At 39.1% G+C, this 72,089-nt stretch overlaps 2 protein-coding genes across 3 annotated transcripts; one reads left to right on the plus strand and one right to left on the minus strand.

Moving 5' to 3' along the window:
- Positions 1-3,461: 3,461 nt before the first annotated feature.
- Positions 3,462-12,941, minus strand: fbxo15 (F-box protein 15). 2 transcript variants are annotated; one of them, XM_044177282.1, is made up of 10 exons: positions 12,755-12,941; positions 12,540-12,661; positions 9,560-9,664; positions 8,720-8,959; positions 6,933-7,136; positions 6,700-6,829; positions 6,477-6,559; positions 5,317-5,462; positions 5,016-5,140; positions 3,462-4,610 (listed from the first exon to the last, which is right to left on the minus strand). In XM_044177282.1, the coding sequence occupies exons 2-10, from the start codon at positions 12,638-12,640 to the stop codon at positions 4,344-4,346; spliced, it is 1,401 nt and encodes a 466-aa protein (XP_044033217.1). In that variant the 5' UTR covers positions 12,641-12,661; positions 12,755-12,941; the 3' UTR covers positions 3,462-4,343. The 2 variants fall into 2 exon arrangements, with proteins under 2 accessions (XP_044033217.1, XP_044033216.1); XM_044177281.1 differs by having other exon boundaries at positions 12,896-12,936.
- A 3,410-nt stretch (positions 12,942-16,351) lies between these two features.
- Positions 16,352-19,581, plus strand: cbln2b (cerebellin 2b precursor). Its single transcript, XM_044177284.1, has 4 exons — positions 16,352-16,698; positions 17,090-17,634; positions 18,310-18,429; positions 18,540-19,581. The coding sequence occupies exons 2-4, from the start codon at positions 17,347-17,349 to the stop codon at positions 18,735-18,737; spliced, it is 606 nt and encodes a 201-aa protein (XP_044033219.1). The 5' UTR covers positions 16,352-16,698; positions 17,090-17,346; the 3' UTR covers positions 18,738-19,581.
- The last annotated feature ends 52,508 nt before the right edge of the window (positions 19,582-72,089 follow it).

A 72,089-nucleotide genomic window follows, 5' to 3' on the forward strand; every position in this document is an offset into this window, starting at 1 on the left:
AGAAAATAGAGCTTGGTGCATAGATAACCAGGCAACCCTCTTTGAAACGCACAGTCAACTGCAGCAGTTTCAGAAAGCAGTTTGAACTGTACCTGCGTACCAAACATCTGCTCTGAGACCAGACAGCCACAGGATATTACTGTGAGGGTAATACAAACTAGTGATCCGTGTGAAATTGTGGAAAGTGCTTCTACAGTATAATGGATAATGTGCTGACTCATTCCACCCCTCTCACTTTCTGGCACACACCCTAAGTAAGTTGTGTGAGATAGAAAAAGTGGCGAGTAATTTGTTTTATGACACAAAGAACGTTCACCATCCAGTGAGTGGAGGGTGACTTTAAGTGAAAGTAGAGTATTACCAGTAGAATCTACTTAAAGTAAATTAAAGGTACAATCCAGAATTGCATTTATGATATTATTGGATTTATATTATTGATGCATTACCATGTCAGCTGTTGTCTACTTTATATATTCTTGGGTAGTTTAGTCTATAAAATGTATCATAATGTAGTTGGCGATTGTAGTTTTTGTATGTAAAATCTAAAGTAACGAAAGCAGCTAAAATGTACAATATTTCCCTCTGTGAAGTATAAAGCAACAGAAAACCATGCTGCAGGAATGGCACCCCAGTCATATTGCTCATTGAGCTCTTGCAGCCACGGGACGAGCTGCAGCTTTGATATAAATGGATTTCTCCACACCCGTCTGGTCGTGATGCGTCATTTAAAGAGGAGAATAAACCGGGGATCTTACTGGGCATCATGAGCCTATTATAATACTGTCACCCCTCAAAGCTTTCCCCACTATCTAGTTCTCTTTCCCTACAGGGATCAAAAGAGTGGAAGTAAAGAAGGTGAATAAGAGAGAGGAGGGTGAGTGCTGTTCAATGGTACTGTAGCAGGGTTCACTTTCAGTAATGTAAATGCCTGACCATCTGTTATTTTGTGGCATCAACAAAACACATTGTCCTAGATGATGCAGTTTCTAATGTGTTTTTTGGCAAAGGTGTTTTGGGCTGTTGCGGTTGATGCTTTTCTGATCATTACAAGCATAATTAACTTCTCTGGCCTGACATAGTCACACAAGAGTTGTAAATGTGTAATGTTAGGAGTTAGGAATTGAGAAGGCTTTTCCATCAGTGTGGAGCAAGACTATGATTATCTCCTAGTCTTTTGGGAAATGTACATTGAGTTCTAATATCTTTTAAGACAGTCAGTTCTGAAGGTCATTGAAAATGAACAAAAAAAAAGCATGTATGTTTATTGTGTGCAGACTCTCTCTCTCTCTCTCTCTCTCTCTCTCTCTCTCTCTCTCACACACACACACACACACACACACACACACACACACACGCACATAATCAAGCTCCCTCCTGGTGAATTTCATTAGTTAACTGTTTTCCTCCAATGATAGGACTAAATAAGGACTGTGTCACTGGCTTCCAAGGCTGAATAGTTTGCGGACCCAGCTGGTCATTCACAAGGGAGAGAATTAAAGGCTAAAAATGGAAGCAATTTTCTTCCAAGATTAGCCTGTGAGGAAACTAAGAAAGATGAGTTTAATGAAGCTTTCTGCCACTAAATTTACCCATTCGGTGGTTTGGCTGTGGATTCTTTCTTAATTGTTATTTAGTCTTTCAAGTTTTGATTAACATACAGGCTTGCAATTACTTTGCAAAAGAGCAGAAAAAGAAATACACATACCTGTTTAGTGAAGTGATCCACAGAAAAGACATTAATACTGTGCTTAAAAATATTGTTAAAAGTCATTTATGTATACGTTTCTCTAGAATTTTTCTTTGGACAGAATGAAAGGATGGAGAAAATGTAAACCACTATGCCGTTTAAGGATTCTCCCATTGTTTACTAAAGAGAGCCACCTACTGGAGAACTACCTATATTAAACTATATGCTTATATAAATAGATTTTTGTATTTCTAATTATAATTCTTCATAGAAAAATCACTGTAGGATCATTAAGTTAATACTTTGTGCAACACCAGGGACAGAACATACAGTGCTTTCAATCAAGGCGCCATGGACCTTGCCCCCCAAAACCCACATCCTTTGTTTAGCCATTACTTTGACTCAAACGTTTGGATAACTGGCTTTATGTTCTTGCGAGTCCATTAACTAGCACACAATACCCTTGGCTCCTAGTTTTTCTAATAAAATGAAGAATGAAGGATTGGCAGTTTGCAGCAGCTGATGTGACAGCAAACAGTAGTATGAAGGTCACTGTGATGGAAATGTGTTGTAACACACCTGCAGCCTGAAAGTCGTACATGGTACACATCATTTAGTCCACGTAATGGCCAATATAATTTAATTTGTCAGTGTATTAAGTGTCCAAGTCAGCAATGCAATGTACTGCTATATGGCTCTCATCCATACAGCCATTCAACAGCCATATGGCCATTCAACAGAACTGACATGGACGGAGTTAGAGAGCACAAGGCCTGTAAAATGTTAAAATAATGACAACAGATTCAAACAGTGTCTTTGTCCCCGTCACAGTTTTTTGTCTCAATTCAATTGTGAAGCAAAAAAACAATTCATTACACATACTGTTGCCCCTCTTTTTCCCTCTGGCTCATTTCCCCAAATGATTTTCGATCGAGTGCCAATGCATTTGGAAAAATAAGCATCTTTTCAAGGTGATGATGACCCTCACAGAGAAAAGGAAGGGGAAGCCTCTGAAATCCTATTACCCAGAGGCCTGGCTTATTTTATTGCCATCAGCAGTGCTGGCCCATCAGCAGCACGGCAACTGTTTCCAACAATTGCTCCCACACTAATTCTATCGCCGTTGCCAGACTTGCCCAGGGTGTGGACATTAAACTCAATTTTCATCTGAAAGTGATTGCATAATGGCTGACAATGCAATTGAGGTAATGTGGGTGTTCGGATATAAATGCCATGATAAGAGGAAACACAACTTGATTTGCGTAATCATACAAAAGGAGCAAAACTTTCATTCCATTTACACGTCTTAATTTGGCTACAATTTTGCAAAAGCACAATGGCAAATTTCAGAAAATTAAGAATAATTAAGAGTTAGTTAAAGGGTAGATGCATTAAAAAGGTTTCTATATGCAAAGTGACACCCAATGTAACTGGACCATCACATTCTGTGCCCTGGTAAAATATCCTCTTACATGGATTGTAAAAATTATTTTTGAGTATCTAAATGTCATAGTGGGGAGGAAATACAGTATATTGTAACGCTGGGCAAAATGACAGACTACAATGACCTTGATCACCTCTAAGCTCTATTTAAATATAGAGTAGAAAATATATTACATATTCAATGTGCATTGTACTCAGCATAGAGAGAGTCTACTCAGTTGCCATCATGATAAAGATCCACATCTGCATGAGTATGCTTCTGACTTAAAATCCTCTCTTTCAAATGTTTATAGCTCCATGTCAATGCATTGCTTAGATATAAAAACATGTCTTCAACTGTAACAAAAGAACATTTATTGAATCACAAACAAATACAAACAAACAAAATGGTAAAATATTTTATAAAACTACTTCTTAAAGAAGTACATTTGAATATTTGTTTTAATAATTAGGAGTTGAACCTTTGACCAACAGTCTCAAGTTTGTATTTTCTTACAGAATATTTTCACTTTTTTGTATTGATTTATTGAGTATTACAAACACACATGTTGTGCGCAAACATTTGGAGTGTGTCACCTGAATAATTATAGAATGTTTCATTACAATATTATTATAATCAATACATTAATGATCCCTAACTATCAATGGATTATTAATTATATTTAAGTTATATGAAAAATTGATTACATTAATTAGTTCATAAAACAGATGCAAAATTATTTTGTGTGAGTAAACCTAAACTGTAAAACACACATAAACAAATAAAGCATGGGATAAAATATAACAGGAGGACACATTTGTAAACTGAAATAAATTTCAAATTTCAAAGCAGATCATAAATTATTCCATAAATCCATTTAAAAATATATTCATTTATTCAGCATTTAAATACAAAATGATATAAAAAGTATCATTACTCTGGCAAATAGGCACTGCAACATTTTCTGTATATACAAAATAAATCTCTTGATAAATTGCTGTTTTAAAATTATCAATTAATTTTAAAATTACCATTAACCACTAAAAGTGTTAAATTATTCTGGTGGTACACTCTATTTTCACTATAAACAAGGTGATGTAGATGTACTGATATAATACAACATCAGCATATCATATATAGATGTAATATGTTTAATTAAAATATTAAAAAGCAAAATCGTAGTATTCAACTGTACTGTAATGACTAAAAACCTGTTCCAGAAATACTGCAGGATCAGTAATCTCTAGTGAAATGCTTGTTGACTTTGCAAACAGTCACATAGACAACTAAGCTTATGAGGAAAAACTGCTTTTGTTCTTTCATCCACACAAGTTTTATCTTCACCTGACCATCTGAGTCCAGATAGTGGATCAGGAAGTGCTCACCGTCATAGTCATAGGAGACAGACGCCTTCTCCAGCTCCATGGAAACAGGAGAGCTGACACACCAGAAGGGTTTCTTGAATTCGTCCAGTAGAGTCAGACTCATGATGCAGCAATTCTGGGAAAAAAGTAAAGAAATAAACAAGTGTCAAGACCTCTTTTATGCATGGACTATCGATGCTGTGATTTCAGTGAGGATACAGTATGACAACTTCTTGAAAAAATCGTTATCAAGGAGCACATCTATATCTATAAGTCAAAACTATCAAAATTCATGAGAAAAATGAGAAAAAATTCAACTGTATTCTCCACAGGAGATAAGAGGGAGTGATTCTATATATATATCTAAATTAACTTTTTAATAGATCTATGTACATTACAGTAAAAATAGCACAAAGTCTCCATAGCACTTTTTTTTTTACTGCTTGTCAGCAACATACCTAAGATGTTTTGGGCATGCATTTCTTTCTTCCTACAACACATAGTGAAACAGTGCACAAGTAGCCAACAGCACATGTTGTACCTCCACTGCGCCCTGCAGGGCCTCACACCTCCAGGGCAGGGTGATGTTGCCTGACAGAGGTGTGTGCTGCGACAAGTCTGCCCTGCTAATGGCAGTTAACTGGATTAGGCCGTCACAGATCTGAGCTGGTCGAAGACAACAACACACAACAAGTGAGTCTTAAAGAAAATCGCATGAGACGATTAAAAATATTGTGTTATGTTGCCTGTATTTAAATCTACGACACCACCTAGACACCTCATATATATTTTCAGCATCATTTAACACTGTGACTTAGTGAATATGAGTATAAATAAATTACTTCTCCGGCAGAAGAGCTGGGAGAAGCTTCCGGACATGATCTCGCATACAGTGTCGTGCAGAACAATGTGTAGTTGGTAACCATGGAGACCGTATTCAGGGTCTATGTCATCAAAAGGGGGTTTGACCGTTGGCTCCACATAGGGGCTGGAGGAAGAAAAAAGTAAAAAGGTAAATGAAACCAAGACTGCAGTGAGTAAAGGGAACATTAAGAAAAAGGTTTTTCATTAAGGAGGCATTTCAGAGCTTTATTACTTTAGTGGACTGTAATCATAATGTGCTGTAATATTGTGCTCTCACAAAAAACCAGGAGAGGGGGCTATGTCCACGCTATGCTGAAGAGACTCACAATGGGATGATCACTGAAGCACCTCCAAGGCTATACACCAACTCCAGTACTAAATATCACATAACTTGGATTATTTTTTTATTTTCAGATGCATGGAAAAATGTGAACACTGTATGGTTTGGCCCAGTGGTTCCCAACCTTTTTGTGACCCTTTAAATAATGTCTACTTGTGACCCCTCTTCACGGGCTGTGGGCTGAGTGTGTACGAGATTTGTGAGCAATTCAACCAAAGAGTGATTTTTCCCTCTCAGACTGTTTCCTTTGCAGGATTTTTAGAGGGCTAAGAAGTGACAGTATCCAGTATTTCACAAGAAAAAAAGCAAAATCAGAAAAAATGTACACTGTCTTGTTTAACAGAAATTTGTTGATAACTTTTTTCCTGGATCCCACTGATCTAGCTCACTGTTTTTTTAAAATCAGTCAATTTAATTCAAACTAAACATTATAAACACAAATTTCTCTAACGAATTACCCTATCTCTGTTTTAAGGTCTGCTAATGAGTGAATTCAACTGCTTGGAGTTGCACTGCACTGTGAATCAATTAAAAAAATCACTGGCGTAACTGGTCTTGACCATATATAAAAATGTGGTACAGTCACATTATCCACTGTGGTAGTGAAATACAGGTGCCAGTGATGCTGACACTTCAAATGTTGCCCTGCTGTGCAAAATAGATGGGTCACATCAGGGGCATCAAATGAATCCTGTCAGTTATCGCATCCTTTGAATTTGAGCCCTAACCATCTGATGGTGATGTAGTGCACGCCATGTAAGCATGTGAATAAAAGATGCCTGTTCAAGCACAGCCTACCAAACAGAAGATCCCTGGATGCATCTTTCCACCAGCCTGTGGAAGTGAAGGGTGAACATGACAAAGGCAATGGAGCATTGGTCCTGCAAAGAGAGCCATTGCTTAAATTCTCCTGCTAAATCAGACATTTTAAGTAAAACAAAAGTGCAGCTACAGTTTTCTGCTACTAAAAGACTAATGAATAATAATTAAAAAATGCTATGGCTGCCTGTGAAGTAATTACCCTCCAGACACCGATGATGATGCCAGGCTGTAGCAGCTTCAGTTCAACCAGTCTGTCCTGGCCAATGACCTGCATGCTTTTAGTCATAGTCTGCATGTCTAACTTCGCTATGAGGGACCTCCAGCCAGGTCTGACAGAGCAAGCAAAGAAAACAGTAGGTTTCACTGAGAGAAAAGAGGAAACAGAGACATACTGTAGAGAGAGAGAGTGGAGATGGACGCTGGCTGTCTTACTTCTTTAGGCCGGGGCAGCTGAGGGCTATCCTCCTGACACTGTGGAGTTGAAAGGTGGAAATCTGCTGGTAGTTGGGCAAGCAGCCTCCTCCGCTCCAGCACAGCGTCACAGATGTCTGGCAGAACTGGGACCAGCTCAGCTCATATGTGACCTCATGCCCCGACTTATCAGAGACAGTCAACTCCCAGGTGACGTGCAAGTTTCTAGAATAAGATAACACAATGCAGGATAAAGCAAAAAGATATGACAGATTTGGGGGTTTTGTAATAAAAGCATGTCCAGTTGTTTAGTTGCAATGTAGTATGGTGGGGGAGAGAGCTTATCTGCTTAGCTTCATTAACAGGCTCCCTACTTTATTAAGTGGGAAATAACTCACTTAATATTCCCTAATAGCCATATGAAGACACCAGTGAATTGCAATTGCTGAACAAAAATCTAATGTTTTAAACATTTATTTGAAGTTAATACAACGCAAATAACTGGGCAGTGTTGGGTAAAGCTTAAATCAGGCAAACTATGAGTTTAATGGCTATCACGTTTCTTTTGACAGCAGTAGGGAGTAGTATGACTGCAGATAAGCTGTTCTTTCTAATGAAATGATATGCAACGAATCAAATGAAACTGCAGCTGTTGTGAGAAATCTCTTGATCCAATTCTGTCTAAACTCTGATTCAGGGCTGCCCCTACCTGTGATGCAGGCGGTGTGTCGCTGAGGCACCATCCAATATCAATTAAGTGGAGGAACAAAGCTAAAATCTGGAGCAGCCCAGGAGGCCCCAGATGACCCAGGGGATTTCACTCTGCATTGTCTGTATGTGTGATGTCTTGTGAAATGATTATTACCAAGGTAAATCGCATGCTCCTCAGTGTCTCTAACAGACAAACCCCCACAGGGAATTGTCTGAGCTGGTGGGAGGAGGGAGGAAGGGGAATGTGTGCGTGCGTGCATGCATGTGTGTGTTGCGGATGAGGAGTTGGGGGGCTAAGTAATTTATTTCAACAATTCAGACAGCCTCTGCAAGGAACACAATTATTTCTACTTCCCCTCTGTACCACAGCGACTGCCACAGAACTCAAAATTGAGTGCTGCACAGCCTCTAATCAGAGGTTATAAAAACACAGCAGAAACCGCGGTGGAGGCGGTGAGGGAGCTTTCCCCTGCATGCTGGCATCCCCCCTGAGCAGACATTGCGTTCAGACAGAGACCTCCTTTCTCACCTTTAATAAGAAAGTGTCATTAAGTGTGATATGAAAAACAAACCATGCTTTGTTTTTGATTGCCAGTGGCTCGAACTGTCCTCTACTCTCTACCCTTGAACTTTCTTGACAGTGAGGGTGGATCTCCAAAGTTTTACTGTTGGCTAACTGCCAACAGTGCATGGGTTCTCATGATACCTCACAGAGCTGCTTCCAATTGTAAAACAGCTAGACATACCAAACAGACGGCAAATGGCAGATTACGGTATGGTATACAAAGTATGATCAACACACCTCCTATTAGCTGAAATAACGAAAAAGCAGCAAACTGTAAAATATAAAACTAACTGACACAAGGATTCACACAGAAATAATGAGACATTTTTCTCACCTCAGTAGCTAAGGGGTTCAAATGCTTGAAAATTCATGGTAAGCACTCGATTAGTTTAACTCACAAGCAACACTTGTCAGGATACTCAAGTGTCTGGTAAGTGAAGTTGAGTGCCCGGTACATTGAACAAATCGTATACCTCAGGTACTTCATCTAAGTGGTTTTCAAAAGCAGTTTTTGCCTTGCTCCACCTCTTACCTGAGGACCCGCTCTGTTTGGCTGGGCAACCCAGTGTGACAGCTGATGAGCCCGAGATGTCTTTTCCACTTGTTCATGTCACATGCGGCTCCAGTCCTGAAGTACAGCCTCTTCCAGTAGCCCATGGCCCGATGCTGCACCTCCACTGTGGTCATCTTCAGCAGCAGTTCATCCATGCAATTAGGTTTCCCCTTTTTATTCTTGCCAAACTCTGCTATGTATATCTTGTTCCACAGAGCACTGCGTTGATGGTATGATAGAAAGGTGAGAGATTGCTGCAAATGAAAACGACTGAAAAAAGTTCATAGATAAATGATTGAATGATATTAAATGTCTGGTATGCTATTTTGTAACAGGTCTGCCATTCTAAGACAACAGAAAAATCCTCTGACTTCTGAAATGATGCATTTCCTGTTAAAGTGCTACTCATAGGTTGAATTTCTTACTACATTTATACTTAAGATTTCATGGAAATTATGCTTTGAAAAGTATAATATATATATATATATATATATATATATATATATAATATATGATTTTGTATGTTTTACAAGCCATAAAAGGCGTTTTGAGCAATGCCCTGAAAAACACAGCTTCACAAAACGTCACATAAGGGAGTTGGTTTCCCGCAGTAGCAGGTGGTAGTGAGTCTGGGCAGTTGTCTTATTGTCAGTCTTTTATTAGCCCTACAATGCACTGGTAATTTTTTTCACTTGTGTAGAGAAAAAATACTTAAAGTAATTCCCTGATTTGTAAACTGTCTTTACTTCCTGTGTTGGACTGGATTCCTAACATTTTCATGTATTTAATGTACATTAACAAGACCTGGCTGATACTTACTTATCATTGGCAAGCTGATAGAAGAACTTATTGATGTGGCTGATGCTGAAAAGAGTGGAGGCATCCAGGTATGACAGAATCTTAATCAGGATCTCAGATGGCAGTCTACAGAAAAGGTAATTAAACATCACTAAAAGGAAGTGACACCAGTGTTTTCATGCCACCTGTTGCTCAGCATGCAGTTTTTTAGAGGCACCAGTGTATGACACAAATGTGCTCTCGACAGGCAACTTGGCAATCTTATCATACACTTCTGACAACAGAATGAAATGACCCGAGTCGATGTTCTCATTTAGTAGATTTGGTATAAAACAAACGCAGTATTAACTTCAGGACTCCCTGTAAAGCTTCACTTTTGTAAAATTCACATTCTCAAAGACCCTTCTCAAGCTGCAGGAAGTGATAAATTAAAGTGCGAGTGAGATCCAAACTGAACAAGCAAGCAGAGCAAGAAGCACTCATCAATGTGAAATCACAAGTCACAAAATGTTAGATATTTTATCTTTCTTGGGTAAATATGAGTATGAGTGTGTTTGGATATTAAAGACAAAATCTGTAAACTAATGTTTTTGTTTTCATCATTATTATCTATCTGCCTATCTACCTATCTGCATGGTTTAGTGTGCACTAAAGACGGCACGCTTTTCTTGGTTTGAGACACTCTTCATATCTGTTATTTACAAATATTGATCAGGTTTGTCTGGTTGCACCTGTCATGGTTAATTATGCCAATGCCGTCTAATTAAATCACTTCAGTAAGAGATATATTCATGACATGTCCAGATTACCTACGTGGTCAATCACTGACATTCCACTGCACACCAACAACCAGAAGAAACTACTTCTAAGATGCAACACTAAATGAATAAACCATCTTTGGTGAAACTTTAACATGGGGAATGTTACATATTTTACCTTTAAAATTCTAAATACTCAAATAGTTAGCCTCTCACTGACATTTGGAGCTGTCAACATGCAGAGGTTCTGTTTCAAGTCATTTTTGGCATTTCTAAGACTTTGGAAAAAGGAGATGGCCTTAAGTTGAACTTATAATATATCCACATTGCCAGTACATTGGCACATACAGACAGTATGTTCATCTTAAACCAGTCCACCATAAAACTATTTAAGATTTCAAGATTTTTAAATTATTATAAATACGCTGTTTCATTATATCTAAACTATAGCTAAAACGATTCATTGATTAGTGGATCAACAGAAAATTCATCAGCAACAATTTTAATAATTCAATTATTGTTTTAACTCAATCATTAGGCATCAAGACTAAAAGCCGACAACAATGCTAGGAGCTCTGTGAGACTGTACTTGGGCATGGCGAGCTTTGAGCTATATTAATATTAGCGTGCTAACATGCTCACAATGACAATGCTAACATGCTGATGGTAAGTAGGTACAATGTTTACCATATTCACCATCGTAGTTTAGCGTGTTAGCATAATATTAGATATTCAGTCATAAACCAAAATGAACAAACATTTTGACCCAACAAAAAGTTAAAGCGACTACAAGGAACTTTCATTTTGTGCTGATTTTGGCGGCCCCTGTGGACAAAAGCGGTAGTGATTCCACCGCCTCGTGTTGTAACGATCTTGATCTGGCTAGTGTGTACATTTGTTTTGGAAGCGAGTGAGTGAAAGAAAGACACAACTTATTTTTAATACTATTTTTCTTTTTTAAACACAGCTGTATAGCAATGAGATAATTTGGGGCTATGTAAGATTAATAACTGTAATATGACGATGGTGAAACAAAGTAAGCTTTGTTTTAGTACTGTTCATACACCCAGGTTACATGTAAGATTACAACTAACAGATTTGGTTGCTCGGTAATAGTAATTTCGTTGAGAAAGCTAAAGTTATCAACATTCCCTAGTTATGTTATGTCTTCATAATAATAAGCCAACAGCAAGATATAGCTCAGTAGCAAGGTCAACATAAAATGTTATGTTATAAGTCAGTTGTATAACAGTAATGTCCACCGTGACTTGTACCTCCATGGACTGTACATAGGCAAATAAAATAGACAGAGGTAAAGTCAGAAAAGTCATTCAAATTCATCCTATGGGGACCATGAAAGTCGGTACAAAATTTAATGGCAATCCATCCAATAGTTGTTGAGATATTTTAGTCTGGACCAAAGTGGTTGGCCAAATGAAAAGACCGACATTACCATCCCTAGAGCCATGCCACTTGCATGGCTAAAAATGTCAAACATTCTCTGGTTTCAGCGGCTCAAAAGTGAGTATTTGCTGCTATTCTCTTTGGTATATCATGTAAATGGAATATCTCTTGGTTTTACAGTGCTAGTTGGACAAAACAAGCAATCTGAACACTTCACCTTTAGATTACAGAAATCTAAACTACATTTACAATAATGTTTCATGCATTTTTAGGGCAATGAATCAGGTGTTTGCATTGCTTTAGACATATTCTCACAACAAACTATGACCAGTTTTTAAAGAGAGTCATTTGTGCTATTGGGGTCTTGAGACATAGTTTCTAAAAAATTACTTTCAGTGTGCATGGTAAAACAATAACCTTGCTAAATACAAATATCTATCTGCTTTAATGGCATTATACCCTGCAGTTCACACATTAGAAATAACAAATAAATACACTGTGTGAAAATAGCCAGTTAAGTAGGCCTATGTAGTGAGGAAAACAACTGTATGCTGACCTGGTGTTCCTTTGCTGTAGGCCCATTTACTGCCGACATTCAATGGGGAACGAATCAGATTGCTTAATTTGAACACGTAGTGAAGTGTGCACCTGTATTGATTTTTGCTGTGCTTTTATTATTATTTTTTTTTTTTTTTTTTTTTTTTTGCTGCAAACACGGTCTATAAATCCTATTACTTACAGGGCAATAAAGCCTTGACTTGCCACAGTTTCTGAACACTGCCTTGCTGAAGTGTTGAATGCCACGCAGGTGAAAATATGGGCATGTTCTGATAGATTACCTTTCCATAAAGTTCTGAGTGGACGCTGGAGATGATTTGTCAGCTCTTTTGGACGTCCTCACTGCCCGCACTCTGGAAGTGACTGCTTTTGGTGCTGCCATTTGTTTCACTGGTCTTGACCTCTTTGAGACAGATACAAGATCATTTATATTTTCTAGGAAGTTAAGGCCATGTAACGTTAAGAGCCACGTTCGTTTGACAGCATTTTAGCTTACAGGCCGCGGACGTTAGGATACAGTAAAATGGGCAACCGTCACTATGTAAACGTTAGCCGAATAAATGGCGTTTGTTCTCCCTTTTAGTTACCATCCCTATTCCTGTAGGCCTATGTCAAAAATTAACTGCGACAGTATTACACTTCTAAACTGTCCGCGTCCAGTCGCCATGGTGATGTCCGGTCAAGTTCCTTCCACGTGCAGAAACAACTTTTCCGGTAGGGAGCGGCGACATTTGCCTTCAAAATAAAAGCGGAGAAACTGTTTATTTGAATCAGAAACTGTATATAGGCTACTGTTAAATGGCCTATACATTGTCTGTGATTTGAATTTAAAAAAGGAGATTTAATTCAAATACTGTTGGGCATGGTTTGCTTGATTGTCTTTCAATATCCAGATCCGATTTCTGCAGGGTTGTTTTGACAAGCATTTAATTTAAGTGAACTCATGTGATCTAGTGGCACTCCATCCTACATTTTCCATGATGCAACTTGATTTGTCCTTTATTAGACCCTCCTTGCCTTGTAAACACCCACACCTTAAAAACTCCTCAACCCCAGTTTGTAATGCAGAGTTTCTATCATATATTTTCTCCGACTTGACCAAACTCCTCCAGAGCCACAGAAGCCTCTAACCACACTAGTAAACTAATCTCCATGTGCCCTTAACTATGTCTAGAAGACATTAAACTGAACTGACATTTAGGTGCATATTGCAAAGGTGAAACCACACATGCAATATGTATAGCTACTGTTTATGAATATAATTCTATATGTTTTGAAGGAATCCACTATACACAGTATTTAGATCCTTGTCTTTAAGTAAAAGTAGTAAAACCACATTGTAAAAATAATCAATACAAATACAAACACTCAGTGTTTCTAATTTCAGACGATCCCCACCGCTTTAACAGACAACAAATACATAAACAAGTTAATCAGCAAGTTCATAAATACAAATAGAGAAAATATCTAAAAATATTTTACTACACACACATACCGGTACTTGTTTCTTTGGCAGCTGGAGAGCTGCCCACCACCTCCCTTACCGCTGAGTATTTAGGGTCAGGGTAAATTTACCAGTTTCAAGGTAACACACACAATAAAAGCAAGCACAATTGAATAAAGTGGAGTAGAAGTATAAAGTAGCATAAAATGGAAGTACAAGTACCTTATAATTGTACTTAAGCACAGTACTTGCTTAAATGTACCTGGTTACTTTCCACCACTGACTATACATATACATATAGGCTACATGTGCTTACACACACACAATCAGATACACTTCATTACCTACTGTATATGTCAGTGTAGGCTATTAGTCGTGTAGGCCACAGTACACACATGCAAAGTCACATACAGTCTTTTTCTGTTTTATCTACAGGCTTTTTTGATTGTTTCATCCTGAATTTAAAAACCTGATCAGGGACTTGGGCTGCACATCAGCTCTATTTTGAACCTAGGTGAGAACAAAACTTCAGTTTCATATGAGATTGGAATAAACTGTTGAGATATGCACGTTGCATTGACTTACTTTCATTTAACCCCAATCCTAACCCAACCCCTAACCCTAATTCAAGTCTTACCCCTAAAATTTTATTTTTTGGTTTAGCTTGAGGGAACCTTTTGTCCACACACACACACACACACACACACACACACACACACACACACACACACACACACACAACACACACACAAAGTAATACCAGTTACTGTAAGCTCTAGCAGGCACAATACAGTCTGCCATACCCTTTCTCTGGGTTAGCAATATAACTCCTCACCAGGGTGTTAGCCCAGCACTAGCAGGGGAGGAACAGGCAAGATTGATGCTATTTGTATCCTCGCACATGCTAAGATAGAGGTCACATCTTACTGATGTGACAAGAGAGTCATAACACAATCTCCCTCCCTTTCACTCAGAGGTTTCTTTCAGGGCTGCAGTGAGAGAGAGAGAGCACTTTCAAATGAACTTGTTTAAGAGTCTGACCTCATTTTAGATACGAAGATTCAGACTCATTTATAGCTGCACACAAACAGATGGACATGCAGGCAGATGGACACACAGATATTTATTTTAAAGTGAGTATTTTAGACCTCGTGAAGCATATGGTGGTGTAAGCACACAGGGTGGACCTCTGATTTTTATAATGTTTAATACATAATATTTGTAACAGAAGTATTAAGTATAGGACAAACTGTAAAAGGTATGGCGACTCTCTTCTTTGTGACAGCGAGATCACTAATGAATGACTCCTACATTAAGCAAAATCAAATCTAAGTCATGAGGGGAATCGTGCTAATATAAATGTGCGATTTGTACAGAAAAACACAAAACCAACCAGACTGATGCCAAGTCCTTTTTATTGCAAAAGCAGATGGCTCGCTTTAAGACCCATCACATAATCGACCTCCCCTTTCTTAGAAGCCAGTAGGCTCTGCTAGCTGTCAGGGAAAATAACCATAACACTTGTGGCCTGATGGAAGTGAAGTCCCTTTTAGGGCAACGGCAGCCCCTGGTATGGTAATGCCATGTAGGCCACATCCATTTCTCTTGCATGTCCCCCGTACTTGACATTTGATTTTTTCTGTAGCTATGTGTCCTTCTGCAGGCCTGGGGTCAGTTGTGGCTCTTGGTTACCTGATGTCACTCTTCCGCATGGTTTGTCAGTCGGTTCTGACAGTGCAATGTTTGTCAAATGGGAGTGAGAAAAGGGGGAAGGATCACCATGATTAAGTCCAAAATAATGCCTTCTCTAGGTACTGCAAGTCGTGGATCATTATACAAGGATGTTGCATTTATGGAAGCAGCTGGTGGACATTTATTTAAGACACATATTCTGTATTGCGTCAAGGTTTTAATGCTTATTCATAGTGACATTCAGTAAAATTCAAGTAAAAGATTTGATTTTGTCCTATCCTATCCATTTGCTTGCGCGCATTCAAAATACAGATTACAGTTTTTATGAATTATGTCGAAGGAAATGCAGACTTTTCCTCTCACTATTTATTGAGCTGATGAGGTGGAAGTGTGTCTATACAGTACATTTCATAGTTAATGTGAGCGCCATGCATAATGTAGCCAGTTAGCATATCTTTAAGTAGGAAAATGACAGCTCATTAAAGGTCTAACGTGAGGGTTCACCTCTTGTGAAGCCCACTCAGACTCTTCAGAGGTGTGGAGCACTGACAGGGAGCCTCTACAAGGCTCTTCAAAAGATGATGGCATGTCAGAAAGTGAAAAGAAAGGCTAAAGGGTGGTACAGAGAGGTGCAGGTCATTCTCCGTGAAGTGGGCCTGAAGTGTCACATGCTTTCAACTTGCTTATGGGGTGTTTGTTAAGTGTGATGTGCATGTGGAATAATGTACTGATATTCCAGTACACACCCATCAGTAAAATATGCAAGCCAGATACCAGTGCAAGTTTGTTATTTTAATCATCTTAATACTTTCGATTTTTTTGACATAATGCGGAAGTCAAACCCGCCACTGGATGGCGCACGAGTATCTTTGTTGGACTGATAAAAATGCTCGTTTAAGTCTCAAATTAGTAACATATACATGCATGCTGAATGTACCATGGAACAGCAAGGTTATTCGCTGCAGCCCCCTTCATGTCGGATTAATCAGGGAGAGATATGAGAAACCCACAGCATAAAAATGACAGACATTGAGAGCAAGTGATCTCTACCGTCCTGAGGGGCCCCTGAGCTCACAACATTGAACTGATTAATATGTAAACAACCCCATTAGTCCACGCATGTGCTCTTAGTTGCGGGATACTTCTGAGGAGTCTTGTTGCAGTGGCTACACACAAAGAATGGGCGTGAGTTGTCCTTCGAAAGGGAGCCCAGAGACTCTTGCTTTTTTAGCACCAGCGATCTGAGCGCTCAGTTCACAGTCTCCGAGAGACAGAGAGGCATACCAGCGAGATGGAGAGCACAGGTAGGTCGTGATTTACCTTTTCTCTACAGAAATGCCTGCAAAGTGCTTGTTTCACCACAAATAGCAACTAGAAAGAGGGAAAAGATAACTAACATCATTTCTAATGGACATTAGAATTTGTCACAAAGTGCTGCGGCGCACAGTTATAGGAAACACTCCGCAGTAGAACAAATAGTTGGTTTGATCAACAACGGACGACAAGAAAATGTGTATTAATATAAACGCGATTTTTAGATTTTGGTATTTACTGACAGCGACTGCCTTTCATTTTACGCACGATAGTCATTTTACGCACATGTAATATACTCAAGTTTAATGACTAAACTATGTAAAATCATTTTCCTACTGCTGTCTGACATGAAAACTCTCATTTTGTCTCTTAAATCATCAGGAATTACAACAACAGTTGTCTGAATACTCTCCCAAAATCAACTAAGACGCACAGGAGGGAGGGGAGTCACAGCCGGGGAGAGTCTGAGTGCGTCTGTGTGTCAGAGGGTGTTTGAGAGAGTGAGGGAGCATCACAGATAGAGGAAGAGAGAGAGCGGAAGAGAGAAGGGAGTAAGTCTGGACCAGTTGATCGAGTACTAAGAAACCTCCAAGGGGCTGCCGGGTTGTATCAGTGTGCACAGGATCAGCGATCCGACCATGGTGCCCGCGCGCTGCCCGGGACCCTGTGCCATGCTGGCTCTGACCCTCCTCTTGGGATGCGGCGTGGCTTTCTGCCTCGGCCAGAACGACACGGAGCCCATCGTGCTCGAAGGGAAGTGTCTTGTGGTGTGCGACTCGAACCCTTCTTCGGACGGAGCGGTCACATCCTCGCTTGGCATATCAGTCCGTTCCGCTGGGGCAAAGGTGGCTTTTTCCGCCGTGCGTGGAACCAACCATGAGCCGTCAGAGATGAGCAACACATCTATGACCATCTACTTTGACCAGGTCAGATATCCACTGAATTTATCACTAACACAGTTTAGCAGAAGTCGAATATGAATCAGATATGGGCCAATATCTTAGCTCCATTACAGTTTCCTCTTTTTTCTCTCTACACCATACATTCTATCTATTTGCCGTGGGCGAGCAGAACTTGTTTAATGTCATGTTTCATTGATTTCCCATCACTGCTCACGCTGTGTGTCATCTGAGGCCTGACTATCTGTAACCTAAAGAACACAATGCTGTTTATTCATTGAAAATGGTTAATTTAATGCTGTGCGTAATTGGCGTGATTTAGAGATGCGCTGCCAAAATGAATGATCATCCATGCAGGATCATTTATCACATATGCGTCTTAGGCCTCGGCCGAATTGACATGTGCATTGTGTTGCTTTTGGTCGGATGTTCCAATAAGTTTTCACGGCTGAGGTCTTTGGACAGCGGCCTGTTATACGCATCAAATTGGGAACCATCCCAAACTGCGACTGAAGTGCAGCCAGAACATTTGGCATTCCAGTACCAGAGTATGACTGAAACGCCAGTCTGTACTCACTGTGCGTGGGAGAGACAAACAATACATTACTACAGAACCACCAGCTGTTATGTTAAGTGAAGCATGCAGATGAAAAAAATAAACAGATAAAGCGCTGTCTCATTGTGCGCCCTTCTTGGTCACAGGTTTTAGTGAACATCGGCAACCATTTCGATCTCAAAGCAAGTGTTTTCCAGGCTCCGAGGAGGGGGATATATAGTTTCAGCTTTCACGTGGTGAAGGTCTACAACAGACAGACCATACAGGTGAGCAATTGTGAAATAGATGCTGTGTATTCAGCCTTAAATGACATTTCAGTGCACCGACAGAACTGAGCATGAGACTAAACTCCAAGCCTGTCTCCCCTCTCCTGCAGGTGAACTTGATGCAGAATGATTATCCGGTTATATCAGCCTTCGCCGGTGACCAGGATGTTACGAGAGAGGCGGCCAGCAACGGAGTACTGTTGATGGTTGAACGGGAGGACCGGGTCTATCTGAAGCTGGAACGGGGCACCCTCATGGGCGGATGGAAATATTCCACCTTCTCAGGCTTTCTAGTCTTTCCTCTATAATCTAATCTGCGATGATCCACGTCGCATGGGACTCCGTTTAGGTCGAGGAACAAAAAAAAAAAACAACCCATGCCATTTATTTTTAACTTAAATAACTGTCAGCCAAGGAAGCCGACGAATATCTGTATACCTAGACTCGTCCACTATCTAGTCAAATACGAACGTTTCCTTGGAGTTTCACATATTCAAATCCATCAGTCAACTTTAACGCAATCTGGATGATTAAACGTATTGATCGGCCAGTGGCGTGTGCTTGTCGGGTATGTGGATTTTTTTCTTGCTTGGAAAACAAACTTTGCCAACAGACAAACGGGTGTACCTGGGCAAGATGGACACGGGAGAAGATGATGAGTGGAAGAACTGATGTCCTGGACAGGCCGAGTTTATTATGCTCTATTTTATGTTTGTATAGCCTTAAAGAATATATGGTTTTCGTCCAAGTGAAGTATATGGAATTATGGACAACCAGAGAAGAAGTGCTTTCACGCCCAAGGCATTTTTTTTGCACGAGTGGAAGTTTTTACTTTGTGTTTTGTGCTGTCAATGGTGTTGCGTTTGGATGCTGAACATATTGAAAATAAGCCAAATGTAGGCCGCCGACGAGTTCATTAAAAGAGAAAAAAGGCGACATATTTCAGCCACCGGAGACGACTTAGAGCCCTTTTATTAAAAAATAATTATATAATTTATAAAGTACATATTCACATTATTGTGTGTTCTACATTTCGGAATCTGCGTAGCTTTGACTGATTTAATGTTCAGTGACGTTGCTCACCAAATGTACATTGTGGAAATAATAGAAGAATCCCTATATGTCCCGCTTAATAAAAGATATTGTATTGTATAGGCTAAGCGCATTTATCACTTTTTATTCACATGATTTTGCATTTGAAAGGAAACAAGGTGAAGAAAAAACGTTTATCAGAAGTGAGAGTTTTGTAAATGAAGTTAAACAAGACCAAAGGCCTCAGGAGGACACAGACAGTGGGCACTGAGACCAGCTCGCTCTAGTCGCTGTCCGAGGTGCTGAAATATTCTGTGGCACTCATTCAAGAAGTCTCACAGCAGCACTTGTTACACGCTAATATAACTACGTCTTAATATGAACGAATAGAGATGCAATATATATACATTTTTAAAGAAATCAACTTTAAGATGATGTTTAAAACGCCTTTCTTGTTGTGGCTTATTGGCAAATGTGATATCATTGCTGGAACGGAAATACTGAGCATCAACACAACATGACTATACAGTGGAGCGTTTTTACGCAGCGCACGACGGATAGAAACTACAGAGAAACGCTTTCTCTTACAGAGCAGAGAGGAACCCCAAATAAAAAATCGTACATTTTGATGGAGAATCACGTATGTTTAAGGCTGATATGATATAAGGCGGCAAAATCGTCTATACTGTAGTTTAACATGCGTAAAGTTTCCCCGCCCTGTGGTGTAAACTTGTTTTTTTATCACATAATTGGATGCCATCTTGTTTGAAAATCAACATTTTTGGATATATCACCCCCCACACACACACAACACCCTTGCCTTCTCTCACTCCCTCCTCCTCTCTCTCTCTCATTCTCACACACTTACAGTCACAGACCCCAAAAAAAAAAAAAAAAAAACTAAATTCAAGGCCAGGTCTGAATCTGAATCAAAGCAAAGAAGTGCAATAATCTTTTAATGCATGATTTAAAAAAAAAAATGCTATCCTGGAATCAGACAATACAGCACACAGTTGAAGAGAAACATGTTGATTTAGAGCATTTTACTAACAATAATATATTCAACAAAACTACTAACTTTTAATATTTTAACACAGGCTACATGTCTTTAAAGAATAAAAATGTTCTGTGGGAAACATACAGGCAAATGTAAAAAATATTAGGGATACTTACTGGTCTTATGATGCACAGTGAATGTGAGGTGAATCCAGGTGAAAGGCTTTATCCTTTATCGATTTCCCTTGTTAAATCTGTGCCAGTCGCAGATGAGTTTGGGGCAATTGAGATGTGGACTGAGCCAAAGCAAAAGCACTCCTGCAACTCAATATCAGAAAGGTGTCCCTACTGTTTTGAACAATTACGGAAGTTGCGAGTTGCGGTTAAGTTGTCTAATTTTGCAGGTCGAGATACCGTAATTATTCTCTCTGATGTAAGACCATTGGGTCAAAGGACAAACTGTGTTAACTCAGCTTAGATTGGAAAAGGTAATTTTCCAATGACCTTTTTAGTGCTGTGGGGTGAGCACTGTTGCATTTTAAACTTTGCTGTGCTGACTTTAGGGACACAATCCCGGACACAATAGAAACGCCTTTAAACTTCCTGCATGGAAGCGGGGCTTTGGTGTGCTTGCAAATGTCCTTACTGAAACAAGTGCATCTGTAGGAGGAGATTGAAAAAGAAAAAACGAAAGAAAAATCATTTATTATTTTTTTTCAGACTTTTTAAAAAAATTAACAAGGTTCTTGAGTGACTAGATGAAGACTGGTTGAACTTCATGAAATCAAAACAGAAAGTCATTCTGTAGAGAAAATGTCCATTTAAAACAGAGCCAGCATGACATTGGCAAAAAATAGACTTAGTTTATGAGTAATGTGGAAAATCTGGCAGAAGAGTTAAGGGCCTTAATGCAACACTTTATGGTAATCCTTAGCTTGTTGAAACACATTCAACCATTGTGCTGTGTCAAACACAGACATAAGAAAACATAAAAATGGTTGTTTGTTCCTCTGGGTTGAGAAAGAAATCCAGCAGCCCCAGAAAATATTTGCATTTATAATTGATATATATATATATATATATATATATATATATATATATATATATATATATATATCTTCATCTTGTTCAACAACAGAAAGCAACAGCTGAGAACAAAGAGAAAGACCTGCTGATAGCCTGCTGATGCCAGCAATAGGATTGCACAAAGCAGCAGAAACTGCCAGCAAATCAGAGTGATTTGGAGAGCATATTAAATTGGCCTATAAAGTGCTAATTGTGCCCATACTGGAATGAAAAGTCTGTTTCCAAATGATTCCCTTAGATAATTAAGATAGCCGTCAAACACGCACTCAGTGCACAGAGCAGATGAGAAATGGCAACAAAAACAATTTTTGGTTATTACATACTATCACTTAAGTCTGACTAAATCTATTCCATCATGTAAAGATTATAACTTCCAAAGATGGGGTTATTTAAGTGCAAGATGAGAGATATATGTTGAAATCTAGAAAGACCTTTTGCACCTTGATAGGTACATTTTATCCAAATTGTTGTATAAAAGATACCATAATGCTTCCAGTTTAGTCAGCCCGAATGGTATTTTTTTGTTTGTAGCAGTAAATATAGACTGACCCACATTTTCAGTTATGTTTGAAGAAAAATTTTCAATTTGTCCACCCAAAAGTACAAGTCTTCAAATATGGGGTCCATTTTTTATGGAAGCACAGATGGCATTTTACTCTGCTTTGTAGGCCACATGCAGATAATTACAAAACTTATACATGCCATTAAAAAGCCCCAAACTCATATGGCTTTTTTTTTTTTTTTTGCTTTTTAGAGCATTATTTGTTCTTCTGGGCCTCTTTAAAGATAATGTCCTCATGATACACATCCTTTGAGGATTGGTCCTTTAATATGTATGACTCAAGGACACAGCACATGCAATAAGATCATTGGCTGGCTGCACCGTGGGCCCCTCGCAGCGGGAAGGTGCAGCAGTGCTCTATGCATTGGAATCTAAATTATGTAATAGACTCATCACACGGATGTCATCTTTAGTTCCAGACTCTCATAGAAAATGTCAGTTATTCATTAATGAGGTTGTTTTAGTGTGTGAACACCCACGCAGGCTCAAACATGGATACGCATTCACACTTCTAACCGTTATGTACATGCATGCACACACGCACATCACAGTGTAATTCCTGCTCATTCAGCCTTGAACAAAGTGGCTCATATTTGGAAACATCTAAACATATCTTCAATCCGCTGTAGAAAAACAACGTTAAAACCATTTTAGCAATAAGAATTAAAGTTGTTTGGTCTTGATTTGAAAGCCGTCCTCTGAAGATCAAAACCACTTTGACATTCATTTCAGCTCCTCTTGTAGTCTCTAAGCATCTAAACATTTAATTACATTGTCTTTGCATATCTTCAGAGGGTGATTTGTTCAGTTTTAACAAGGATGATAGCTGGCAGGTAAAGTGTCATCTTTTCGCAGCTTTTTTTTTTTTTTTTACACATTAACAGGAAAAATGAATTTATCATTTGTGCAAACAAGATGAATGCCACCCTCCTCCTCCTCCTCCTCCTCCTCGCATTAAAAAAAACCCCACTGCAATTTATTTATTTATTTAGTTCTAGTGAATGACAAAGTCCTTTACTGGAAAAGAAACTCAAAATTAAACGTTGCTCTTGCTTGATGTTGAAATAGTTATTCACAATCTTGCTCTTTGTGGCACAAACCAGTGAAAACAATGTCTACTCTTCATCCACCCTGACATGACGCACAGTTTATGTCATGGCGCAGTTGTTATGTACATTGTTAATTTAGCTTCACACCACACGCTCAAAAATTCTCAGATTCAATGATGATTCTTTTCTTTTTTTTCATAATGTAGGTAGTATAATTAAATTGACACTTTCACCTTGAAACATCCCTTCACTTGTTTAAAGGGTTCAGTTTTCACAGATCCCAGTAACAGCACACACTGGGGATACATTTGACCTCAACTACAGACATTTCTTTTCTGCTACAGTGAGAAGCTGTCTTCGTCAGACCCAACATTTATACTCCCGTTCAGAGACCCGGAGGTCAAGAAAACATGTTGATACTGTTGGTGCACTGCGAGGCCCTTAAGAAATAGTTTCCTGACCCATCTTGAAACCCAAACCCAAGTTTAAAAGCAGAGGAGTTGAGCACTTCACTTTACTTACTTCCTCTCTGAGCCACAGAAAGCAATATAGTGAGAAGCTGAGTTGTGTAGATAGACTAAAAATTCAACAATTATCAAGTGCGTTTCACTGGATGGTCAGTTTGTTTGGATATTTCCTGGATTTCTATACCTCTTTCTTCTTTTCTCTGCCATTGGAAGTCAGTGTGGGGACGTACATTGTATCTTTCTCAAGACACACACTGCCAAAGGAGAGAGACCCTAACAAGATTTTCAACCTTTCCTTTTGATTGCAGATGAGCTAAATACATTTATATGCATGAGGGGGGGAAAAAACCCTCAGAAAAGGTGTCTTTTTCCATAGACTAATTTTCTCCCAATGCTAGTCCCTGTTATGGCTGAAATTGCCTCATGTGTGATTGTGAGTGCGAATAAGCCTTTCACAGCATTATTTTTATTCAAGCTGTTCCCAGGCAAACCTACAGGCAGTTCCTTTTGGGTCTGAAATGATGCTTAGGGGCCCACTCAATCTAATATCTAATGCGGCTGCGAGTTAAAAGGAAACGCATGCTGAATGTCAGGAATTATCACCACTTTTAATGGTCCAGACCTCTTTATATCATTTTTAAAACCTCTGTCCATAGGTTTCCTTCCAAATGAGCCCTGCTAATTTCACGGGCCATGGTAATGGCAGCATTTTGTTGGCAAAGCATGGAGACATAACTGGCGTAAGACATAAAAACCACCTGTGCCCTCTTCTACTGGGGAGTAAGACAGATTTGCACATTGGACTATTTTTTCCTCAAATATTTTATTCGTAATTACGAGACTATATCAGGTTACATACATAGGTCATATATATCCTTTGAATCAAGTTTCACCTTTGCTTTGGTATTACAGTTAAGGTTCTGCAGTGACCTAGCTAATTTGCACTTGAATAGAAAGACACTGATGCAAACGGAGAATACACTGCAAGGATAACATGTGGCAGTGGCTTGTTAATAATGCATTTGTTTGCCAAACAAATAAATAGACGCATAACACAGACAAACATCAGTCACAGAACCGCCTCTGTGAACAGGCCCATCCCTGAAGAAAAGGGGGGAGAGAAGAAAGACAGAGCAAGTCTGTTTATTCCTTCTGCCACAGCCTGCAATATCCATACTGCTGAAACACGCAATTCCCCAAAGAAAATACAACCTCGTCCAAGCCCACCCCCTCCCACCCACCACCCACCCCACCCACAGACACAGACAGTTGGCAACATAGGAGCCAGGCAACCCAGGCTCATATGAACAACTCCTTGATGTGATGGTACATCATCTGTCTACACATTAGATTCAGGCACAGCAAGCCTGAGAGAAAGCATCCTGGACCCAGCACCTAACCAGTTTAACTGCATTCATTAGAAAGGGAAAAACTGTGCCTCAGCACAACTAGCTGGGGTGGATGGGAAAACACACACTGAACGTTGTTGATACCTTGGATCAGGGACACACACACACACACACACACACACACACACACACACACAGAAATACACACACTTGTGTTGCATGTGCAAAGTGACAAACAGCATGCACGCATACATACACTGCAGCAGCAGCAATAAACCTATTTTTTACAGGTGTAGGTGTGGATTCTGGTTATGGTAATTTTACAGATCATTTGGAAGGGATATGACACTGGGTTTAATAAGGTTACATTTCTTGCCCCTGTAACTGGAAATAGACTATCACCAACCACAGCCAAGAAACCAGTATATGTTATATTGCTAATGGAAACCCATACATAACTCAGTATTTGAGGTATTTCATCCACAGTTTGTTTTCTGAGCAGATGGGACCACAGAGGCCACAAATCAGGTGTCACGTGGAAGTGTTTTTTGTTGTTGTTGTTTTTTAAACTTTTTTGCATGGCTCTTTATAACTGCAGTAAGAAGAGTGTCCTTTTTGCAAATATATTTAGCAAAAGATACAATAAAACGAGAAGAAAAAAAACAACATACATAAAAACACAATAAACAGATCTGAAAAGTCAAACCGTCAAAAGCAAACATTTCTATAAGGCTGACAAACCTCTCACGTGATTCCTGTCACATGACAAGACTTTCCTGTAGATTATTGCATTTACCCAGCTCTGTGATGGCATGTGGAGTATCCACAACTCCATGAAACCTGGTGTTCTGCACCATTGTTCTACACTGACAGAGACGTGAGCTGTGTACTTATAACTCTCTGTATTGCTTTATAGTTAGACCAGACAGTTAAACCTTTCAGATTGCATATGACATACAAAAGCCATCCCATTTTAATATGACACAAGGTGCAGTGATAATACGTATCTAGAGAGTTAGTAGTCAGTATTGATTATATCCCTGCATACAGAGATGGCTGTTTTTTTCACGTTTGATGTCATGTGGGCTGTTCCTACACGAGAATCAGAATTAGTTGAACCGAGAACTTTTCACAACAGACAATGGAATTAGCATAAATGCATGCAAAGAGGAAAGTTACTATTCCCATGACACAGGAGGTGTTCATCAGGAGTCAAATTTAGGTCAGTCTATCAATCCGTCAAAAGGAGCTTCCTCATCTTATAGTGAGTGATGCTCGGTACAGGATGTACGATGCCCCCAGTGTAGCAGATATAGGTGTAAAATAAATCTTTGGGTGTGGAATATAAAATCATTTTTAAAAATCCCTGTGAATTTTTGCATAATAGAGATGTAGAAAGCCTGCCCAACACAAACAAAGGCTGTGTCCCAAATCCATACTACATACTAATTCTACACTGTGCGTACTATGTACTGATTGTCGTGGTACTCTTTTAGCAGTTAGTATACAAAAATATAAACATACTTCACCATTTTGTACTAACAGGAAGTTATGTGTGACGTTGGTTGTCAATCAAACTGCAACTTTAGAGTGTCTTTGCCAATTAAACTTCACAAATAGACATCAAAATGTTTTTTCTAAGATTTAACTCTTATTTAATTCTTATATAGTAACAGCAGACTCAAAAATCCATATATAGTATGCACACTGTCTCCTTTGAGTATACTATATTTTGTCACTACTAGAAACCTGCTCAGAATCAGTATGTATGGATTTGGGGCATGGCGATTGTTGTATTGAGTGATGCTGGTTTATTGAGTCTGTAACAAATAGCTGATGTTTACTGACCAATTTTTTTGTTTAAGCTAAATTAAGCTAGCCGAGAAGATATGGAACTTTTTCAATAGGGGCTATACTTATGAAACATCTTGACGAACTAACTGCCATGATGCTGAAAGTCAGTGTACTGGAGCATAAAATGTAGCGTGTCGAATAATTTTGTTGTGTTAGGACCACAGTGTCTTTAACTACAGCTATTGTTAAGCCTCTCTCTTTAAACAAATTGTCACATATCTAATCTCTTTTTCCATACTCATTATACTATAGTATCAAAATGTATTGAAAAATTAGAGATTAAGTTAAATATTTTAGACAGGAGCATTAAATTGACTAGTCCTAAACAAATTCAAATATTTGTTGTTGTTTCCATCATTGTTTATTTATGGTTTAAGGAACCATATGGTTTATTTCTTCCCATAAAAACAATTTTTTATGATAATGTACAATGAACCAAATGCTGCCTGAATATCTGAGTATGTGACAATAAATTAGAGAATGCTAGGGGAAGGAGGCGGGAATTAAGCACTGCATTCTCATCATACCATCAATAGCACATATATGTATGGTAAATCAAACAGAGTCGAGAATATAAAGTTGTTATGAGGAAAGATGTCAGCTGATTAGATTGTCTGGTTAGGTCAGCACTGGTGACAAAACTAAACAGGCTGCACAATCCTGCAGAATTATTGTTCAGCAACTAACATCACACTGTTTCTCATCATTCACTGTAACACACCTATATTAAACATATAGTATAATGTGACCTGGAATGGTGCTGAAACAAGATGTCCTCACACACAGAGCATCATACCAGGTGGACAACCTCAGGCATCATTATTTCTTTCTTTAATAAGCTGTTGTCCTGGACTCCTGGATGATGCTGCCTTTTAATAATGATACTAGCTCACGACGTTCACCATACACTGCCTCTACCTGGTTGTTTTTGGACACATTAAAATACCACACGTAGGTGTGACTGTGAGACAATAAGACGAGTTATGAAACATAAGGGATTTTCTACTTTACAGATTTGGCAGCTGAACCTAGAAATTTAATCATGTCCTTGAACTCATTAAAATCTACAAATGCTTTTGTCATATAGAGTGTACATTTATTGGAAGATTTTAGGTCCTGACCCATAGTGCCAGCTTCACAGTACTGTACACTACACTCAGAGGTATTGTAAGTGGCAGGAGAAATAGGAAGGAGCCCCTGAATTTCTCAATAAAATGTTTTATAGAGAAAACATACATTTCAAGAGGATAAGTGTCATTTCTTTTCATGGGACGTGAAATTCATCTCATTATTCTTCACGTGTACACCTTTTATGAATTCCAGTATTGACAAATGGCATGGTGCTGCAAGTCAGATCAATGTCTCCATGGAAAGGGAAATAAAAGCCTGAGCATGTCAAGCTCATCACATCATAAACATATGGGTGGAGAGGGCTTGGTGGAGGGATTGAATTGAGCCTGTGTTCATCTGAGTTTCTCCACAGCCTCAGGCATCACGTGGGACCTTGAGGAATGCTACAGGCACGTTTAAGGGCAACCCCACCAAAAAAAACAATGAGAGAAGTCTTTTGGTAGGCTGGAGAGTTGAGGTCGGTCTGCAATAAGTCCACCGCAGTGAAGATGGAAATTCTCCTCACTGTCAATAATCTCCTTCATTTCCCCCCACCTCACATTAGAAGCTCAAAGAGGAAATATGGAGGGAAAGGAAGGGCATTTTGATAATAGAACACCTGTTTTAAATCATATTAATCATGGGAACATTCAAAATCAGTAACACAGTCTTTTATTTACTTCTTTGCCTCCAAATTCATATGATATATATAGTTACTGTAAATCAACAATTCAATTTAAAGGGTTAGATGAGTAGATCGATACCACTCACATTACTGTACGATAAATATGATGCCAAAGCCTGCAGCTGGCTAGCTTAGCTTAGCATAAAGACTAGAAACAGAGGGAAACAATCTGACTCTGTCCAAAGGTAAAATCTGCCTACCAGTGCCTCTAAAGCTCATTAATTAACACATTATATCTTGTTTATTTAGTCAAGACCAAAGACCAAAGTGAAATCTTTGCCCGTTTTACAGGGGGGTCATTTACCAGACTATTTCTTGGCAGCCAAGCATTGGAATATATTCCAGGAAGTTACTGCTCCCGGCCAAGAAATAGTTTTGCAAATAACCCCCAGTAAAATGGTGAATGGATTAAACAAACAATGATATAAAGCGTTAATTTGTGAGCTTTAGAGGTGCTTGATGGTGGATTTTTTTTCTACCTTTTGGACATAGCCAGGCTAGCTGTTTCCCCCTGTTTACACTTTTTATGCAAGCTAAGCTAACTGGCTCCATCTACATATTTTCCGTACAGACATGAGTGGTATCGATCTTCTCATCTAACTCTTGGCAAGAAAGTAAATAAGCATATTTCCCAAAATGTCAAACAAATACTTTAAATCATAAACTTGAGTGGTGACTTTCTGTGTAGAACATGCATGTTCTCAATGTGTTCGCTTAGTCAGCGTGCTTCTTATTGCACCCAATAAAAAAAAATCCCATTTTTCGTTGTTTGAACACTGTTACCCCACAACCTCTAATGCATTCCTCCCTTGGCCTGCGAATGGTCTTGTGTATTTACTCTGTGTGCTTTGTGGCTGGCAGAAAGAGCCTCTTGTTGAGGCTTGAGTGTGCGTTGGCTCAGATAACATGTTTAAAGGATGCGTTAGAGCCAATCCATTTTGGGGAGAACCTTGTGTGGGATCAATGCTGGCATGCTGATGAGCTTTTCTCAGGTGTTGCCAGAGGCACCATGATAATGGTCAGAGCATGCAGAATCATTCCAGAAGCACTGATGGTTCAGGAGGAATTAATGAAATACACACCAAACCACACACGTTCACATACTAGACAGTCTCATCACTGGTAACGCAGTGACATCATACTCAAAGGTGAGAGGTTGGAGCCACTTTCTCCGTCCAGGAAATTAAACGCAGCCATCACGGCTGAACGTGAGACTGCATCTCCAGAGAGCTGAATCCTCCACACAAACACAAAGATGCTCTCTACAAAGTGTACAATTCCACGCTGAATTTCATAATTTTGAATACTTTCATATTCAGGATACTGAAAAAAAAACTTAATTCAGAATTATTTAAAACCATTTAGAATTACATGACAGCAGAGCAGCAGAGTGCTTATGAAATCTATTTTGTTCTGATGCTAGTGTCTGGTTTGTGTTGAGATTTGCCCAATCAGAGTCCCTCCCCATCCACTCTGCCCCAGTTCTCGAATAGTCCCCATCTGGTTTGACAATCTGTTTTGATGGAAATCAGTTGTTTTTTTCCCCATCCTCTCTCATCTCCACTCTCTGCTCTTGCGGTTTTTACTTGAAGTTTCCCTGCGATCATGACTCAGACGCTGAAGATGAAACTTGGGCATGATCACAGACTCTCCTGCGTCGCCACCAGTGCCTCACAGTGCTCGCCCACCCCGTGGGAATAAGGCCTTGTACAATAGAATCTCTTAAATTTCACCTCAAATAGGACTGAGAGATTATTGGAATGTGTTAATTTTTTTAATCTTGATTATTTTAAGGGCTGTTTCATCTTATTCATCTTTGTAAGATGGTCTTTATAGGAGCTGGATGAAGTGTTCTGTTTTATTTCCTTTTATCAATTTTTCTCTGAATTACAGATGGACTACATTGTTCTCTTGAATAGTTAAGTGATTGACAAGCTCAGGAAGAAGATTCAGGAAACGACACAATTTTAATTATTTTAGATTTCTCGGCTGCCTTTGACACAGTCGATCACTCCATCAGGCCCTTCAGTGGTTTGCCTCCTACCTCCAAGAATGATCAGCCTCTGTCAGAATGTATAATGTGTCCTCTTTCTCTGCACGCACCTCCTGTTGAGTACCACAAGGCTCTATATTAGGCCCTATTGTATTTTCCATATATATAATTCCTTTGGGGTCTATTTATAATACCATTGTTATGCCGACAACACCCAGCTGTACCTCCCGCTGAAACCTTGTGATCCATGCAGTGTTAGCTCCCTTTTAAATTGCATTGAGGATGTAAAATCCTGGATGGAAAAAAGCTTCATTCAGCTAAATCAGAATAAAATTGAGGTCCTAATCTTCAGCCCATCAGACAACTCCGCAACCACAGTCAATGCCCTCAGGTCTCTGTCTTTGAATGTAAAGTCCCAAGCAAAAAATCTCGGTGTTATCTTTGATTCTGGTTTAAAATTTGAACAAATCAGTTGTCAGCACTAGCTTCTACCATCTTAAATCACTAGCAAAATTAAAATCATGTCCATCCATTATAGATTTGGAAACTATAATTCACGTAGTTTTTATTTGCTCTCTCCTCGACTGCTACAATTCTCTCTATGTAGGAATCAGTCAGTCAGCCCTGTCTCACCTGCAGCTGGTTCAAAATGCAGCAGCAAGACTCCTCACTGGTAACAGGAAGAGAGACCATATCTCCCCCATACTGGCTACCCTTCACTGGTTACCAGTGAAGTATTATTTTATTTGTTTTTAAAGCACTGCATGGACTGGCACCAGGTTACATCTCGGAACTACTCATCCCCTATTCCACTCCCCGAACCCTCAGATCTGGTGACCAATCACTGCTCTCCATTCCACGCACAAAACCAAAGGTGATCGAGCATTTTCAGTTGTTGGCCCTAAATTGTGGAATAGTTTGCCGTCTAAAGACCAATCTCTTTTCTGTAGCATCTTAATTAACATCATGAAGACATGCCTGACCACTCTGGTTTTTATTTGTTTATATTTTATTTTGTTGTTTGCCCAATGCTGTTTGCGTTATGATTTTATCAAGATATTATATGCTTTTATTCATTTACTTACATCCTCTTATTTATGTCTGTGTTTTTATTTGATCATTCCTGTGTTTTATTTAATCTCTTTGTAGAGCGCTTTGGTCAACGTTTATTGTTTTTAAATGTAATCTATAAATAAACTTGACTTGACTAAATACAACAGCTACTCACTGTTACACTGAATGATCAAATTCGGTTTACTTTTGTCTGGATTTAATACTTAATGAACACAAAAAGAATATAAGGTTAGAAAACACAAGTTAATGCACCAAAAACAGCATTAAATTTCGGCTGGCAGGAAAGTTTTATCAGCTCTGCATACCTTTGGATGTCAGTGTTGAAAGAGTAAACACAGTTAAGAGAATCAGCAAGAAAACAAGAGAGGGGAGTCGACTCCCCCTCATCGCCCCTCCCTCGTCTATCTCTATGGAATAACTGTGACTACCATCACAAACTCTGTCTCTGTCAACAACTGCCAATGCATCTTCAGACGGTAAATCATGATCAACGTGGAGAGACTCTACCCAGGCAGAGAGGCGAGGAAGCAGAAGAAACAGCGCCTTTTTTTTTTCTTTGCAGAGGCATTGTGAATATTCTTTTGTGTCCTGCTTTCCTACTCCTGCCTTTTATATTGCAAAGTTTTGGAGTGTTTTTAAATGCAAAGGTGGTGTGCTTTTTCTACTCCCCAAGTGCATTCCCATCCCAAAACACTTTCTGTGTCTGCCCCCCCCCCCTTCTCTCTCTCCTTTTTCACCCTACACTTCTTGATTTTCTATCTCCCACAGGTTAACCAGATGATACCACTGCCTCAACGTTCTTTTCTTCCTTCCTTCCCATCTCTGCGCGTATAATTTTTTGGTTCTGACTTTACTTCAAAGAGGTTTTAAGGCAAGTGGTTCTACCTTTCCTGACTTTCATGTGAATGTGCATGAGGAGGATACAGCCAGCTACTCAGACTGAGCTTCTGTACGCTGAAGCAGCAATCGAACCTTGCAATCTACAGCTGTCGAACCCACACATATACAGGACATATATACATGAGCGCAAAGACAATCAAAAACCTCTCCAGTAGCATATTTTTGGAATTCTTTGCCAGTGCTTTAATATATCTAAAGAAAAGACAGCTTTCCTTTAGTCACTTCTAGCCTCCTTTAAGCCTCGTGTGCTGAGGAACAGAGGGATGGGGGGTGATAACACACCACACATGAACCTCGAAATGTGTCCTACATCAAAAGATTTGCCTGTTCTGCGCTGAACCCCTTAGATTCTTAGAACACAGTAAAACTGTTCAGTTAGCGGTGGGCAGAAAGCGCTTGATCCATGTTCAGCAGTGTGGGCTGTATTTAATCCTTGCCACAGACAAGAATCCTGTTATATTCACACATTCTTCTAAATAGCAGGATTTTTAGGGTGGTGCTTCAACCTGTCCCACCCCCTTTCTTCCCCACTCCGTAACCTCCTTCGTGGGCTGTCCTAGGTGCTCCTGCATTTATGTGATTTAATAATTTAAAAAGAAAGTGCCAGGAAGAAAGGGAGTCCTTGTGGCCACTCCCCGCACCCTCGGGCTGCTCTTCTTTTATCTCTGTACTTCCTTTGCTCAACAGTGTGTGAGATGCTATTCTTTACTTTGCTGTTGTATAGGCTGTTTTTGTTCAACTAACAACAGTCCCCTGGTGAATCAAATCAGGAGATTATAAGAACATTCAAACAGACCAAATTGGCTTCCAGGAGAGCTTAAATCAATCTAAACTTAAAATTGCAGAGAAAGAAGCCTTTGGGATATTTGGGGAAAGGAGGAAGATCTGGTAGGGTGGTGGTGGTGGTGATGGTGGGGAGGGTGAGAGTGAACCAAGGCTGTTTTGGGTAATACGAGCGTGAAATTCCACAGCATCAGTTACTGAATGATTGAGGGCAATACGACTGTGTGTGCTGCAATTCAGCAGGAGAGAGGAGGATATAATAGATAAACAGTGATTATGCTAAGTCCAGATTGAGAATGTTCATATTTACAGTGTGACACTGGGACAACAACAGCTGTATTACTGCCTGTCATTTATGCAATATGTATTTAATTACAGCATTACCTCATTTTTGTAAAAGGAGCACAATACGGTGAATCTTGCCTGCTAAAGCTGCTAGATTGTGGACTTTTTGAGGAGCTCTGTTGTCATTTAACGTATTCTGTTCAGTTCAATGTGGAAAATGTTGACTTATTTTCTCTGAATGGTAAACTAATTGACCTGTGTGCCACTTTGCTACAGCAAGTCATGGTTTAATACTATATCTGTCATGGAAATCCAGTCTCATTTCTGCTTGAAATTCTGAAAAAGGGACACTTTCATCTGCCAGAAGCCAAACCTACACCATCCCACCACTGTCTCCCTCTGTTTCTGTCTTTGTCTCTCTCTCTGTCTAACCCACCACCCCCTGCTTGGTTAAGCTTGCTAAGTGATAGGCCGTGGCATGGGATTCTTCATTCAAAAGACAGGTGCATCATTAGGGAGCTGAAGAGTGCAGTTCCTGCCCCCAGGGGAGGGATGACAGTCCGTCACCGCCCTGGGGCTTACCTTACTTTGGACTATGGAAATCAAAGATGGTGCTGTGAAATTTGAATAGAATAGGATGAAATGCTCACATTGCTTTTTTCCTCATCCAGTATTCATTCTGCTGTTGGAGGAGAGGCTCAGACCATTTTGAAGTGATAATGATTAATCATTGAGTGAAGGCCAGGCCACTGCACAGCAAAAGGTTAGTGAGAGTACATAAATTAAATTTGAGTAAGTGAGGAAATAGTGTTAGATGTAATGCTTGTGCCACAGTTGGCCAAATGTGGCTACAGAGGAGTAAACATATAGATAATTCACAAGACCTTTAGCTCTGGAAATATTATTATATTCCATGCCACAGAGGAAAATGTATTCTTTGTAAATGAACAAACCTTTTGATTTTGTCTTTTGAGGATTGCCTTGAGTTAGCACGGTTCAGCATCATTCTGCATCTCTGTGGTAACATTGTTCTGTTCTGTCAGTGCCATAGTTTTGCTCAAGCTTCTGTAAGGTACGGTACTGATCTGCCGCTATTCACGCCGAACAAAGATTCTCATTTTGACTGAACTGCAGTACCACAGAGAGCACAAGTTTGGATCACAAACCTTGAATCACTCTGCTATTGTATGGCTCCCTTCACTGCAATTATGCCAAGCACTTACTGGAGAGGCTCATGCATATGCAAATATATGGGATATGAGAATGTAAGTGCATGTATTGGTAACACTTTGCAATGAGGTACACAAATCCCTGAGTAGTTAGGAGCTTAGCAAATAATACAACATATGGGTGTTCATATCAGTGTAAATGTGATTTGAATATGATGCGTTTTTCTTAATTTCTGAAGTCTCTAGTCTGAGACATGTATGCACTAATGGTGCATTGACTGTGAGAACTCAAGCTACATGGCAGCTTGATGAGATGATGCGCTACTTAACTTGAGCAGACACATAAATGGTAAGTAATGGTGAAGAAGTAAACATACATTCCTAGTAATTTCAGTATGAGGCACAACTTCAGGCACAGGAATATGAACTATAATATGCACATAATAATAGGAAATGATGTTAGTTCTTGTTTATTTTTACTATTTAACACATAATTATGTGTTAAATGTTGTCTCCCAGCAAACTCAGTAGCTTATCTCGCCTGGTGGCTGGAGGATGAGGCTGGTGATATTCTGTTTTTTTACTGTCAACAAATCCCATGAAAAGTCCAAAATCAGTGAGTTCATACTACTGACAAGTGTTGCCTATGTAACCAAAGCCTGATGTAGTTGTCAAAAATGACAAACAAATCAGTGACCAAACTGTTCCTTCATTAAAATGAACATGACCACTGTAGTTTATTTTCAAGCCAGCTCCACACACACCTCCCGGCTGCTATAAATACTCACATAAAAGAAAACCAAATGTATTTTAATCCGTGGCTGAAAAACAATGTTTGCTTAAACTAAAAACAAAAATATAGAATGATGCCACAATATGCAAATACATTGACTTTTTGGCTACAGAACATTTAGTGATGTCTCAAAACATTATTTGATAAGGCTAAGTCGCTAGCATTACGTGACTTTAACACCCACTTTGTGCACACAGCAAGGGAGTTTACTACAAGGTAAGGGTAATTTATCTGAACATCTATGCATAGATTTTGTTATTAGCTAATACATTATTAGTCCAAAAGAAGCCCAATCACCTTTCAATCCCTTTTCTTCATTGCGAACCAATATTCACCCTCATCTTCGAGTAACTTCTGTTTCCTTTTGGTTTCTTCGCTCACATCACACAAATGCTTCCTCTAGTTAATTTATTTTCATTATTTTAACTAAAATAAGTTATTGATTTCAGCGTAAATAAAGTATATCCACAGTAATTCAGTATATCCGCATAACTGATCATTAGACACTAGTTCCTTAACACAACATAGCATCTAGCAGACTATTCTCACATATTGTTATATATCACAAAGCCTTGCTGTAGTCAGTGGTGGAAGAAGTACTCAGATCTTGTACTTAAGTAAAAGTAGCAATACCACAGTGACACAAAAATACTGTTAAAAGTAAAAGTCCTGCATTCAAAATTTGACTTACTTGTATTAATAATTGGAATCTGGAACATAAGTAGTATAAAGCTGTCAAAATAAATGTAGTGAAGTGAAAAGTACAATATTTGTAATAATATAAGTAGCATAAAATGGAATTACTCATGTAAATTACAAACAGCTCAAAATTGTACTTAAGTACAGTACTTGAGTAAATGCACTTAGTTACAGTTCTGCATCCTTGCTGCCACATTGATGGTGGCTTTCAGAAATGTAACTCCCTCCACCTCCCCAGCCTCCTCCTATATTAGCATTTAGTTGTACGTGAATTTTCAATGTTTTTTAATGTGTTAATATTCATTAGATGTTGTGTATCTCAGGCTCTGCTGCAATAAGTGGTTAAAACATTGAGGTGAGTGTCCTGGCTGAAATTATCCTTAATCCTTAACTTCTTAGTTATTCATCAATTAGCTATTAATTCCTGATTTATTCCTTACATTGGTAACAGGGATTTGTGTACCCATGTATTCTCTCTCAAAATATCAAATGTACACACTCTATACAGACTCACGAGCATATCTATACATTAATGTACACATACCAACAGTCCTCAGCAGCCTACAAACATATGCACATATGGTAATTTAGCAAGGTGTGCAATGGTACACAGACAGCAGGTATATGGGTATGAAGGTGGCTATCCTGCATTATTGTTTTTTTATTTAAAAACATTATTCAGTGGAACAGTAGGGATTAAAGGAACCCCCACAGTGCGATCCATGTTGGCTCCTGAACAGAAATGTGCTATCTGGGCAGGTATCTGCCCGCCTATACACACGGGAGTCTTTGTCAATGCTAATTGGCCAGCCTACCGACCAGTGAAGTGGAACACAGCTTCCCGAACACATCACGCCTTGTTTGTTATTGAATGAATCCAAACGGTACTGTGCCTGTGGCACTGTGGAAGCCGCTGGCAGCCCCTGGATCTAACAGGGGAGTTTAACCTGTAATTTTGTACCTACATGCGGCACATTGGTCAGGGGGGAAGTCGTCAGTTCACTGATTGCAGGTTGCAGAGAGAGAGAAATCTCCAACCGGCTGATCCTCTCCTGCACTAATAGAAAAAACTCAATTCCCTGACGCTCAATTCATCTCAATTTATGGTATGGTGTTTCCATGGAGAACATATTAGCACATTAGCTATGTGCTCATTCTAACTGCAAACAACAAACAGTAGGAAATAGATTCCTCTCAACGATTCTGTGGTACCAAGTGCAACTGTCAGAAGCTGCTGGTTGGTGGTAAGATAGCAAATGCCCCCATTTAATGTGTAGTGATTTTTACTGTGGCATTTTGCCTCCTCCTGTTGTCTTGCCTCTCTTATTAACATGCACTTAAATTCCCTTTGTTCTTTCAAGTGCTCATTAAAGAATTCAGTGCCTTCTGATGTCTATAGTTTTACATAATTAGAACCCAAGAGGGTTCCACATGTGCACTAAAGTTCTCCATTTGTTTTACTCTGCATTAGAGGAGCAATTTGTTTAATTTCTCTGGAGTTTAACCTTGCTGACTGTGATGGAAAAGCACCTGCAAATCTTGCATTCAGTCAGATCACTGGTGAGAAAACATTGCTTGTGAGTGTTGTCTTCCTTGTAGTGTGTGTGTGAGATATTATATATCCATGGCAGTTGTGTACATTATAATATAACAATATGAAAAAGTATTAAAGAATGTGCTATCAATCTTTGTGCATATCTATAACTAATTCATTATTATGATACATTATAAATATAGTTATATATTAGGTTTTTTAATAATATGCTGTCTATCTATATCTGTCTATTTGGTGGGATCTGGTGAAAAACATTTAAACACATTTCCTGTACTTTTGAGATATGTTGACTGGGTTTGTCGGTTACATCTGTCCTGGCCGATAAAACCAATGTTGTCCTACTTAACTACTTAAGTAAACAATATACCTGTTGCCACCTGAAAGGCTTACATCGCCAAACTGTTAAAGGAATAGTTTGACATTTTGGTAAATACACTTATTCACTTTCTTGCAGAGAGTTAGATGAGAAGATCGATACCATTCTCATGTCTGTATGATAAATATGAATGGAAACAAGGGGAAACAGCTAACCTAGCTTTGTCTAAAATCTGCCTAGTAGCACCTCTAAAGCTGACTAATTAACACAATGTCGTTTGTTCAGTCCTTACAAAATAACTGTAAAAATTCCAATGTGTCAGACTATTTCTTGGTTGGGAGTAATAACTTCCTGGACTGAGAAATAGTCCCGGTCAAGAAATAGTCCGGTACATAACCCTGAGGTGCTGGTAGACAGATTTCTTTAACTTTGGACAGAACCAGGCTAGCCGTTCGCCCCTGTTACCAGTCTTTATGCTAAGCTAAGCTAACCAGCTGCTGACTCTGGCTACATGTTTACTCTACAGACATGAGAGAGGTAAGAGGTACAAAATGGCCTCCATCATGCTCCCTCCCACTGTTTAACCTCCTCCTCTACTCTAGGATGTCACAACAGACCCTGAGTCACACTACGTCCAGCTGCCAGGCCTTTAGTGCTACAAGGGGAACTGGGAACTCAGCAGATATGTCCCCTAGGAGGCTTTCATTTCCTAAGCCAATATTGCAGTTTCTCCTTGGTAAACCCTAAGCCAGGAGACAAAAAGTGTGGTTTGTTTTCCTTCCTCTTCTCCTCTCCTCTCATGATCCTGCTACAGGAATGAAAGAAAAACATTTGGCAATGTTTGCCATACCACCGCTGGTGCCAACATGAGGGACAAGGCCAGAGAATATATTCAAAGCCATGCCCCCCTCAGCAGCTTGTCTTTTTCTTTTTGCCATGATTTTTCTACCAAAGATCCAAAATGCAAAAGCCCTTTGAGCCTATTCCTTGTCTTATAGCTGTATAAGGCTAAGGGTGGGAGCAATGCATGTGTGCCTGTGTGTGTGTGTGTGTGTTTGTGTGGTCAAGCTTGTGTACACACAGTTTAACTGTAGTTTGTGTATGTTGGGAGGTCTGGAGCACGGAAAATGTTAGGTGGGGAGGGCTTGATGTGGTGTTCCAAAGTGAGTGGCCCGCAGAGGAAAACAATAAAGCACGAATGACAGGAACAGATGGCCCTCTTTATTGTCCCCTGAAATGCAAACACTGAATATCTTTGCTTGGTGGGTGGCATTATTATATATTTATTTTCCCCCTCCTGTCCCTCTCTCTGCTAATAGCACTGGTGACTGGCACCCACCCACATTTAAGACTAAAAGGCCTGATAAAGGTTTGGAGCCAGATGCTTATTATTGGCTGCTTAAGATTTAATGGTAAGTGACACAGAACAGCGATGACAAGGGGTGGCACAACTGTCCAAGAAGTTGTATAAGAGAGCACTACAGTTAGGTCATCCATATACAACATTTTTCTAAAAGCAACAGTACAACATCACAGCATATACACTATGGCTCTGTTGGAAATCACTGCCACCTAGTGTACTATATTTACTTTCTGACAAATGATGGTGATGCTTTCAAAATCAAAATTTACTACTCACTAAAGAGTAAAGTAAGTGTTTATGATGTAGAGATTGTGAATGAAGGAAAGATTTTGGACATATGTCAGCTAAATATCTGGTTTCACTTTGCATTTATCCAAGCTTGGATAAGCTTGGGCTTCTGAAAAATATTTCCTTTATATTCACTTCCATTTGTACAGTGTAATCAAAAGGTAGAATGGACTTCTATGCTTAGCTAACTTAGCATTCACCAAAGAGACAAAAATCTGTTGTGCTTCCTGTTAAAAGGAGGCATCTGACGAGATTAAAAACAAGACTGGATGTGTTTGTAATCTTTTGTATTTTGTGTTTAGAAGACGTTATTGCTAATCATATGGATGGATTACCAAGTGAGGCCCAAGAATTCAGGGAGCCCTAAGCCAGAGCCTCTGTGATATACCTGTTATTACCTTTTTTGTTGGATTCAAAAATCACAGTCCCGCCCTGTATCCTAGAAATTGTGTTTATATACACACAGTCATTTGTTTTCCAAATTGTTTTAAAATTAACATAGCAATACATTTGTGTACCACACAGTAGTTGATGGTAGCCATACAAAGCACAGGACATGAGCATCAGAAAGTTCTGCAAAAGCACTTTGGTTAAGGTTGGCGAAATATTGTGGTTTTGGTTCAGTATTAATAAACATAATGTGTGTTATGCTTCTTGTCTTTGTGGACTTTTTCTATATTAAACCAAGACCATAATCTTTCCCTAACCATAACCAAATGCTGCGAGTGCCAAAACATAACCATAAAAAAGTTTAATAATGCTTGGGTTGCTATGAGCACATATTTTGTGGTTTCAAAAACAAAGGAAATGCTTCATCAGTGAACATTTTACTGATATGATCAGATCAACATTTTTGTGACTTGCCAGATACAATAATTAACAAAATGTCCTCAATTTCTAGGAGACAGGGTTGGTCAACCAAAATCCTACTAAAAATCTGATGGAATTGCCTTTAAATTCAGTTTAAGATTTTAACAATGAAGCCATTTTAACATCTTCAAAAGGGAGTTTTTGTCCCCTCAGTATTTCTGCAGAATGCTTAGAGCTAGTACTCTAGGGGTTGGCATACATCTGTGCCCAGGGGCGCAGGGTCATAATTCTTCCACTAGCTGTTTGCTTAAGGGGTGGAAGTGCTAATACTGGCATAAGCTGCATTTCGACTGACATAGGTAGCATCAAAATGAGTTAATCTCTTTATGTAATATGCACCATGTACAGTAGAGCCACCTCTAAATGATACTGTAATGAAAACAATTACAGACAGCTTTAATTTGGATTAGGGAGATTACTAGTTTAAGATCTTCATTACAGAGTCTTTTGCAAAGATACCTTCCATTTCACTGTGGTAGTATGAGAAAAGGATCTTCAAACTCTGATGACATTCAATAGAGCAGAATTCAAAAATAAATACTTTGCTGAAGCTCTGCCCTCACACTGGTCTTAGTTAAATCATTACCTCATTTGTCTCTCTTACTCCTCCTTAGCCCTTACTCATTTCTCTTCCCCCTCTCTAACTTTTGCTTGTCCGTTTCACACGACAACCTCACTCCCTCTCACTTTGGATTTCTCTTTCCTCCATCAGTCTCTTATCTTCTGCCAGCTCGCCCCCTCTTATCTCACATGCTCTCTCATTGCCCCTCTCCATTTCCTACCTCTCTTTTTGTCCCTCCCCCTCCTTTGACATCTTCCCCTGCGCTCTCTCTCTCCGCTCCACGACCATAATACAGCGATGGCCGACCCGGTTTTTGCTGGGTTCATCGCTCCTCTCCCTGATAATTCCCCTGTATTAACTGGCTGGAGTTATTACCCGTTATATGAGATGTCTATGTTGAGAGCGCTTTATGAGATCCTGGTCCCCGTGGATAAGATGATGGAGTTGGTGAGTGCTGTCATCCCCCAGCCGTATAATGGCATCAGTTGGGAAATACACAATGCCATGGATTATTGATAGAGCCATATCTGCACTTCTGCTGACAAATTCCTGGCCTGGGTTGAAGGGGCACATAATCCTGAAGAATATCTCTGCTAATATGGCTGCCTCCATGCAGTAACACCTCTGCTCTCTTTGGGGTACTTTGGTTTCTCTCCTCCCCTGTGACAAATGATCAAGCATTCCCAGTGATTCAAATGAGAGGGTGAAGATTTATTCCAACAATAGGCGCTCCCACACCGTCTCACATAGAAATAAGTATCACCCGATTCAGTAGACTTGTCTTGTTGCTGCTGCGACTCCCAACACCAAAAATATGATTGTATTTTACATCAGGAAGCAAGAGAGTGCAATCGAACGAGGAGGACATGTAGAGTTTAAAGACGTATCGTGAAAACAGCTCTTAGGCTCTCACAGGTAAATTCCAATAAGCACCGCAAGGTGATACAGCAATATGGCAACGGAAAGATACCTCCTCTCATTAGCAGTTCACCACCCGTCAAAACAAGTAGCTAAGAAAGAAGGTAAACAATCCTGCGCTCCCTATAAATAGAGTGTAGTAATTCCCCTGGCTCTCATTAGATGCCTCCTCCCTCTCTATTCCTCAATCTGTCTGATGCACTGTGGTGGGACTCGGGGCTCAACAGCGTTTAGTCGGCGTGAAGACCACAGGCTGCATTCTCTGTTATGGCCTTGGTTTTTGATCCCAGATGCAAGAATTACTCTCAGACGTGTGGGGGAAGGGAGAGACAATAACTGATCAAACACAAGCGGTTAACAAAGCCACTCAGGGATGCCACAGGTCCAATAAAAGAGGCCTCCTTGGATTGTCTGAGGATGTATCAGAGACTGTTGTGTTTACACAAGTCTTCCAATACCTCCACACAAAACTAGTCACAACATATTTGCGTATTTGCTTGAGAAATTGCATGTAAATGACCAAACAAGCATCTTGTTGTGAATTGCTCTTCATTGCTCATCTTGAGACTCAAGCCTCAGTAGCCATGTTGCTTTTCACAGGAATATGAAATTACTATCACATTGAGGGAAATCAAAGTCTTGTTCTGCTGCAGTCCTCTGGGCAGCATTGTGCAGTATTGCTTTGGAAACGGGCCTAATTGGTATGTGTGGGCCAAACTCACCCCACTGACTGAAACTAGCTGGCTTCATGTTCACAACAATTGGATTTGGAATAGCTGCCCTAGATTGTTTGTGTTTTGCAGTTAGGGTGTGTGTATGCAACATCAAGAGTGCAAAGCCAATCCCAGCCTCTCCTCTGTCCGTCATGTTAGAATGCATGAGTCTTGTAATTGCTTGAAGTCTATTGGAGCCAATAGTGTCAACCATGTATTTTTAAAAGTGGTGGGTGGCTGTGGTCTCCTAAAGAAAAATGGAGGGATTTGAGCTGAACAATTAGTGGCAGCTTCCATCTGACAGACCATATTTCTGCCTTTTAGCTCAGTGTATGGCCTGGCAGTGCACCAGAAAGCAGTGAAAAAAGGAACATTAAGTCACCTATAATTTGCTTTCCCACAGTCAAAATGTGAAACAGACACATGACAGCTTAGTGATTCATCTAGTCCATGCACCATGTCTGCCTCCTGAAAGATGATTGGCTCTGGCACGGGGCTTGCCTCCACCATGCAAGCAGAGCGTGCGGGTTCCCGAGTCAAACCCTGATGTTGCCTTCTTTACGAAACACTAAAGAAAGTATTAACCTAATATCTCATTTTGAAATATGGAAGCAGGGAGTTTCTTCTTTGCATGTGTCCGCATTCTGTGGTCTCAACACAACCTCATCGTAAGGCAGGACGTGTTTAGTGAAAGCTCCCCTGCCTGCCTCTCACCTCTCATTGGAGGCTATAAATGCACAATGTGTTAATAATTTGGGGAGCATATTAACTCTCATTCTGTTGTTCAGCAAAACCCTAAACACTGCTGGTAATGTGCACTGTGCTCACCTCCAACATGGAGGTTTGCCGAATTAGCTTGCGCCAGTAAGTTTTTTCCTCCCAAACGCACCATGGTGCAATATAGGGAGAGAGAGAAACAGTAAGTTATTGCCTCGGGCACAATTAAAACTTTGCAGACGAGCATTCCTGATTGCAAACTGAATCAGGTATGGTGTTGGTGGGGCACGTTGCTGTTAATTGGTTAATTACGGAGCAGGAAGACTTGCTATACAAGTATTAACTGGGAAATCTGCTCTACATTCTCTGTCAGTCCCGCATGTAAACTAGACACTGGGGCAGCCCCTCGACTAAAAATAAGCTCATCAGCAATTTGGAGCTGTGTGGGCTGTCTCTCATCATGATGGAAGAGCTTTCATAAATGGGCGCTCGCTGCTCACACACCACAGTGCTCTTCTTCAAAACATACAATCTCACTAGATGTATTTGTTACCACAGAAGCAAGAGTCTAAGAAGAAAAACGTCTTCATCTGTGTAATTAGGCAAAAGAAATTTGAATAGTTGTACACAGGCCTTGTTGGGTTGTTATTGCAATCATTTTGAATAAAGTTAAGAGGTTTGAAATGCATCTTGGAAATTATTGGAGGTTATTTTTTGTTATGAAGCTGTTCTCTGCAAGATAAGGAATGAATCTGGTTAACCATGGACTGGCCCAAGGACTGTGAAGTGCACAGCACCAATGACTTAACACCATGACTTGCAGGTGTATTGCTTCATGCCACATGTTTCTGACAAAGTCGGGAAAAAACAGCCCAGGGCATGGACTGGCCACAAGGACAGCCTGTACACACACACACACACACACACACACACACACACACACACACACACACACACACACACACACACATACATACATACATACATACATACATACATACATACATACATACATACATACATATATATATATACATGCACACATGCACACCTCATGCCTCTGGAGGAAATGTTGCGGTTTCTTAGTCAGTGCCCTCAACGCCACAAATCCTACAGGTCTTACTCAGAGCCAGTGTTCACTGTTGCTTGAATAAATCAGAAGTGTTTTCTGACTGCAACTGCATTTGGCTTTGATTAAAGCAAAGCCACAGGCTAAAAGCTGTCCACATCCCTTTATGAGCATGCTTTTCTGACCTTTCTGTTCAGCGAGTCTTCTTAGGACTGAGGACTTGACACAACATGACATGTTGCCAGGTCAATAAACATGGTGTTGCTGGAGATGAAACAGCAGCAAGCAGAAAACAAATTGGAGATTTGATGTACGCATTTGATTTCTTTTCATCCATTAAGTACAGCCAATGTTTTTGATTGATTTTATGTGTGGCTGTTGTAAATAGTGGAGTAAATTTATCACAGGTCATTACTAATCTAACTGAAATTGCTGCTAAATGGAGCCATAATCTGGTTTCTGTTGTTAGAAGTGTATTATCTTGGTTGATTTTTTCCACACATGTAAGGATGAAGGTGATAAATCTAACTCTTTCTTTGTGCATTTGTTCAGTTTTGATTTTATTTATTTTTTTGCTGGAAAAGTTTAGAATTTCTGACTCACAGATTTTTATTCATGCACCTGTTCACAAATTGAGGGAAAATATCAGTATAATTATCATTATTTTAACCCCATGAAAGCATGACGAATGTGTCTACACTGCACTTGGCACCTCAGCTTTTTGTAACATTACTAAGTGAAATTACGTCTTTTGAATGAATAACATTGTTGGTATTTGTCATAATAATGTTCAGCATTGTTTTTTAGCAAAACAGACTTAAGCACTGCATAAACTCTTGCCATGTCTGGTGTTTTCCATCTGTGTCCTGAAATTAGATGCACAGGTCACTGGAACCTACCCTCTTCCATAAGTGGGTCAAAAATTACCCGTATTAGAATTATATTTTTTGTTAAAAGTTAATATATGCTCCTCATAATTTTGATCCAAGTAATTTGTATGTAAGTATTTGAATTCCACATCAGCATTATCTTAAGTTTGTAATTATTATTTGTCAATTCCATCATCAAATTATCAAACTAATTTTAGAGTCTATTTCCCTAAATTATGCTACCTAGCTACCAATCTAGCTAAGCTGCTGCTTAGTTACTGTATGTTAGCTGGCAAACTAATAGCTATAAAACAGGGTAATTGAATTAATACAGGTCATTTTTAACCCATTGTGAAAAACTGGGGTATTAATGCAAATGCTTAGTTTTCTTAAAAAGTAAAGTAAAAACCAAGATCCTAAAAAAATTATTTCTGCATGTTTTTGTTAACTTCTACTGTAATAATTGCAGGATTATTATACTAGATTTCATTACATTTCACAGTTGTCCATGTAATTGTTTGCACCACCTGTATGGCTATATTTTACAAAACATAAATTATTACCATTACTGACCTGTAAATATGTCCTGTCATTTTAACAAGATGCTGCTAAATAATTGATACTTTGTTTTTCCAGCATGGATTCAGAACAACATCCCAGCAAGGACTTGCATCTCCCATCTAACACAAGTATCCACTTATCACTGTCTCATTGAAGTTACATTACAAGTAAACAGATCAGTAATTGCTAGTAAATGATCAAGTTATTTAATGTAACATCTGTTTACATAGCTTTATTTCATATTAATCTGCCTGTAATGTGAGATTAGTGATAAATTTAAGGTTGATGAGGCATGACAACAGAACATTAGTAGTCAGTAAATGGATAGGTAAGTCTTATGTTCTGGGAGGATTGCATTGCAGATTTATGTGAGGGGACAAAGATGAATGTGCTGTCTGGTATTCACATCACTTTGGCAAATACTTGTTTCTGGATGTTGGCAGCCAGACAGTAGCTAATACTAGTGAGCAACCAGATTAATACTGTAACCCCTCCAACACTCTCTCTCTCTCTCTCTCTCTCTCTCTCTCTCTCTCTCTCTCTCTCTCTCTCGTTAGATATTGAATTATTACTTCTAGAATGAACCAAATAAAAATTAAAAAGGTTCTGTTTAGTTTTCTTACGTAATTAAAGCAGAAGAATCTCTCTCCACCTTGGAAGCCAGTTCCTCAGCTGATCGTGATGATGTCTTTGCCAACAGGTCTACAGTCTGGCAATGTCACCCACTGGCCCACCAAGTCCAGGGCTGCATAGGTATGCCAAGGTGCCCACCACCCACATATTCCTCTTATCTACCGCCAACTCAGTTTGGATGAAGTAAAACTGCTGTTATTTCACTAAAATAAGCCTGGAGGTGTTGGTGGGAAGGAAAAAGAGGTAAGAAGATGCTTTCTATAATGAGGAAAGAATTTGGTGGTTTCAATTTTCTTGTGGCAGTAAACACACGGCTTGGATTCATGGCAGAAATGTGAGTGGAAATCACAGTAAATATTTGCACAATAAACTATTGTTTGGGATAGGTTGAAGTCTGAACAAATCTAATTACTAAACCCTTACTATAAAGTAAACAGTATTTTTGTGTTTGATAACCATGTCCATAATTTGAATTATTTGTCCTTTTAAAAATCCCTTTGTTATAAATGAGCAAAAACTGACCCCTTGCTAATGAATAAGACATGATTTTACACAAGTAAAAAAGACTAAACACAGCCAATTGGGTTTAAAAGGGTGTCAGATGAATAAGTGTATTATTTTAACAATGAGATGTGACTACAGCTGGGGGAGTGCTGGCTGGGGTCTCCAGGTTTTTGGATTCAAACATTATCCTTTGCATAAATTATAAACCCTGTACAATTATGGTCTTGTACACAGTTTTGTTTTCTGATTCCCTCTCCCCCTCACACACACACTCCTAATCACCATGCTACCACTGCCACAACAACAAAATCTTAAGCTTGAAATCACACAACCCACACAGAGTGCTATCATCAGATAAAAGCATTGGATGATGTGAAGTAATTTATTATGGCACTTGCTCATACTGGCACAGAGGGTTACATCATTGGCAGTATGAACCGGTGCCTTGCAGCTAATATCCTGTAGATTGATAGGATATTTTCTCCATGTCTGTCTCTGCCTTTGCTGCCTTCCCTTAACAATGCCAAGAGGGTATAGACTGTTGAGATTTGTGCACAGAACAAATCATGCTGTTGTTCTAGTATTGTTTGACAAACATCCAAGAACTCGGGGTGGATTGACTCAGACTTGCATATCATTCCAGGGTTTTGGAGACTAAATGGAAAGTGCCAGGGGTGAAGTCGAGGCAGAGGGCGCCGTGAATGGGCAAACTGATTTAACAAGCACAGGACAGGCAGATGGTATAGTGGAACAAAAACAGAGAGGAAAAAAGACAACAAAAAAGGTAATAAGAGCGAGAAGGCCCACATCACAGGAAAAGAATGGCAGAGAATCCTCCTGGTGAAAAGTTGTTGGGCGCCGCAGTTCTCAGATCTCTCGTCCAGAAAACATCTTCAAATACAACAGGAATAGCAACACACAACAGTCTCCGAATGTTAGAAATTGTCATTATATCACTGTATCAGATGGCTGGAATCAAAGTCAGCGCCCCTGACTTAGGTTAAAAAGTTGCAATTCAAAACAGGAAAGAGGAAAAAAATAGTCCTCTTGATACACAGCACATTTTAGGAATCCATGATAGCAGGATGTTGTGGCAACCCAGGGGACGTAAGAGGCTTCACAATTAAAATAAGAGTTATGAAATCAACCAATGGGGAAAACACAAAGTGGCTTTAATAAAGAAGTACGGAAAAAACTACGACTATAGATATGTAAGCTCTCTCACACAGGAGCCATGGTTTCCTCCTAGTGGTTAAAGAATAGAGTAGGAGGCCTTTACAGACACTTGCTCAGTTACAGTGTGTGGTGGTGAACTTGTAGGACCGTATAAGAGGCATACCATTTCTTATTAATCTCACCTTGTAGTTGATATCAGTGTGTCCAAAATCTTGAGCCACCTGGCAAAGATCTTGTAGCACTGTGCAGAAGCCTAGCCAGAGGGTCTAGGAAGGTGATAGGCAGGGTTCAGTGACTTATAAAACATTATTTACACAGTGCAACCAAAATACATATTAAACAAATGTGTAAAGAACAAAAAAACCAACAACTAAATAACTTATTTGGCTGAGGAAACCTCAACTCATCTAACTTTAAGGTACCATCACACAGCTACAGCTCAAATCCTTGCCTCCAATCTACAGCAGTCAGTTCAGGCAGAACCATATTCTCTCAGGGGTGTCTGTCTCATACCTAAAACAGGTAAATGACAGTGTTACATGTATCAGTAAACATTGTCAGTAGAAACAAGGCTGAAGCATTCCTCACTGTTTTGACAAAAAAAAAATCTCCAATCATTACAAAACAAACAATTTAGTAATCATCAGCATAACATGACAATCTCCCACTTGGTATAACCCGTTACATCGTTGATGACATCAGCAAGAGCATAAATGCAGGAAGTGTTTGATTGCCATCCTCTTTTAGCTCCTGGATAGCATGGTGAGTAAAAAAGCTAATACTGCACTCAAGAAAACTAGATATTGAGTTAATAAACAGTAACTGAACTTAAATGAATACTTGTCAGTGTTTTGATTTAAACTAGTGATGGGTAGATGAAGCCTCATGAAGCTTTAGGGCTTCATGTTGTGCTGAAAAAAGATTTGAAGCTTGAGGGCATCACATGCAGCAAGCGGTGATATCTGGTGCCATGCAAAACTTCAAGCAACCCTTCAAGACTTGGTTCAAAGCACAACACCTCACTGATTTTTTTTTATTTATTTTTTTTTAATTGTTTCAGTCTCATATGTGTGCAGTAAAATCCCAGGAAGCCTGCATGTTTATTAAATCTGTAATGCATCTCTATGCTAAACAAACCAGGGATGGTATGCTTTAGCTGTTTGTGCCTCGTGTCTTAGCACCGATAAACCGATAGCTACCTCTGACTCGAATATATGCCAGTACATGAAAGGCACAAACTGGGGCTAGCGCTAGCAATGCTACAGATGTCATACTGGCAAAAAATAATCATGGTTTGAAATAAGTAAAGTGAAAATGGGATAAAGGGCTCCTGGCTTTTACTTTTAGATGTAAAGCACAATAAAGCAGAAAGTTTATTGGATTTTAACATGATGGGAATCTAAGAATTCAAAACAAAATTATATCCAAATTTTTTTTAATGAATAAACTATTTTGGGGGGCATTTAATGTTTTTCTTGATAGTGGAAAGAGACAAGAAATGTGGGGAGAGAATAGAGGGATGACATGCAGCAAACAGTCCGGCCAGCCAGGAATTAAACCGGTGGCTCAGTGTTCAGGGCCACCCATGTGGTATGTGCCCTAACCACTTGACTATCAGGTCACTCTGTCAAATACACTTTGGCGGAAACCTAATTGCTGTCTGGATTATGTTCACTGGCAACAGTTTGTATAAACTGACTTACTGAAAGACCAGTGATAACTCAGTTGCAAATAGTTGGCTGCTGTGCTATTTAGCTTTTAAACAGTGATTGTATAGCCCTTTTTGTTCTGATGGTGGTTTATCCCTGGTGATTTAGCTCCTGGTTAAGCTACGAGGGTAAATATCAGATGAGCTATTTCTCCTACTAAAATCAAATTAATAACAGCATGTAGTGAAGGAGAACAGGCACCAACACATGTCACAAGGTCATTGATATAGATTGGCCTTCTCCAACTGCTAATGCTTGTGTTTGTATTCAGCTCCAATACATGCATCACCATTTACCCCACCAGAGGCATGTGTGTTTGGTGTTAGGTCTACTGAGAACCATTAGGCTAATTTAGATCCCTGTGTGCGCATGTCAGCATATGTGAGCATGCATGCGTGTGTTCAAATGCACATGCAAGCTGATTTAGATTCAAATGATGTGCTAGCAAGACACTTCAAAAGGATTACTATGCTGCAGCCTACATATTTGCTGTATATGGACTGTTTGTGGCCACACAGTATCGATTTGCATACTTGAAATATGAAAATGCTCTCAGCGTAATTGTACCCGTTGAGAAGTGGCGTCTATGAAAGCGAGTGAAGAGGAAAGTAAATGGCGTCGGACCAACGCAATAAGATTTCCTGTGTTCCATACATTCATTATATTTGGATGCATGAAATTGATTATTTTTACATATTCATCATTTGCGCACATGACTAGCTGTGGCGTTTATAGGTCTCTACAGAGTGACTAGTGACCTTAGGCTTTTTCCTGTATGACAGATCTTGCACGCACACCTCAATGCTGACTGTGGAGATAAATAAATGAACATCCGCGGTCCCTCTCCACCCATAAAATATAACCCACAACCCTTCCCCAGGTTGTTGTGATTTGGAAGCAGCTGTTGTTGTGGTGGATTCGCCCCTCTCTTGCAGATCACGTTTCCCCTCTGCTTCTCCCCAGGGAAGCTCTGGTAATATTTTTGCATTTGGGAGGGGTGTTGAAGAGGGGCGGGGGTGTGCAGGGAGAAACCTCGTCTAGTTCTGTCAGAGCTTTAAAGCCCAAGGAGATACTTTGAATAATGGAGCACCTGTACCCACTGTCGGCACACATACAACACACACGTGCACACTTCGTACAGTAAGCGTGTCTCTGCGTGTTTGGTGGGGCAAGACCAAACGTGCAAAGAACTTGATCAAATAAGTTGGTAATCGAAGGGTTCTGACTGTATTTGAGCTGCATATTATATTTAGAGCCAAAACGCTCATTACTTTGCTATTAAACTCTCATCTACTGCAATTTGCAGATGTATGTACTGCCATCTCTGGAGATGTCACCATGAACAGCACATTTATAAATTATCCATTTGTAACAATGTGGATTTCTCTCTTTCTCTCTCCGCCCAGCAGCGCCCTCATTTTGCAGAACATCTACATTATTGCTAATCACCTGCTCTATCTCCAAATATATTTCCTTTTGAATAAGAGGCTATTTTTCATCTTCTATTGCTATTTTAATCATAACCTATTCAGACTCCCAGATAGGTGCATGTCTGCAGTGACTGCTACATTCTTTCTTTCTGGGAGTTTGTAGCTGATATTTTGTTGCTGCTGTTGGTTGAGAATTGCGAACGGAATTTTTGTTCCTCTATTATAGGAATAGTTAGACATTTTGGGAACTACGCGTATATTCTTTATTGCTGAGTTAGATGAGATCAATACAAGTCTGTATGGTAAATATGAAGCGACAGTAAGCAGATGATTAGCTTAGCTTAGCTGGAAATGGGGAAACAGCTGGCCTGGCTCTGTCCAAAGGTAACATAATCTACCAGTACATCTAAAATTACATGTATAATTAACACGTTATAGGTCATTTGTTTAATCCATTTGTTTAATACAAAAATCTTGTCACTGTGAGGTTGCAGCAAAGACTCCAGGTACTCACTGCGCCCAGTGAGTACCTGGAGTCTTTACATAGTTTCTTTTTTCTTTTTCTTTTTTTTTTTTTAGATATATGGTAATTAGTTAGCTTTAGAGGTGCTGGTAGGCTGATTGTGTTACCTTCAGCCAAAGTTGGGCTAGTTGTAAACCCCTGTTTCCAGTCTTTATGCTAAGCTGTTTGCAGTAGCTTCATATTTACCATACAGATGTAAGAGTGGTATCAGTCTTCTCATCTAACTCTTGGCAAGAAAGTGAAAAAGTGTATTTCCCAAAATGTCCTAAAATGTAGATGCTTTGACGGTGAGTGTCAGCACAATGTGCTTCATATGCAATATTATTCTGTTATGGTCTTGCTGATTATAATAGAGATCTGTAAACTTTATATACAAGGTAGCAAAGACAAACATGTGTGCATTAGCATCTGTGTGTGTTATAGAATGTTTTTGTGTAGTAGCATATTTAAATGTGCGCACAGAATTCCCCATTAATCCAAGGTTTATGGTTATGGTTGGTGCAAAAAAAAAAGCATTTTCTTTTCCTAAATAAGTCATTTTGAATTCAGCACCCTGAATATGTTTATTGCCATTGTCTGTGGAATACTCTGCAGCTTTTTTAATAGCCTGCCCGGTGTGCACTCATCAATCACAGAGCAAGAGCAGCCCTCTCGCTCTCTCCACAGTCGCACCCTAACTGAGTTACAGGGCTCTGAAACTAACTCCAAGTTTTGAAATGTGATAAAAGTAATCACATTTCTCCCAGTCAGTATCCTTACAGATGTGAATCGATGACATTAATTACTGCATCTTATTATACACCACAAATGTGTTTTCGTTCATTCTTATTTATGAAAGAGGCCCTGATAATTTACCAGGAGGGGTTGGAAGTAGGGGAATTGGTGGCAGGGTTGGATTATCGGCAGCAGAGCCATATCCAAAACCCCCATCCAGCCCCCACATCAGTATGCAACATTAAACACAGAGGGAAAGAAAAGCAATACTTAAGTTTGTGAAATACTGCTTTTTCATTATTTCTGTTTTACACAATGTAATATCTCAGTTTTTTGTGTGGAAAAACTGACTTCAGGTTGTGTGTTTCAGCACTGCTCTGTTTTCTAAAGATTGTGTTACCTCATGGGACCTGGAGACTCACACACATATGCCAAGAGACTGCATCTGCATGGCATCAGAAGGAAAAAAAAAATTAGAAACCTTAAGGGCCATATAACAACACTTAGCAGACAGGAATCCAAAGGCCCGGAGTGACAGAGCTTCTAACTAAGACAGAACACTTCCCCTCACAGACAAGTGACATTACCAAGGCCAGCGATGTGCGACTAAAGCCTCATAATTGTTTGGGTTTCCTTTATTATTCACTCTTTACCACTAAGCACCCATATGGAAAAGAAATTACACTCACTCAGAGACATGTTATGAAAAATGGAGAAGCACTCAAATTACGGGCCAGTTCGTTTAAGCATTACGACAGAAGACATCCTTGTAACACCAATGTTGAGCCGGGGGAAGATTCCCCAGAGGGAGCCGCTGTGTCTCTGCCATTTATCCTTGTTAAAATTTCAATAACACAAGTCTCTTGCATGACACTTTTCAGTGGGCTCATCAGTACAAGTGGGATTTGTGAGTTTAACTATGGATACTTTTTTCATCAGGGAATATTACTACATCCTATTATTAATTTTTAAGGACTTTCCTGTTTGTGTGTTTCAATCTTTTTTAACAAGCTATCAAAATAGTGTCTTTTCACTCTTAATTTATTTTTTCGTGTTACTTTAAGCTAAAGGTAGGATTGGATTACACTGATGGCAGTGTCATAAAAGGTTAATTGAATACACTGTATCCTCAGAATACAAATTGCAATACAAATATGTTTTTCCAATCATTTATCTTGATGTTTCAAATAGACTCATTACAGTAATGACACTATCTCATTGTCATCTCTTTGATCATTTTATGTTCATCAAAAGATTAATATGTCTTTACTTAACCCTAAAATCACATAATTGGTTATTCTTTACCAAATGTCATATCCATTCTAAACATAATTGCAATAATGAGTTTCTTTCCAAAGACACACGTTTTAATTAGAACGGTTTGCCCAGAATAAAAATGGATTTTTAAACTGGCACTATTTGGCAGGCGGTCTATGAAAAGGAAGGCCCAGGCTCTGAATTCATATTCAGCAAAGCCACGAGCGTGAGCCGGCTGGTGAGGTGAAGAGTGGACAGGTTAAGAGGTTCCAAGCCACTGAAGGAGAGATGCAGGCTGTGATGGCTTGGAATGAGAGCGGCGGCTGCATGCTGTGAGAGTGTCAGGTTGGCACTTGCCACAACTGGTGGTATTAATAAGACTGGGCTAAGATGAGCTCTGGGACGTGGGTGACTCAACATGTGCTGGTGCCGCTGATGGGCAAGTGCAAATGAAATTAATGGGTAAGGGAAATCAAGTGAGTGAGCCCGAAATCAAATTACCAATCCAGCCCTCAAACAAATTAGTTGTGTGCCAAAGTTGTAATTGATAGCAACACATGAGCATGCTATCGGATCAGACAATATGATCTAGCATGCGTCGCCTCTGATGTGATTTGCCGCTGTATTATCATGATTAAATATTAAAGATGTGTGGATGACAGTGTCCCCCTTGGTATGCATGGCCTCCTAGGACAAGGCCATGTTGGGGGGGACTAGCTGAATTCTGATTGGCCCTTTGGCAAGACAGCAAATAATGTTTTAAACTCTTTCTCACTTGGTATCGTTTAAAACAAAACACAAAATTCAAAAAGAAGGAAAATAAATTCAGTGTCCCACCTTTACCCATCTAATTTGGCACTGAAAGGAAGCCGAGAGCTGAAGAGCTACCTACGCAGGAGTAGAATACAGTGATCTGAACAGAAAGAGAGTAAAACTCTGACTGGGTAATATCACAGCAATATTACATTTAGTCTGACAGCTACAGCAGCTCTTGTGGTAACATTTATTTGTTTGGTTCATAAATGTGTAAACTCTGATTCCTATTAAAGGCTTACTCTCCCCAGTTCTGTGTGTGGCTTTTTTGACAAGGCTTTTTCTTTTTTTGATTTCCAATGTTGGAGAGGGCTTTTATATAATGAACTGAGATGCTTTTAATAAAATATAATGATCAGCTAAAAATTGGTTTGAAATCAAACACTCCACCGTGGCTCAGCAAAACGTGTATCTCAAGGCACATCCACTCTGCCTGCATAAGAGATGAGAGATGTTTTTTTTTTTTAGATTTGCAAACCTTCAAACCCCCGAAAACATCAAACCTTTACTGCTCCACCAAATTCTTCGGCTTTGTCCTCACAACTGCTGTGCATATATGAGCAGATTCTTTATGATGTGGAAAATATTTCACCAGTAGCTATCGGCCTTGTAATTCATAAAACATTGCATACAATTGGAATACCAATTGGCCTATAGCATACAAAGACAACACAGAACTGTAAGTCATTTGAGTTTATTAATAATTGATATAATACTGTTGCAATGCCATGTAATGTTGTCTTATTTGCTCTTTTACCTATTTAGAAAAGCAGCTTCAAAGTGTAAACAATAATAAAGTGGAATCTAAATTTAAAGAAAGAAACATACTGAGGCATTGTGAGGCAGCAGGAAAGTAATAAAACTTAGTCCTGTCTTTGTTTTCCCTTTATGATCCACTCTTGCTAATAATGGATTATTTGGAAAGTTCATCCTAATTAAATAGTGCATGCAGCACAGTACGCAATCCCTATAATCCATTTGGGTAAACTTCAGAAACAAATACTGTATACTGTGCACACAAGCACACACAGTGTTTAGCTTGCACACATGCACATCACAGTACACAAAAGAGCACATATAGCCTTAGAGATGCACACATGCACACATCACATCATCCACCCTGCCATGCCTGTACTGTACTTCAGCCCAGCATGACATTTCAGGTGACTTTTTCCTCAGAAATGAGCAGTTTCTATGTGATTTTGCTGTATTCAAGCTAACTGGACACCTCATGCTGACACTGGTCTCATGGTTGGATACAGTAGCCATTCTCTATACAGAATGCATTAACGTATCATCATGCATGTGTGTGTGTGTGTGTGTGTGTGTGTGTGTGTGTGTGTGTGTGTGTGTGTGTGTGTGTGTGTGTGTGTGTGTGTGTGTGTGTGCACTTTGCTGCTTACCCGAGTGTGTGTGTGTGTGTGTGTGTGTGGCTGTGTGTGTGTGGCTGTGTGCTTGTGCATATGTGTCCCTGTATCAGCACAGAGCCGTCTCCTTTGAAGTCTGTTTACCGTGCCGAAGCCTTGCTGAGAACACTGGGATGGCAATCTGTGACACCATTGACACCTGGCATGTAAACATTGACAATAACTCAGTCATAAAACCTCCTGCAGGTCTGCCCTTTCTTACCTTCATAGGCTTTGGCTGCAGACACAATGCCCCCTCTGTTCACAGCAACCTCCTTTTTCTCTCAACTTTCACTGCCTTTATTTTTACTTCTGGATCCAGACTCATAAAAATGTAGCCTACTTTATCAACTTCTGTTACAGTTTCATAGTGCAGTAACTCACCCATTGTCCACCAGTTTGAAAAAATCATTACAACTCGACAACTTTACTTAAATGACAATACAACAGTGTAAAGATACTACAAGTCAATGTCCTGCATTCAAAATCCAACTTACGTAAAAGTACACAAATTTAAATATAAATATTGTCAGCAAAATAAACTTAAAAAAAAAGAAGTATCGGAAGTAAAACTACTCATTTCGCAGAACACTGTTTTTGTGACTGGTGTATTATTATTTATTACATTAGATTAAATTGTTAATACTGATAAATCAATGTAACATTTTACTGTGTAGCTAGTTGACATGGAGCTAGTTTTTACTACTTTATATACTGTTAATTACTTCCAAAGGGTCACAAAATAAATCTGAGGGGTCGTGAGATGATTAATGGGGCAGGAAAAAACAAAAAAACAGGTTCAGCTACATCATTTTTGGGGGGTATTTTCTCTTATCTTTGCTTTTTTTTAATAATGGATCATTTTACCTCTTAGGGCTTCAAACAGTTATTTAAATGAATTAAACCATCTGAGATGTTTAGAGGGGAAATCTCTGTTTGGTGGAAGTACTTATAACTCACAGACATCAGGCCCCAAGTAGACACTACTGTTTTGGGAGAGGTCACAAGTTCAAAAAGTTCTGAACCACTGGTTTAATCTAATCTCTGTGATGTATTTTATAAATGTATTATACAGGTATGTGTTTCATGTAAACATCTTAATCTGCAAAGTAACTAGTAGCTACAGCTGTCAAATTAATGTAAAATAAAAAGTACAATATCATCCCTCTGAAATGTAAAAAAGTCAAATGGAAATACTCAAGTACATGTACCTCAGAATTGTTCTTAAGTACAATACTTGAGTACATGTACTTAGTTACTTTCCACCACTGCCTGTACTAGCTAAATAAGAGCTAGAATTCCACCTACAGTATGCCTGGATGTAGAACATACATTGCATTGTGTGTAGAAGTCATCTTATCATTGATTTTTGGGCGATTTAACAGCACGACACCATACATTTTTTTCAAGTTATTTATTAATTTATTTCTTATTGAGACACTTTCTTTTTGTTGGAGTAGTTCCTCCCCCAAAAAGCAAGGATTTATGGTTTCCATTTCGCTGTGAACTTCACTAACCACTTGTCTCATGTCACTTCCTGGACCAATAATCTTGCACTCACCGCTGTCCTTGCTCACACTGAGGGCTCTTATGAGAAACAATTTACCTTTTGAACATAATTTGTCACCGGAGCAATGCTGCTTCATTATCATATCATCCTGCTAACTCTTGCCTTTGTTTTGACAGATAGCTTTCATAAGTCACTGGTAAAAACCTTCAGCGGACGTTTGGGGTTTTACTGTCACATAGGCTCCATCTGCTCGGTTTGGTGGGGTTTTTATGCTGTGCCATCATTCACCTCCCACAAGCAATAAACACTATCTCTCTACACTCTCTCACTTTCCCCCTTGCACTCACTTTTCTCTCTCTCTTGCAGTGTTGGGAGGTCTTCTTTATAATTCTCTTTCATGGGAAGAAAAGACAACAGAGCAAGAAAATAGCAGACAGTGCATTGGTAACGCAGAGAGGTTTGATCTATCGTCAGTGTTAAAGCTCGTGCCCCTCGTCTCTTTTGTTTTGCATAAAACGTATACAGTGAGTGACACTGCATTTGCTTTTTCAAAGAAAATACCTTCAAAGATCTTATGAGGAATTTATTCTGATTAGAAAGCTTTATTCTGTAAAGGAAAGCTCAACTTTTGACTCCTGCTATAGTGGAGATATCAAATGGGGGGGGGGCATGTGAATAGCAGCCTGTGCTTCTGCTTTATTTTAAACATATCACTGATGAATATATGACATAATCTAAGTTAATTTCTCTCTTTTGATAATGCTGAATTCACAGCACCTATCAGACAGTTGTATGCAGCCAGCAGAGTGATATATGAACCCTGCCCATGACAGACATTAGGGATGAGATACAATTGTTTTTCCAAATCAGAATAAATGGGTCACACAAGGTTCTCATATTGTCAAATATTTTGCGGTAGAAAGCCAGCCCTGCAATATTGACTCTATAATTGAATCGTGTGAAAGCACAGTCAATTTAAAACAAAAGATTTGAGGGATGAGGAAACTGTCAAGTCATGCATCATAGTCAGCATTTCACCTTAGGTTGAGGACAAGATTACTTGAGTCCATTTCAATCTCTATTTTGCAAAATAGATCCACAACATAATATTTTTCACAAAGAAACACGCTCTTGTGGATATTTTGGCATTTTAATAATTCCAGCAAATACTTAAGCACTGATGACGATACGAAAAATTGCTTTTGAATTAACACAAAGTAAGGCATAACCTCAGGGCAAGATATTTAATCCTGATAAGACATTGAATAACTGGCTTACAACGAATAAAAGACTTTTGGTGTTTGTGTCAAAAAACTAGCTCCTCCACAAGCCTCTCCTATTAAAACATCTTTTTCATTTCTTTTCACCACCATCAATCTCCCTGTTTTTCTAATTTCAGCTTTGTCATGTCCACTTTGTTTGATTAGAATCCACATATAGTGTGACTATATCAATTTCCTCCACCTGAACCAATGAAATTATTTCCTTCAACAATTTGGTCTTTGCAGGATTTTATTGGAGAACCATAACCATTTCTGCCATAAAAAAAGAGAAAAATGCAGCTGTGTGGCCAATTCAACTGTTATCAATCACCAAACTTGGTTGCCTTCATATTGTAAGTGTGCTCTGTTGTTTTGACAAGAGTTTTCATCAGAAAATAAAGGCGCAGTCGTTAGAAATACCAGCCTTTCTGTGCAGAAAGAGCACAGGGTTATCTAAGGTGGTTCCTATCTGGGTTCATATATTACTGTAGGTGATGTGTTGTTGTTTTGAAACATGGTAATCATGTTTTAGTGAACCTTTAGTCTTCATGGACATGAATACAGCTTAGGCCTAGACTGAAAACGCTTTTGTTTCCGTTTGGGACCTCTATTTAAAACAAAGGATTTGCTTTAATCTACTAGTGAAACTGGCTGGTGAGGTTGTGTAAACATGTTAACACACAGGGCATGATACAAAGGAAAGACTGACTGAGTAATAAAACATCACCACACAACACTGCATCATGGCATCAGGCTGAGAATTTAAGTCATATAGATTGTCAGTTAATTGCCCATGTCCTCTGAGTCCTCCAAAGTTTAAGTTTCGCATTCAAACCCTAAATTTAATGTTTCCTTGTGGATATTAATAAAAACAAACTATAAAAGTTATATGACTTGGCTGATATTCTTAAAACACTGTTAAACAGTCTGTAGTTTTTCTCTCTTTTTCCCTCGCTCTCTTTACTCATACAAATACACAATATTTATTCCCAGAACAGAGCATTTTTTATTTTAAAGCATAAAATTTTAACATGTCTAGACAAAGCAGTGTATTCCTCAAGCACACCGAGGGCGCACTGTCTTTCAAGGGCTCGTTATATGCTAAAATGTGGTAATATTTATGGTCTGAGTGAAAACTTTTCATTAAATTCAAGGCTGGTGTGTTTCTTCAGCGTTTGCCTGTGGCATCATTGGCTCTGAACCGAACAGGCTGATCTCCGGGATAATTTCTTGGGTTCCCTCCGCGGGAATATTGATCCCTCTATGATGAAAGAGAGTACTGTACAATAGTGGTCCAATTATAGTTTCAACACCTGCACACGGCACAATCATTTGTTTTGGATCATTGTGTGAAGTACATTACATTTGCCATCAGCAGTCATCAGACCTCCTTGAAAACAAAGAAAGATCTTATTTAGATGCTCAAGAACCACTTTGTTTTGTGAAATAAAACTTTATAACAAGGAGTGAGTAAGACATCTTCATAGCACGTCCAAAAGAACTGCTTTAAAGCATTGGCAATACTATTATAATACATGTGTGAGCCAATGTGACTATATATTTTCATGTGCAAACATAAAGTGATGATCAATTAGTAAGTTGTTTGTGTTCATTACAAGAATTGCCAGATGGCAATAAATGCACATTTAAGTAGATTAATTAGTTAGCAATTCATGGTGTCCTGGGGTTAATGTTTTGCAGAGAGATAGATGGACGGGGGCTGGTAGTTTGTCCGAGCTCTTGGATAACTATGAGACACTTGGTAAAGAGTCAAGAGAAAGGATATCTCTGATAAATACCTTGCATTCCCTCTGGCTATCTCCCTGACACTGACAACAGCCACACTTGACATGGAACAGCATTAGATGTGTTGATTCACTACATGACTGCTTTGATTTGCTTTTACAATAAGTGTGCAATGTTGTCATGGTACCTACTGTACATACAGACTCAGTCATGGTGGGGAAGAGGAGCAAGAGACTGACAAACAGTAAAAAAAAAATAAAAAAAACATGAGACATGTATTTACAGAAGGTGTGGTAGTTCATGTATTTGTGCAGTCTATCAAGCATTTTCAGCGGTCATTCTCAATGACAGCTTTATGAAAGATTCAAAAAATCATATGATGCATGAATCCCATAAAACATGTGGTCACTATGACAACAGTGGAGGGCTGTTAAAGTATCAAAATATATGAGGAAATAAATAGGATATGTGCACAAATGCAAGCTTTTTTTTTAACCAGCCAAACATCACCAAATGAAAAATACTTCCTTTTCCGTGTGGGAGACTTGACAAAAGATACTTGCTGGCGCGAAATCTACCTCGCTGTCAGTCTACCACCTGCATTGTTATGTTATGACACTTCAAACATCTGGAATGCACTTTATGTCTTGAAGCATCCAGTTTTCCACACGAAGAAATTACCAATCAGCAAGGAGGGCAGCTGTGACCTGAAGGCTTGTGAGGAGAGTTTGTGACGGCAAGGTTGCCAGTTTGACTCCCCAGACCATCTGGAAATATCTGAGATGGGGGAGGTGAATGAGAAAAACTCTCAAGTCCCCTCAACAACTGCTGCTGAAGTGCTCATATGTAAGGCAGTGAGCTTCCAAATGATCCAGTGGCAATTCTCTGGTAATACTGGGCAACTCCCACAGAATGAGGCTGTCGCTGTGTGTGGAAACCCCCCAGGCAGATAACATGCTTTTTATCAGCTTGCCTGGTGTGAAGTTTAAAAATGTGAGTAAATAAAATACAATATAACCATTCAAACAGCATATAAGCACATTATATAGTTTGAATGAAGCATAAAATAATGAGCATATTATTAACAATGTTTGGCAAGTTACTTATAACTTAAATATATTCAATTACTCTTTACATGTTACTCCAAGTAATTACATTACTTTACTAATTACTCAACAGCAAAAGTAGGAAAGTGGATTTTGTCCCCCATCACTTCCATTGAAAGTGCACTATGAAGGGAGCAGAGCAAGTGGTTCAAGATATAATGTAAACAGTAATGAAGAAAGCGGGTCTCCCTGTTCTGAGCCCCATGACAACTTACAAGAGGGTGAAATCAACCTATTTGTAAGGACTGATGCCTGTGGATCTGCATATATCACTCTAATTCAATTTAAGAACCTGTTTTCAAATCCAAAAGATTCCAGAGTATGTAATAAAAAAACCTGCTCCACCCAATCAACAGCCTTCTCCGTGTCTAGGGAGAAGGTAGCGATCGGAGTGTCGTCCTCCGTACAACTGAAGCAATCTTCTGAGGTTATCAGAGGATGACCTTCCACTTGTACATCCAACCTGATCTGAGTGTATAACATTGGGCAGAACATCCTTTAGGTGCATAGCCAAAACCTTATACATATAATATCTTATAGTCAACAGCTACCAAACTAATAGGCCTGAAGCTGGTTGGGTCGAGCGGCTCCTTTGCTTTTTTGAAAAAAATTGAAATTACTGCTTGATTGAATGTACTAGCCTCAGAATAAACTCATGTTAAAATTACTGATTTTCAAATTGTAACCCCTTCCAGTTATATTGGGAATAGCTCATCTAAATATAACTGTCATCTGTTCATCAGCCTGATAAAATAAAAAAAGTTTTACATCAATGAAGTATGTGCGTGAAATGTTGGATCAATCTAATCTGAGCATAAATAGTATAAATGTACATCTCCATATACTGAAGGAGGGCATTTTCCCATTTGGATTTATGGTTACCTAGAGTTTAATCAGTAGAGCGCATTGTAATCTGATCAAATATGTGCATGAGTAAGATTAGACTCAGTACAACATAAGTAGGGGGGAAAACATGCATAGGAAGAGAGCTGAAAAAGTTCTGAAGTTTGTAGCCAAAACTTTCTTTAACAAACAAAATATTGCACAGTGTGTAATGACTTATTACATTTTTTATTTTCTAATGTACAGTCACACAGTACTTAATGTCTTTCCTGTACATAACGTTGTTTTGTAATTACGGCAGCTGCAGTGTGAATGCTTTGTTTTCTAACTACCTTGTAAATTCAATGTGTGCTGTGTGCTGTTTTGCTGTGTCTATATTAATATATTAAACTAATAAAGTATTAGTGCAATATGTGTCATTTACATATTGATGTATTTATTTGCACAAATGCAGCAATAAACACTAAAAACAGTTTATTTCTAATACCACTCATCTTGTTCACTTTAACCTAATCAATTTGCTGGACCTGCTTTCATTTGGCACAGACAGGAAATACATTATGGAGCATGAAATCTGGCTGAGAATATACCCATGTGTTAACGATGCATCACTTATGATATACATGAGGTTGTTGTTTTTTGTGTCATCTGACACTAAAACCTCCAATCTAGTTAAACTACCAAATTAGATAATTCCATGTGTGTTACAGTGTGAGGGGGTGTAAGTGTGTATGTGCCTGTGTAGCCAAGCATATATGTGTATATTAAGTTGCACTCCTATGTGTGAAGTAATGCCTCGTATTTTCACTTTAACACTTATTTGAAGTAGTTGTGAGAGTATGTATCCAAAGATCCAGTATCAGAGAGTTGTAGGAAGAAAACTGGTCAGTTTTGGGGATTGCAGTGCTGAGACTCTCACCGTACCTCTCTTATCTTAAACACTATAAATGTTTTGACCTCAGACCTTGAGGCAAAGAAACAATTCAAATATACCTTTGATCACATCTGATTCAGTTCTCTACGTCTGCAAGTTGAGAGAGAGAGAAGAACCAGGAGACAGATAGAGAGAGTTGGGGTGGCCCTCAGCGTTTATCAAAGAGCTTTTCAGAGCCTTTGACAACACTTTCTCACTTGCCATGGCAGCATACTGATCTACAGGAGCCCACGCAGAGGCACACAGAGATCTCACCAAGGTTGGGGTGATGTGTGTAATACCAAACAGAACTCTTTAGTACTGTAAAAACGGTCTAGCTGATATACTTAGGAGTAGATATGTACAGTAAGTAGGGTGGCAACTAAAGATGATTTTTATAACTGATTCAAATTCAAATTAATCTGTTGATTGCTTTTCCAATTAATCAATTAATTATTAAGTCTATAAAATGAATTTCTGAATGCTCAAGGTGACGTCTTCAAATTGCTTTTTTTGTCTGTCCAACAGCCAAAATCCAAAGGTATTCAATTTACAATGATGTACAAGAAAGAAAAGCAGCGAATTCATACATTTGAAGATGTTCTGATCAGCAAATGTTTGGCATTTTTGCTTTCTAAATTACTTGACTAAATGAAGAAATCATGAATCAATTATCAAAATAGTTTTCTGGCGATCAGCTAACCAATCAATTGACTAATCATGTCAGCACTACATGTAAGCACACATAGGGTCTCTTAATTGAGCATTTGTTCTGTCCTGCTCTGTAATGAAGGAGAAGTTTACACACCAGCATCTGAAGCCAAACTCGTTGTTCGAGATAAAGTTACATTCGTGAAACATTATGTTTAGTCCTCATCCTGAAAGTCTTTATTCTTGTAACATTAAAAGGGAAAACATACTGTTTGAGTATAGGAACAAGTATTTAAGCAAAGCAGCTAAACATAACAAAATAACAGCCTGATCTAACTACACAGCAATACAAGAACAATGCTGTTTCTTTATTTAGCATTAGCATTACATGTATTCTACATGGATCATGGTGAGGATGCTAAATCTTTGCCTGGGACCTGCAGTTTTAGCCTCAGTCTTTCAAGTTCATCTTTCAGTCCATCAAGTGCATATTTAAGACACCTTTTACAAGTAGTCAGCTGTAAACATTGAAAAGTGAGCTAGATATTGTTATCAACTGACTCATGAAGCTAATTTTAGCTTGTGTAGCTAGCTAACTACAGCTGATGAAACCTGAAAGCAACAGTTGTAATTTCAGGTGGCAAAATTTACGGTCGCTGGCAAGAAATGAGAAGCTGCTTTTTTCTACCTTTGTCTGAAATCAAAGACCCATTGTTTCAAAAATTACTGCAAATTTTGAGTGGCAAATCTGCTAATGTTATTGTAAACTGACAAGCGTAGCAACAGTTACTAAGGGCAGGGCTTGGCGAATGGTCAAATCTAGCAATTTACGGCTTTAAAAGGTGTCAGTCAGTGGTTGCACAGGCATTTTTTCAATGTATCTCTTCTTGGCCACTCTGTTCCTTTAACAAGTATCCTTCTTTCTGTCTCCCGCTCAGTTGTTGTCTTAATCTCTCCCCTTGCTCACATACAGTATGTACCACACACACACATTGACATTCTACATTTACAGTACTGGCCCTGTTTTCCCCCCAGCAGCTTGTGACCTAACAGGACGCTCCCTCGAACAGTGATGCAAATAGCCGCCCCAGCTGTCACCTATCACGGAGGATCATCTGTGAGTACATAACCGGTCGTGTCCCACTACTGCAGCCTAAGTCACCCTTCATTTCCAATTACAGCGGGTGGGAAAACATTGGTGGGGGCAAAATATTGGGCCTGCTTAGATATGAGGAAGAGTAATCTAGGACAGGAATTAAACTTTCATCTCCTCCAAACAGCATTTCAACGACTCAACTGATTCATCTCTGCGCAACAGTGCCATTTGTAAACTCAGACATGAATTATTAACAGGGGAGCTTTGCTTATCGTTGAGACTCATCGGACAGCTTTTACATCTTGGCACTCAGTGGGCCGCAGCCTCTTAGGTTATGATCGAGATGCAGTAATAATGGAGCTTAGTACACATTAGTAGACAAACAAAATAAGAATTACATTAATTTAAACTTAGAGGCTGAAGAGCATGGTGCAGCATCCTAAACAGAGATTATGATTATTTACAAAGTAACCACAATCATTTTGAAATATCGTTTTCTTTTCCTTTTTTTTTTCTGTCAACAAAAAGCACACACACTGGAACAAAACTCCCAAACTCAAAACTTCATTTTGTCATTATAGGAAGGCAGCATAAGGCTCCAGTTAAGGTTTCTGCTGCCTCTGCAGTTCCACCTATATATATTGCCTTGTGTATAGGAATTGCCAACAAAGAGACGATTGGAACCATATGCCACTCATTTATTGCAGTGGTTGTTTTTTTCACAATCAGCCACTTAGGTGCAGCCTTGTCATTTACATATTTGCATGCAAGACAAATTGTTGATTATGTCTTTTTCAGGATGAGCAGTCGTATATCAACACCACACACCTTTTATAGGCAGGAACACAATATTTCCTTGTCATCTGTGTTAACACCAGAAGCAAGTGTTAGCTAAACACGACTGTTGGGGATACAGTTTTAAAAGTGGAGAGTATTTTTACACAGATGCTGTGATACAAAGGTTTGTCTCACTCCTTTATGTGTATTCTAACATGTTTTGGATTCATACAATTAGGGTTCCAGCCTATTAAGGCTTTGCTCTATTTAGCATTCAAGTATGATTTTATGAACTGGGTAATAAAAAATAGGCAACATCGCTATTACTACAACAGGGACAAAGTGTAGGTCATAAAAAGTTCCCCAATCCATTAAACACAGGTTAAAAAACTCTCAAATAGGCCTTTTAATCTCACTTTATTGCTGCAGCATTTATCAAATGAAAATGCACAAATGAATATTTAAATATTTCACATGAGGTGGTTATTAAATGTGTTTTGTGTTGTTTGCTATACAACAGAGGCTTGTGCCGTTGCCATGGACCGCAGCAGCAGAACGGAGATCAGGTTTCTGGAGTATGCAGATAACCATTGACCAAATTCAATTAAAGACAATGCATCAGATTTTATATTTGCTTTCCATTTTTCCATTAGTGCTTTTTTCTTATTCAAAAATAAGCCGCTACTATTGATTCAGCTGTGATTAAAAATTGATTGGCACTTACGTTGGGTGCCAGGGCTAGAAACTCCCTGTGCATCACTGCTGTTTTGTACCTTGGAGCATTAAGTTCAATAAAAGTAGATGACTTCGGAGCCACCAAAGGGCCGATCAGGCCAAAAGGTCCAGTTCATGGAGGAAGAAGGAGGAAAAATAAGCAATTTATCCGAGAGAAAAGAAGCTCACCTCTAAGACCTCCCTTGGCAGCAACTCAGAAAGAGCTGGATACTGCAGCAATATAGATACACCACTGTCAAATGGACCATGTTCAATGGCATACTTGATGATTTTATAGTGATAGTTCACACCAAATGCAACTTGTAAAGATCTGATGGTACTGTCATGTCCTGGAATTCAAATCCTGTCACCTGGAATCTGATAAAGGTTTATCATACTGTATTAGAGATTTAATTTGGCACAGTTTGACATTTTATATACCAAGATACAGTAAAGGGCCGTGTGTGTGTGCATGTCTTTTTTTCTAGAGATGTCCAAATACAGTATTCCTCTGCAGTGGAAGATGCAAGCGTGGAAGCACTTACATGTGTTTCATGTGTATGTGTGTGTCAGTGTGTGTTTGCTTCCATCTGTTTCTACAGTATGGTCATTGCTTGGGGCAAAAGGTCAAACTGTGTGTCACAGGGAGGTGTCAGGTTATGACGAGCGTTGTAGCTCGGGGAGGTCATGCGAGCTCGGAGAGATGGAAGTGGTGGTTGTCATGGTGGTTGTTGTGGTGACGCTGTGTTGCTGAAGGTCAGGCTGGTTAATGGTTGTCCAGGATACATATAATTTTACTATTATTAAAGCTGCCTCCTTTAAGGTCAGTCACAAAATTATGACAATATGAGCTTTGTAAGTTATGCAGTTACTGTAAAAGGTTTCACTCCACTTGATGTTTTAAACACTTTACTGTTTTGTGGTAATTTTTGTTTGTTTGTTTTTTTAAACATTTGCATTCAAATATGTACTTTGCTTTATAAATGTATTCTACCTCTTCATTCATTACCTTTGGCTAAATTCATTCTGGCAAAAAAATTAAAAACAAACAAGAGTCCAGAAAATCCTAAATTTCCAGCTCACATTGATAGAAATGTGTATGTTTAGTATATTTTAGGGAATTGTACTTAATGCAAAGTTAATACATACATGTCAGAACATTTCTCCATGCATCAGTGTGTGTGTGCCTGCGTGGGGTCGGAGGCCTGGATGAGTGTGCACAGAGTCATGTGCCCAGCAGCTCCCTGCCACAGCCTCAGACAGACACTGCACCTCTCTAATTAGCTGACCTGTCACCACTGACACCCACAGCTGTGCAGCGCTCAGGGAGCAGGCTGAGCACAGACAGAGGCTGCAAGGTGCAGAGAAAACACAGACACTGATGAACACATCCAAGACTTCTGTCATTGCCTGCTGGACAAAGGACGCCACCTCATATTTTTGCCTAAGAGGTCATACTGCAGCTTTACATTCTTCATTGTAATTACATTGGGAATTCTTGTGGAGTTCAGTGACATTTAACAGTACAGTGACTTTTCTGCCAATAATAACCCTAGCTTGCTGCAGGTTTTGGCACAATACTGGCTCACCAAATGTTGGATCTTCTACAGGTGCTTTTATACTACAATCAATTGAAACCCCCTTGACTGCACACGTGATCTCCATTTAATTAGCAATGTGACTTCTAAAATCAATTGGCTGCATTAGTGATGATTTAGGTGTATCCTATTAATGAGTGTGAACATTATGCAGGTCTTTTCCTGTTGATCAGTGTCAAAAAAGCCACATTAAATCCCCTTGAACTCAGTGTTATAAAACAACTAGAAGGGCACTCAGTGCAGACCTCCGCCAACGCCAATAGTCCAGTCTTCAGTGATATGCAAATCTGCAAGCGCAACCACTAATATGTGGTCGTGGGGTTTGGGGGTCCTCCCTCAAGAAAATTTGATGTTATTTGACTAAAAACTATGCATCGTCACATAATTTTAGACAATTATCATTACAACATTTCTAAAAAAAAACCCACACAGGTTATAATTTTTCACATTACACTCAGACATTAATAAGAAAAAAAGTGAAACAAATATGCTCACTGATGAAGTAAGTACAATGTCCTGAAAGTATCCTTCACATTTTTGTGAGTGATCACACTGTGTGTCATAAAAATAACATTGGTTAAACAAGACTTACAATGAAGGGATTTTGAACTGCGATTTGCTCCTCCTCCCAAAGTCAGGATCAAGCCACTAACCAGCTGTAGGGGTGGGTATCGTTAGGATTGTTTCTTCATCTTATCCATACTCTTATCAGCCTGGTTCGTTTTCATTACTAAAGAATTGGGTTCTTTTTAATTATCATTTTTTAAAAAGAATAAATTCAGAACATGATTATGTATTCATATTTTAATTAAACTATTGTTTCTAGAGCAGCAACAGTAAAGTTCACAACATCAAAGTCACTATATAAACTCAGTGGAAACAAATCTAAACTGTCAGCGGACAAAGCAGGTGGAAACATTGCTTTTCTACTTTTTTTTTTCTTTGAGTTGTCATCAACTCGAGTAAAGCGTTACCTTCACTTCACCTGGTTCACTGTCTCCACCACGAGAGCGTATCTATGTTCCCGGGGTCCAGGCCATGCTACACGCTTCCACCAAGTTTCATGAAAATTGGGCCAGTAATTTTTCTGTAATCATGCTGACAGACAGCCAAACAAACAAACACTCAAACCATTTCATTGAATTTAACCATATTTTAAAGCTGTGATTAATAGCAGAAGTAATGAGTCATTTTCTGTAGTGGACTTCTGAAAAATGTCATTAATTCAAAATCAAGTTTATAAGCAATTCTTATTAAATAAGGAAAATTCTAATTCAAGTCAAGTTGATAAAACACATAAAAAGAGTTTTGGATCTGCAGCAAACTCTGGTTACAATTGGCAGAATATGGGTAAAATGACTATTCTGCCAATAGTAACCATAGATACAGTTAAAACCTTGGTAAATATAAAATAAAAATGAGGAGCAGTCAAGGAATAACACTGTTGCCGATGAAGCATAAAGCAAGCATGTTTCCATCCACACAGTTCTTTAACCTCCCAGCTGCTTCTCAGCCCTCTATAGGCCGTTGTTTGGGCCAGGCTGCTTGTGGGAACATGAGGGGAGATGACACTAGAGTAGAGATTTAAGACACGGTGCGCTGGCTGTCGGAGGTCTCCTGGTAGGCCTCAGACATGGCGCTCTGTGCTTCCCTTCCTCAGCCCAGACTCATTCTCATTCTGGCTGCCACGCACACACTTAAGCAGGGCAGAGAAATCCCTCATCTTGTATCTGGTTCAAGGTCCACTGCCGTTGATGACAGTTGATGACAATCCAGCGGGGAACGGGGGAATATCACCTGTGACTTGAAATGGAAAGCAGTGATAGAAAGAGAAAAAACGAGAAAAGAATAGAGCAAAGAATAAAAACGAGGATTTTGCACTTTAATTAAATAATATTATAATATTGACACAAACCATCATATTCATCACCATCAATCATATTAGTAGATCAAAACATTAGTTCTTTAGTACAATTCTCATTAGCATTTGACACCACACAGAGTAATACAGAATAACATTAATCCCAATATACATTACACTATATAATATATAATTACACTGATTATAGATGGATCATCAATTGATTCTAATTCGAGAATACTTATTCAAATGTGTAGTGATCATACATTTTCTACTGTTAAAAGATTAGGCGTCTGTTCAAAACCAATCCTAGATATTTTATAGTGGCAGAAACTAAACCGCAGACAAACAAAACTATCGATCTCTCTCTCTTACACACACTCACAAACTCACACCTCCACCTCTTCTAAAATATGCATTGTGAATCCACATCTGCCGAGAGCTGCATGCCCCTGCATTATGCTTGAGTGATATAATTTATATAACATTTCAGAGAAAAGAGAGGAAATCAATGAGATTTAGTCGGCAGGAGGGCCCGATAATTGATTCTCAAGGTTTTGGTAAAATATGTGACTAATGAGGGAGAAATGTAAATGTTATGAAGTTTCACTTGAAGCTCACCAACCCCAACCCCCACCGCAACCATAATTGAACATCAGTAAATCAATAAACTGTCTGTAGGAATGATTTTAGCTTGTCTCCATCTTCTCTATTTTCTGAATTTATAGTGTTTCCTGAAAAACTTGCATGTGTATAAATGTAGCTACAAAAGCTGGCACAAAAATTCTCTAGATACAGTACATTTTCCATATATATCTTAAAATTTATGATTTAAAAACACACAGAGGGACAGTTTTGCCCACCTCTAACTGGCTTGTTCAGAAGAAACACTATAAGTGAACACTGTTAAAAATTATACCACATTTTCTGGCCTTTTAGCAAAGTAAACAGTTAAAATGAAAGGGGAAAAACAACTACTGATGTTTTCAGAAATATTTTTCTTGGATGAATATTAAAAGTCACTTGAAACTTTGATCTGGGTTCTTCTGAGCCTTTTCGACATCAAGGAAACTACCCACTTTTCATTGCACCTGTCAACTGCCACAATCTGTTTTTATTTCCAGCTACCATCTCTGTCTGGGCTGGAAATCTGCTTCCCAGACTGAGTTACCTGCTACTGAGCTATTGTCAAGTATGTTTGGGAAATGAAAAGCACTGTGAAGTAACTTTTGGTTGTGATTTTTATTCTTTGTGTGTGTGTGTGTGTGTGTGTGTGTGTGTGTGTGTTGCATTATTCACTCAATGCTAATAAAAATAACATCAGAGGTGGAGAAGTATTTCTGTAAGAAATAAAGTCACGGTGTGATACAAACATGGTGCAAACCTTCAGTCTCCAGTGTGATGTCTTGTAAGGTTTAACATAATTAGTGGGCATTACAGTAGGTTGCATGCATATAAATGTGTACACACTAAGAAGTGAAATGTGGAATTGTAAGCTCAGTACTGATCATGTTACGTCTTTCATCAAAGTCGTCCTCATAGCGTCATAATCAACCAATCAAGGACTAAATGCTGCTGAGGTGTGACTGAGACACACACTACAAGCTCCCAGAATCTTACTTCGTGGTCCATTTTTGTGTGTACAGTATGTGTGTATACTTGATCCTGGGGTGTTCGCTATTGGACCAGTGCTTCATTTGTAAATCAGGAGGTCCCGGAACACAGAGAAGG

Source organism: Siniperca chuatsi, linkage group LG19 (assembly GCF_020085105.1).
Source record: "Siniperca chuatsi isolate FFG_IHB_CAS linkage group LG19, ASM2008510v1, whole genome shotgun sequence".
Lineage (NCBI taxonomy): Eukaryota > Metazoa > Chordata > Actinopteri > Centrarchiformes > Sinipercidae > Siniperca > Siniperca chuatsi.

What these genes read in the sequence shown, in the direction of transcription:
- fbxo15 (XM_044177281.1), bottom strand. Translation starts at nt 12,925, where the DNA reads ATGGCGACTGGACGCGGACAGTTTAGAAGT. An exon ending in ATCCAGGGATCTTCTGTTTG is followed by an intron (nt 5,463 to 6,476) that starts GTAGGCTGTGCT and finishes TTCTTCCTCCAG; the next exon opens with CCCCTATGTGGAGCCAACGG. An exon ending in CCAGCTCTTCTGCCGGAGAA is followed by an intron (nt 5,141 to 5,316) that starts GTAATTTATTTA and finishes GTCTTCGACCAG; the next exon opens with CTCAGATCTGTGACGGCCTA.
- cbln2b (XM_044177284.1), top strand. Translation starts at nt 17,347, where the DNA reads ATGGTGCCCGCGCGCTGCCCGGGACCCTGTGCCATGCTGGCTCTGACC. An exon ending in TGACCATCTACTTTGACCAG is followed by an intron (nt 17,635 to 18,309) that starts GTCAGATATCCA and finishes TCTTGGTCACAG; the next exon opens with GTTTTAGTGAACATCGGCAA. An exon ending in ACAACAGACAGACCATACAG is followed by an intron (nt 18,430 to 18,539) that starts GTGAGCAATTGT and finishes CCTCTCCTGCAG; the next exon opens with GTGAACTTGATGCAGAATGA.